This window comes from Nicotiana sylvestris, chromosome 6 (assembly GCF_000393655.2).
Source record: "Nicotiana sylvestris chromosome 6, ASM39365v2, whole genome shotgun sequence".
Lineage (NCBI taxonomy): Eukaryota > Viridiplantae > Streptophyta > Magnoliopsida > Solanales > Solanaceae > Nicotiana > Nicotiana sylvestris.
The window spans coordinates 189,243,556-189,315,644 of NC_091062.1; the positions used below are offsets into that span (position 1 = coordinate 189,243,556).

The 72,089-nt window shown below is 38.4% G+C and overlaps 3 protein-coding genes across 4 annotated transcripts; 1 reads left to right on the top strand and 2 right to left on the bottom strand.

The window, feature by feature from the left end:
- The first annotated feature begins 11,044 nt into the window (after positions 1–11,044).
- LOC104217282 (RPM1-interacting protein 4-like) lies at positions 11,045–15,935 on the top strand. Of its 2 annotated transcripts, none has more exons than XM_009767489.2 (4): positions 11,045–11,163; positions 13,404–13,862; positions 14,830–15,018; positions 15,635–15,935. In XM_009767489.2, exons 1-4 carry the CDS (start codon positions 11,158–11,160, stop codon positions 15,656–15,658), a joined length of 678 nt encoding a protein of 225 aa, XP_009765791.1. In that variant the 5' UTR covers positions 11,045–11,157; the 3' UTR covers positions 15,659–15,935. The 2 variants fall into 2 exon arrangements, with proteins under 2 accessions (XP_009765791.1, XP_009765787.1); XM_009767485.2 differs by having other exon boundaries at positions 11,052–11,163; positions 14,827–15,018.
- Positions 15,936–17,302: 1,367 nt separating this feature from the next.
- LOC104217277 (oleoyl-acyl carrier protein thioesterase 1, chloroplastic-like) lies at positions 17,303–22,516 on the bottom strand. Its single transcript, XM_009767472.2, has 7 exons — positions 21,983–22,516; positions 20,354–20,487; positions 20,144–20,257; positions 19,486–19,581; positions 18,306–18,393; positions 18,160–18,228; positions 17,303–17,873 (listed from the first exon to the last, which is right to left on the bottom strand). The coding sequence occupies exons 1-7, from the start codon at positions 22,313–22,315 to the stop codon at positions 17,598–17,600; spliced, it is 1,110 nt and encodes a 369-aa protein (XP_009765774.1). The 5' UTR covers positions 22,316–22,516; the 3' UTR covers positions 17,303–17,597.
- A 10,172-nt stretch (positions 22,517–32,688) lies between these two features.
- On the bottom strand, positions 32,689–33,465 carry LOC138871840 (uncharacterized). The gene has a single exon (XM_070149747.1). It carries the CDS (start codon positions 33,463–33,465, stop codon positions 32,689–32,691), a length of 777 nt encoding a protein of 258 aa, XP_070005848.1.
- Positions 33,466–72,089: the final 38,624 nt, after the last annotated feature.

The window sequence follows — 72,089 nt, forward strand, 5'->3', positions numbered from 1 at the left end:
CAAACTCGCAGATCCAAAGTGACTTCATTCGAACTCACACAATGAGATTCGATCTCGCTCGGATCAAGCGTGCTAGATCCACCATCATTCGAGTTCCCGATTAAAAGATCAGGAACTCATCATGGATAAATCCGAAGATCTTCTTCCCAAGAAAGAAAAAACAAAAAAAATGGGAGAGAATGAGAAAGAAAGTCATAAGATACACAAATAAAGGCGAAGCAACTATTTTATTTAAATGTACATGCGCAACAGTCACGCCTTACAAAGGGCCGAAAACGGGCCCTAAAAAAAAGATGAAAATAAACAACAAAAGGACGAAGTAAAAAATTAAGTACAAAAGTTGCAACAAAGTTTCACTTGGCGTCATCTCCACCGCCATTCTCCCCAACATCATCATCATCAGAAGGAAGTCCATCCTCAATCTCAACGCCCCCACCGGTCTCCGGTGTCGCAGGGTCATAACTGCAGGCAATATGAACCTCATGTGCCTTCGCCTGAGCATCTCCTAAGGTGGTCTCAGGAACACTCCCCGCCTCCCACAAACCCCTGTATATATCACGTTGGGCCTCAGCGTGGACCCATAGCTCATACAGATGGCAGGGAACAATAGCCAAGGCAGACTCTTAAGGGGGAGCTTGAGCCAATAACTGCACCTTCTCAGCCTCAAGAGTCGCAACTCAGTCTCCCAAGCTCAAAGCATCCCGATCAAGTTCACTAATCCGCTCCTCGAGTTGGGCCTCCCTCAACATGGCCGTCGCCCCTTCAGATTCTTGCTCAGACCTGAGAACACGAATAGTGTCTTTTAGCGCCGCCATCCTTGCCAAAGTCGACACTCGAGCATCATCAGCTCTCTCTAACTCGTCCACTTTCTTTCCAGCTCGGACACCTTCTCCGCCTATTCTGCACTAAGAGCATCAACTCTAGCAGCATTTTTCCCAAGTTCAGCTCGTAGAGACAACACCTTCGCCTGAAGGTCTCGCACCCGTGGCAACCCCTTTTCTCACTTCGAGCTCCTCGTCTTTGGAGTAAAGTAGCTCTTCAAGCTCACTGCACCAGCGGATAGACCACATCAATTCCTCATCTCTTTTCTCCAACTCCTCATTGGCGTACGGGGTACCAGTGCCCGCTCTAAGCTGCTCGCGCATCTCACGGCACTTGTTGCGATACTGCCGATACTTCTCGGCCATTTTCAGAAAAATCTCGGCCCACATCTTAACCCTACGAGCGCTCTCGATCTCCAATATGTAAGTCTTAAAAAAAAAGATGAGAGAAAGAGTCAGTAAAGACAAAGGTCACAAAACAAAGAAAATAAAAAGGGAACTCACCCTTAGGCCCATCGCGGCCACACCGCGTGACAACACGAAATTGTTGACCTCCTGAAGAGATCCGCTTTCAGTGGCGGAGCATAGTAGATCGAACTACGGTACCAAATCCACCGTGTCCTGCAATAGGTTGAAATCTAATGGAATTTCGAGTATGCATGAGGGACCTTCTGCTCTTACCTCAGTCCTGGTAAATCCCTCCTCGAATATCCTCATGTCCTTAGGGTCGATGTCGGAGTCGGATTCACAATCATCAACCATGATGCCCTTCCCACTCTTATTGGCCGAATAAGGGTCATGGTTCTGCTGAGAAGTCGATGGTCTGCCCGAAACAGTAATGGCAGCCTCAGAACTCCATCCCTCCGCCACAATAACCTCTTGAACACTCACAATGGATGCCGCCTCCATGTTCAGGCTGTCACCACCGCCGGTTTCCGATACCATCAAAGCAAGGTCGCCCTTCGAAGGCGTTTCGGCTAGGGAAGCCCCTTCCGATACTACCCTTCGTCTCTTCGACGGGGCCTCTACACTACCGACGCGTAAAAAGTCGCCCGTTGAACGGACTGCAGAGACCAAAGTCTCTGGTTGAGGAGTAACCTCCAAGCGTACGGCTTCAGCCATGGGCACGGTCCGACGAGCGGCTAGACTCTCTACGCCTTCGCCTGTAGTAGCTCTTGGCACAGGCCAGACAAAAGGCATCGGTTGACGAAATGTGAGCGGAGGATCCCTCGTCCTTCTCACTCCTCTCCGACCTGTTAATAAGGAGGTATTCAATCATATAACGACAAGGTAAAAAAACTGTGAAGCGGAGAACAAAGCAAAAGCACAACGAACCAACTCACTAGTAAGAGACTTGCACCCAAACTTATCGTAGAAAGGCGCCTACTCACGAATCCACATCGTATGGGAAGAATTGCGCTCATCTACTCGCGGATATCAGCCACTAGCGGGGGAGGTAGTTTCTCGGCTACAAAAACAAAAGCAAATCCTCAATAAAGTCGTTAAAGGGAGACGACTGACGACCGTTTTAAGAAAAAATGCACAAAATAAACGGAAAGGAAAACTTACAAGCGAAGTTCCACGTCTCAAGAAACCCTGCTGGGTTCAACACGACGTGCTCAGTCCGGACGTAGAATAAGCTCTCCCAAAAACGGCGATTGGCCTTATTGTCAATCTTTACCACCAAACTCTTGGTACCTCGATGACGCATATGAATCATTGTACCCCGAAGGAAATGGGGGGCGAAAAGTTGGAGCATGTTCCTTAGAGAGATTCCTCGGCCGGCTAGCTTCGCGTACTTGATGAGCATGAGGAAGAGCTTGTACGCATACGGAGAGAGTTGAGTCGGGCATACCTTATTGAAACGGCAGAAATCCACCACCAAGGAAGGAAGGGGAAGCGTGTACCCAATGACAAAAGGATACACGTAAAACACGCAGTAGCCTGGGCGGTGTAAATGCATTATATCCTTATCCACCGACACCATTTCAATATAATCAGGGATCCCCCATTTGGCTTTGAACACCGTGATTGCCACAACATCCATCGTGGAAGGAACGAGCTTCGGTTCATCTCCGGCAGGGATGTTGAAATCGGTCCTCACCTTTCCTGGGCGGGGAACCACCTCATCCACCGTTGTAAACCCCTCGTCTTTCACCACTTCCGCTCCCTCTTTGAGTAGGAATTCGTCATTCTTCAACACTGGAACACCTACAGCTTTATCAGAGCGGGAAGAAGTACTAGCCATTTGTTTTCTTTTATCGAAAGAAATGAAGATGATGAAGGAAGAAGACAATGGTCACATCGAATCCTAGCAAAAGCAGAAAAATGAGAAATTAAGGAAAGAGGAGAAGATTTGTGAAGTTCTCTCTTAAGCAATTGAAAAATGTAACATTCAAATGAGAGGCTTCCCCCTATTTACAGGGATACAGATGCCATGAGCGGGAAAATCAAGAGCCGCCAGTTAGAAAATGGAAAGGGCATGGGAAATGACACTACCTAGAAAACGTGTGCCATAATGACACATGGGGAATATTGATGACATCCTGAACTGATGTGACGGTCCAGTTTTGAACTGACATGACAGACCGACGCAATTCTCAAAGCTTCACATCGCTACCTCGCCATGAGGTTCTCGCCCCTCGCATAAAGCACTCAAATTTCTCCTAATTTTCGAATCAACAGAGGCCGCCCATCGAGCTCGCCAAGAGGCGACCCCAATGGGTGGAGGGACTAACTGTATGGGTCAAAATCTTACCACACGTGGATTAGCGTGAAAAGGAATGGTAAGGGGTCGACTAAGCCGTGATCGTACCCACAAGGTGCAATAATAACGAGTACCTCGGCTACTGCCGAGATGGAGCCATCAAAAAACTCGTATGGCAAAGTAAATGTCGTGATACTTGAGGGAGGCGACATGCAATATGATCAAGGGATAAAGGCATTCTGGCTAAGGACTGTTAGACAAAAGAGAATACTGATAATATATATAGGAGGTAAGAAGACAAGAGAGAGGGGGGCTTTTTCCTCTCCTAGAGAGAGAAGAGGAAAAGAAAATCAGGAAAAGGCTCAGATAGCAAATACAAATCTCTGTAATCGTGTTTATTAAATCAACGAAGATAGATCTCGTTACTGTCGACGACATTACATCTTTTCCATCTTTATCACCATATTACGGGATAATATGTCAAGAATGTAAGCCTATCATCTATGTTTGATATCATATATGATCCTAGAAAGTTTATGAGCTTGATTATATCTTATTTTCTTATTTAATGTGTTTAGATTTAGAGTTAATTATCCTTAGCTAAAATTCATTCTCTATTTTCTTTATTAATTAATTTAGCAAAAAGCTTAATATTTTTTGGTCAAACAGACACCGTAAACGGTCTCCCCCAAAAGGTTCTGCATCTGGTTAATAGTAAAGGAACCTTAAATATTTAGCCACGCTAATTTGATTATATCTCATTCATCTTCTATTCTTATATTATATTCAGCTGTTACTAATTTATTAGGAAGATTATTAGACTAATCAGCTGGCTGACCTACCACCCTCACGGTAAACGACATTAATTTATTCTAAAACGAGTGAAATTATAACCTTTAAACAAACCAAGTCAAACATAAGATAATAACCTTGATTTTTATCTGGTAATAAACTAATAATACTAGTATATGTACTATACATGATTTCTTTTATTCTGAAGCGCCATTTTTAGAACATTTTAAAGAACAAAGAACTACATTAATTATGAGTGATGCTAACGTTGCTAAGAACTTGGAAATTGGAATATAGTTTTGGTCAAATATTATGAGCTGTGCTTGCTTTAACTTTCAATAATTTTATTTTTTTATTTAAAAGGAGGAATCCTAGAAACGAGCAACTTTTTTATTTTATTTTATTTTGAATTCAATAAAACTCATCTAAAGGGGAGGCTCATGATATGGTGTACATCTCATTCAAATGAGTTGGTAGCCAATTTTGTTGACTTGGTTTGGTTTGATAGCCAACCTTGTTGAATTTGTATAATTTGGTAGCCAATTTTATTGACTTGGTTTGGTTTGGTAGCCAACCTTGTTGAAATTGTGAAAAGGGTGTGTAAATTGTCAAATATTGTAGGCTTTAGAGAGTGAGGTTTTGGCTATAAAAGGAGAGCTTTAACTCTCATTTCTACACACCAACAAAGAGAGAAAAGAGAGAGCAAGGTATTCCATAAACTATAAGAAAATAGTTTGTGAAGAAAAATAGAGTGTGAGAGATATTGTAGTGAGGTGGAAAAAGCAAAAGAGTGTTTATTTCTTTTGAGGGTGTAGTGGTCTTAGGAGTATTTTTTACTCGTTACTACACAATGTAAAATTCCTCGCTATAGTGATATCAGTTGCTCTTCTTGTCCGTGGTTTTTTCCCTTATTCAGAAGGGTTTCCACGTAAAATCTTGGTGTCATTATTGTTGCATTTCTATTCTTGCTGATTTAACCATAACTTAGTGTTCTGCGTTTATCACTAATACCGTGAATACTATTTTTATGGGGTTTATTCCCAACAAGTGGTATCAGAGCCAAGGTTCTATCTGAGTATGCTCTGTTGTTGCAGCACAGTCTGAACTTCCACATCAGAAAAGAATTACTTTGGTCTCCTAATAAATAGTATTTGTATTTGTGATAAACGATGGAAGCCAACACTATTAGAATGGTTACCTTGAATGACACAAATTATGTCATTTGGAAGGGCAAAATGGAAGATTTGCTCTATGTCAAGAATTTTCATCAACCTGTCTTCGCCACTGTAAAGCCTGATAATAAATCAGATGAAGAGTGGAATCTGTTACACAGGCAGGTTTGCGGCTTTATTAGACAGTGGGTTGACGATAATGTTTTGAACCATATTTCTGGGGAGACACATGCTCGGACCCTATGGGAGCACCTTGAATGTTTGTATGCTCGGAAAACTGGAAACAACAAGATATTTTTGATAAAGCAGATGTTGGGTTTAAAATACCACGATGGTTCCGCGATGACAGATCATCTGAATAATTTTCAGGGGATCATGAACCAGTTATCTGCTATGGGCATTAAATTTGATGAAGAAATTCAAGGCTTGTTTCTACTTGGTTCCCTACCAGATTCTTGGGAAATTCTTAGAACTTCATTATCAAATTCTGCTCCGGATGGTGTGATCTCTATGGATCTTGCCAAGAGCAGCCTTCTAAATGAAGAGATGAGAAGAAAATCTCAGGGTTCCTCCTCATCAGATGTCTTGGTGACTGACTCTAGGGGGAGAAGCAAGAATCGGGGTTCTCAAAATAGAGAACATAATAGAAGCAAATCCAGAAGCAGACTTAAAGATATTGAGTGCTATCATTGCGGGAAGAAAGGGCACATAAAGAAGTTCTGCCGGATTTTGAAAAAGGAGAATAGAGACAAGGAAGAACAGAAAGAAGATGGCAATCGTGTGGCCACCGTCACTACAGAAGATCTTGTTACAGTCCTTGATGCAGATCTGATAAATATTGCTTGTGATGAGTCAAGCTGGGTTGTGGACAGTGGTGCCGCATCTCATGTGACATCAAGGAAGGAATTTTTCTCATCATATACTCAGAGTGACTTTGGAACTCTGAGTATGGGTAATGAGACTATATCTAGGGTGGCTGGTGTTGGAACGATTTGTTTGGAAACTAGTATTGGAACTAAACTAGTTTTAAACAATGTAAAGCATGCACCTGATATTCGTTTGCACTTGATCTCTGTTGGTGTTTTGGATGATGAGGGATATGTCAATACCAATGGTGCTGGAAAGTTGAAGCTCACTAAGGGCTCCATGATTGTGGCTCGTGGGGAAAAGCGTCGTGGTCTATACTGGACTACAGCCTCTACCTGTGTTGATATGGTGAATGCCGTTGAGAGCCATAACTCTTCAACGTTATGGCATAAGAGGCTTAGCCACATTAGCGAGAAAGGACTAAATGTTCTGGCCAAGAAGAAATTGTTGTCAAATTTTGAAAGTGCAAAATTAGAAAAATGTGAGCACTGCTTGGCTGGAAAACAAAAAAGAGTTTCTTTCCAGTCTCATCCTCCTTCAAGAAAGACAGAGTTGCTTGAGTTGGTGCATTCAGATTTATGTGGTCCAATGAAGACAAGAACTTTGGATGGTGCACTTTATTTTGCTACCTTTATTGATGATTGTTCCAGGAAACTTTGGGTCTACATCTTGAAGACTAAAGACCAAGTGTTGGGTGTCTTTAAGCAGTTTCAGGCTTCAGTTGAAAGAGAAACTGGAAAGAAGCTGAAGTGTATTCGTACTGATAACAGTGGTGAATATTGTGGACCGTTTGACGAATACTACAAACAACAGGGTATCAGACACCAGAAGACTCCTCCTAAGACGCCTCAGCTTAATGGTTTAGCAGAAAGGATGAACAGGACATTGATGGAAAGAGTCAGATGTTTGCTTTCTGAAGTAAAGTTGTCGAATTCCTTTTGGGGTAAGGCTTTGTTGACCGCCGCACATGTTATTAATCTATCCCCTGCGGTTGCTTTGCAAAGTGATGTTCCAAACAAAGTTTGGTATGGCAAGGATGTCTCCTATGACCACTTGAAAGTGTTTGGTTGCAAAGCTTTTGTACATGTGCCTAAAGATGAGAGGTCAAAATTAACTGCCAAGACAAGGCAGTGCATCTTCATTGGTTATGGCCTTGATGAGTTTGGTTACAGGCTATATGATCCAATTGAGAAGAAGGTTGTGAGAAGCCGTGATGTTATCTTCGTGGAGGATCAAACCATTGAAGATATTAACAAAGCGGAGAAGTTAAAATCTTCAAGTTCTGAAGGTTTAGTTAATCTTGATCAAGTTCCTCATACAAATGGGGATGACACTGGTGGGATCAATGATGATGGTGATTCCCAGAACCATATTCCAGATCAACATATTGATGGTGATGAGGATAACAACGCTAATGTTGATGAGGTAGATGCTCCTACTTACGAAGCTGTGGACGAGTTAGATATTCCACTCAGGAGGTCTTCTAGACCTCGTACTCCTTCCTCCCGTTATTCACCCAATGAATATGTATTACTCATTGATGGGGGAGAACCTGAATGTTATGCGGAGGCCATAGAAGATGAGCACAAGGATCAATGGATTGAAGCCATGCAAGATGAAATGAAATCTCTGCATGAGAACCATACTTATGAGTTGGTGAAATTGCCTAAGGGCATGAGAGCTTTGAAGAACAAGTAGGTGTTCAAAGTTAAAGCTGAAGAACATAGTTTGAAGCCCAGATACAAAGCTAGATTGGTTGTCAAGGGATTTGGTCAAAGGAAAGGTATTGACTTTGACGAAATATTTTCTCCTGTCGTAAAAATGTCCTCCATTCGGACAGTTCTTGGTTTGACTGCTAGTCTTGATTTGGAGATTGAGCAGATGGATGTGAAGACTGCTTTTCTTCACGGTGACTTAGAAGAGGAGATTTATATGGAACAACTTGAAGGCTTCAAGGCAAAAGGTAAAGAAAATCTTGTATGCAAACTTAAGAAGAGTCTATATGGATTGAAGCAAGCTCCCGGACAGTGGTACAAAAAGTTTGAGTCTGTTATGGGGAAGCAAGGCTACAAGAAGTCTTCTTCAGATCACTGTGTGTTTGTGCAAAGATTTTCTGATGACGATTTTATCATCCTCTTGCTATATGTGGATGATATGTTGATTGTGGGCAGGAATTCTTCTAAGATTGACGAGTTGAAGAAACAGTTGAATAAGTCTTTTGCAATGAAAGACTTGGGTCATGCTAAGCAGATTTTGGGCATGAGAATTACTCGTTCGAGAAACGAAAGGAAGCTTTACTTGTCACAGGAGAAGTACATAGAACGTGTACTGGAGCGCTTCAATATGAAAAGTGCTAAGTTGGTTCGCACACCTCTTCCTGGTCATCTGAAGTTGAGCAAGAAGATGTGTCCAACAACAACGGAGGAAAAAGAGAGAATGACCAAGATTCCTTATTCCTCTGCCGTTGGAAGTTTGATGTATGCAATGGTATGCACTCGACCAGATATTGCTCATGCAGTCGGTGTTGTTAGAAGATTTCTCGAAAATCTAGGAAAAGAGCATTGGGAAGCTGTAAAGTGGATACTCAGGTATCTAAGAGGAAGCTCACGTGAATGCTTATGTTTTGGAGGATCAAATCCAATTTTGAAGGGCTATACAGATTCTGATATGGCAGGTGACCTTGATAACAGAAAATCCACTACTGGATATTTGTTTACTTTTTCAGGGGGAGCTATATCATGGCAGTCGAAGTTGCAGAAGTGTGTCGCACTATCTACAACTGAAGCGGAGTATATTGCGGTTACTGAAGTTGGCAAAGAGATGATATAGCTCAAGAGATTTCTTCAAGAACTTGGATTGCGACAGATGGAGTATGTTGTCTATTGCGACAGTCAGAGTGCAATAGACCTGAGCAAAAACTCCATGTACCATGCGAGAACAAAACACATTGACGTCAGATATCATTGGATTCGTGAGCAAGTGGAGAACGAATCACTTCAAGTCAAAAAGATTCACACGAGTGAAAATCCTGCAGATATGTTGACCAAGGTGGTACCAAGAGACAAGTTCGAGCTATGCAAAGAACTTGTCGGCATGCACTCAAACTAGAAGACAGTGCTACCTCCTCTAGATGAATGAGGCTGGAGGGGGAGATTTATATGGTGTCCATCTCATTCAAATGAGTTGGTAGCCAATTTTGTTGACTTGGTTTGGTTTGGTAGCCAACCTTGTTGAATTTGTATAATTTGGTAGCCAATTTTATTGACTTGGTTTGGTTTGGTAGCCAACCTTGTTGAAATTGTGAAAAAGGTGTGTAAATTGTCAAATATTGTAGGCTTTAGAGAGTGAGGTTTTGGCTATAAAAGGAGAGCTTTAACTCTCATTTCTATACACCAACAAAGAGAGAAAAGAGAGAGCAAGGTATTCCATAAACTATAAGAAAATAGTTTGTGAAGAAAAATAGAGTGTGAGAGATATTGTAGTGAGGTGAAAAAAGCAAAAGAGTGTTTATTTCTTTTGAGGGTGTAGTGGTCTTAGGAGTATTTTTTACTCGTTACTACACAGTGTAAAATTCCTCGCTATAGTGATATCAGTTGCTCTTCTTGGCCGTGGTTTTTTCCCTTATTCAGAAGGGTTTCCACGTAAATTCTTGGTGTCATTATTGTTGCATTTCTATTCTTGCTGATTTAACCATAACTTAGTGTTCTGCGTTTATCACTAATACCGTGAATACTATTTTTACGGAGTTTATTCCCAACAGCTCATCGTACCAAAAATTTATCAATTTTCAAGTGTTGAACCCGACCTCGATATAAATCCCTCCACATTCCTTCCTTCAGGTCAATTTTGCGCTTGAATTATTCGAAATGAGACAAATTCGCCCTTCATTTCGTTTTGGAAAATTGATATTATATAGCCGCTCTCAAAATAATAGCCAAAAAATATATTTTTTGTATATGTTTTGTATATATACACATTCTGTATGTTATATAAAAAAGTTATACAAATTTTATATATTTTTTCAGCTACTAAATATAAATAATTTCTTGTGCCAGATAAAAATAATAATTCCCCTTTCGTTTTTGACACCTAACCGAAATTGACCCTTTTCTACCCAGGCTGGAGAAACCGTTAGCGCAGAGAACAATTTTGAACTACTTTGACTAACGGCAAGAGTATTTTTGAACTACTTGGCTAACATTGAGGTACTTTTGTGCCAAAAATATAACTGGAGGGCAAAGTTCTCTCATTTCAAGTAGTTTAGGGGCAGTGGCGAAGGTATAATTTTCGAAAATAAAAAAAAATATGTCAAGTGGAAATTGAACAAAGGACCTCACAAAAGTTTGAACTATACGTTTGGGCGGTGTATAGAGGCGCAAACCGAATTTTGCTATTATGTATAGTGTAATTTTTTGGCGAAGGGATCCGCCTCGACTCTGTTTAGGGACAAATATACAAGGAGGATAAAATACTCGTCAAAAATATAGTTCACGGTGCTGTCAGTGTGCAAGTGCATGGGGTAAAATTTGAGGAAAACTTTGAGAAAGACGACGTGCGAAGACTTAAACCAAAGAATAAAAGGAGAGGCGAATAGTCAACTATTACCAGCTATGGCAGCAGAGTCAAAGGTTACTAAAATAAATGTCACATTTATATATATTTCTCTCTTAAATTCTTCTACCTCTGCACCTTCTTTTCTCCTTCATTTCTCTCTCTCTCTCTCTCTGGAGTATTTCGTAGTTTCTGTTTTCTCGGGAAATTATCTGAAAGTTTGTCCCAAAAAGCTTGGTGAAGAGCAATGGCAGTAAGTTTCTCCCTTGGCTTTCGATGTGATTGTGTTCATCTGCTTCGTTTCTGCAGATTTTTTGGTCCATGATTTAACTTGTGGGGATCTTTTCGTTTTACATTCTTTTTAGCATTATGTCTGTGGAATACAATATGTTATGTCATGTAAATATGTTTACTTTAGTCTCGTTATAGATTTATATACGGGAAAAAGATTTAAAATGCCCCTAAACTATTGAAAAAAGTTAAAAATATCATTCATCCACCGATTGGGCTAAAAATACCCTTCCATCCATTTTTTGGTTCATTTATGCTCTTTGATCGTTAGGTCAATGCTAAATTAAAAATAATTATTATTCTTTTTGTAAAACTAAAACAAAAATATTTTGCAAAATACTTTCGTTTTTTTAAACTAATGCAACCAATAGTCCACTAATTTACTAAAGTTTTGTTATTTTTTTCCAGTTTTTACAAAAAAAATGTTTTTAATAAAATATTTTTGCTTTTTAAAAATATTTTTTTTTCATTTTTCAGTTTTTTAAAGCATTTCGTTTTATTTTCGTTTTAAGTTTTTTTAAAGAAAAAATATTTTGCTTTTTAAAAAAAAATATTTTTCAAAAACGAAAATATTTTGTTGAAAATATTTTTTCAGTTTTTTAAAGAAGAAAATATTTTATTAAAAACATATTTTTTCAGCTTTTACAAAAAAATGCTCTAAAAAACTAAAAAAAAATAATATTTTTTGGGTAAAAACTGAATTGTTTTTTGTAAAACTGAAAAAAGAAAAAGAAGAAGACTTTACTAAATTTGTGGACTATTGGTGCATTAGTTTTAATAACGAAAATATTTTGTAAAATATTTTTTAAATTTTTTTACAAAAAGAATAATAATTATTTTTAATTCAGAATTGACCTAACGGTCAAAGGGTATAAGTGAACCAAAAAGGTGGATGGAGAGGTATTTTTAGCCCAATAGGTAGATGAATGGTATTTTTAAACTTTTTCTTATAGTTTAGGGGCATTTTGAATCATTTTCTGTAGATAATACAAAGAACCTAGGGGTCGTTTTGTATGATGGATAAAAATCCTGGGATAAGAATTTAGTACCCGCCTTATCCCTTTTGGTTTTTAATCCTCGATAAGTTATTCTAGTATTAAAATTAGTACCAAGATAATTTATACACATGCCAGGATAAGTTATCCCATGATAAAACAATAAAATTGACAATCTCAAAATTAATACAACATACCAAATAATCAATAAGAAATAATACAAGGATAACTGATGTAACATAACTTATCTTCAAACCAAATGAATCCTTAGTCTAGAGATTTTGTTATATTTTTTTATTTACTATTGGACTGAGATTTAAATGGGTTACACAGACAAATGATGATTTATATAGGCCACCTTTACAAGCTTTGAGACAAAAGTTCTGTTATTCTTATATATATGTGAATCTCTTTCCAGTGTGTAAATGTTTTTGGAGGACTGAGGAATATTTGCAGATATAAGAATTTTGGCTTCTCATCTATGAAATATAGATGTTACTTACCAACTATGCATTATATATGATCATTTAAGCATTTAACGTAGATTCAATAAATTCCTGAATAGATATTAAGCCTAAATATTCAACACAACGAGGTTATTGAAATCAATTTCTTTTTTTGTCATTTATGATTTGGGGTGGAATAATGACTTCCGTCGTACCAAACATCCCTGATCATAATTAACAGCGACTATGTTTCCTTGAACATGACTTTGATCGTACCAAACATCCCTGATCATAAACAGCCCCATATTTGATTCGTCCCTTTTCTTGGAGGAAAAGATTTTAGACTTCTATAAATTAAGGATCCTCCATTCTCATTTACCAGCATCCATAATGTAGTCATATGAGGTTTGGGAGTCTTCTTTAGGAAGAGAACTTTTCGGGACAAGTGTTAGTGTGCCACTTGTGTTTGCCTCTTCGTGAGGTTGTTCTCTCGATATTTTTTACTCTCTTTATATATAATAGATTGCTCATCTCCGGCCGGGAATGTAGGTTAATTGACCGAACCACGTTAAATATCTCTTTTGGTATATTTCTCTTATGTTGTTTGATTTATCGTTGTTCAAGTATTGTTTTAATAGTTTCCGCATGACTCCTGATTTTTTCGGTCCTAACAACAACAATATCTTTCTTGGAAAATGACTTCAATCATACCTGCAACCACACTCACAATCTGTCGAATTTCGTTTTACCTGTCACTGCAGCGTCCAAATGTGCCAAAGTTTGGCAATTGGGAAAGTGAAGACAACACTCCCTATACTGTCTTTTTTGACAATGCAAGGAAAACTCGTGGTGGAAAGATGATAAATCCAAATGACCCTCAAGAAAATCCAGACATGTTTCCCTACTCTGCTCCTAAAACTCAAAGGGATGAACAAAAACGTCGAGTGAGTAAAGAACATGGTGATATTCAACAACGTAATGGAGCTGGTCGTGGATCAAACTCAGGGCGACCTGCTAGACAAACTGCAGGATCTGATCACAACATTGCTAAATCACCCATTCATCCAAATTCTCAGCAGGCGAAGATATCAGGACGAGTAGCTGCTTCGCCTGTTTGGGAAGGGAAGAATTCATATGATAGTAGCCATGGTACTACTCCTGGAAGATCATTTGAAAGTGCTCGTGCTACTCCGGGGAGGCATCAAATGAAGAAAGAAAGTGTATGTTTCTTCCTATTCTATTTCATCTTTCATAATATCAGAGAAGGGGAGCCTTGGCGTAATTGGTAAAGTTGCTGCCATGTGACAAAGGTAACTGGTTCGAGCCGTGTAAACAGCCTCTTGCAGAAATGCAGGATAAAACTGCGTACAATAGAACCTTGTGGTCCGGCCTTTCCCTAGACCTCGTGCATAACGGGAGTTTAGTGCACCGAACTGCCCTTTCATAATATCGAAGATTAGACACTTACAACTTGTGATTGCATGCCTTACTTATCCTATTTGACAGATAATAAGCTAATTAGTAAGATATGTTAGCCATTTCTGGACATGATAGGAAATGCATTTGATACTTTGAGTTTAATTACCTTGTATATACTGATTATATGCTGACGAGTCTCTGAAAGATAACTACTATAACAAGTTAGGATATATTTCTTGACTCTATCAATGTATATAAGTTATATTCTTGATACTTTTGGTTTAATAGAAGCTACATGGCTCCTAGATCACATACTACCAATTAGTTTAAACAATACTGCAATCACATGTGGTGCTTATACTTTCCTGAGCCGAGGGTCTATTGGAAGCAACCTCTCTATCTTCTCAAGGTAGGGGTAAGGTCTGCGTACACACTACCCTTTCCAGGCCCTACAGTGTGGGATAATACTAGTTATGTTGTTGTTATTGTTGTAATACTGCAAACATTTTTGAGGTCTAGCTGATTTTTGCTGCATCTAAATCTGCATGAAAATATTATAGCAATCATGTATTTTGAAACTTCCCAGATCCTGCATGAACGCGAGATGCTTTGTGCACTGGACTGACCATGCATTTTGAAACTTTTGCGCTTTTAAGTAGATTAAACCGTTGAGTTTGACCTTAAAAAGTCTAGTGTGACATTGAAATTGAACTAATAGGGTATTCATTTATTCATCTCATTAGCTGTGATTTCTCCTTCATCTAGCAGCCTGATAGAGGAGCTGTAGTTCCGAAATTTGGCGAATGGGATGAGAACGATCCTCAATCTGCAGAAAACTACTCTGAGGTTTTTAACAAAGTGCGAAATGAAAGGAACAGAGGCCCTGGAAATGTGCTAGGCACACCTGGTAGAACATCTTACAGTATCGAAAGGCATCAACGAAACGAAAAGCAAAAGGTACTGCTATCACTTCTGCTCTTTTCTATTTTCAGAGGCTGATGCCTATGTTCAACTGGTTCAATGGAATCCATTATTTTCAATATGGAACATGAATAGTTCATATGTATGTGAAAAACCATTAGTATCTTGTCGTTGTTCCTAGATTGCTAGTATTACGGCTATTTCCTATTATCTTCCGCTTCGGTTTTCTTGTATCTTACTGTGGTTACTGCTTGTTGCTATTGCTTTCCTCCATCTATTTTTTTGTTTTGTTTCTAGTTCTTACATTGTTATCATTCTTCTCGCTATTGTTTGAGATTTGATTGTTTCTATTCATCCTCTCGAGCCGAGGGTCTTTGAGAAACAACCTCTCTACTCCTCCGGGATAGAGATAAGATCTGCGTGCACACTACCCTTCCCAGACCCCGCTTGTAGGAGTTCACTGGGTTGTTGTTGTTGTATGTGAAAAACCACTAGTATTCAATAAATATTAAATTTGGACAGATAATTTCAGAACTACAATGAATTCAGCGCTAAGAACCTTAAAGGTTAAACACGTCAAGTTTAAATTCTGCATTTGTCTTTGGCTACAATGTTTCAGTCTTGTTCTCATCCTCTCTTCTGTATTCTGCAGAGCTGCTGCTTTCCTTTGTGGTGAAAAAGAGGGTCCAATTTTTCTGGTGATATGAAGCAATAGTTGATCTGTAAATAAATCAACAAACTCCTCTGCAATGTTAATTTTTTTTGTGTTAAGAGGCTTCTTATATTTGGGCTAGTGGTTTGTTGTCTTTGTTATGCTTTCAGCTGATTTTTGCAATTTTATTGTGTACTTGTCGTTTTAATTTACTTCTCTTTGTCTCAGTCCTGCAAAGGTACTGTAATACTTTCGAGGCTATGAATATTTATCTGATTTTTATAATTATGTTTTTTTTTAATTATTGTGCTTAATCAATCTATCTGCAGAAAAAGAATAAAAAAAAAAGAATTTTAGAAGTTAAAAAAAATAGTTATGATTATACTATCTTTTTAACATGTGCCATCCCTTTCTTTTAAGGGCTTTTTTTCACTATCAGCCCGCGCCAGAAACTATTTACGTTCGGTAGCCGAAAAGTGTATAGAATTTGTATAATTTCTATATATATATATTAGACAAGAGGGGTTGCTCTGATGGTAAGCAACTTCCACTTCCAACCAAGAGGTTGTGAGTTCGAGTCTCCCCAAGCAAGGTGAGAAGTTCTTGGAGGGAAGGATGTCGGGGGTCTATTTGGAAACAGCCTCTCTACCCCAGAGTAGGGGTAAGGTCTGTGTACACATTATCCTCCCAGACCCCACCAAGTGGGATTATACTGGGTTGTTGTTGTTGTTGTATACTGGGATTATAGTGGTCTCTATGTTCATCTTGTGTCAGACAATAAAAAATGTGTATCAAAAGTAATGAATTTTCACTTGCATATATATTCTAAAATTATTTGTTACTAAATATGTGTGAATTTCATAATCGATTAAATATATATATATATATTTGAATTAAAAGGATACGTCTTTGGGAGGAAAGGAACTAATGGCCTAATCATAATAATTTACTCATATTTTTGTTTAATCCTACATAAATTTATAAACTATTTGTCATAAAAAATAGGAAATAAAATTATAATTTAAGACTACCTCTTGATTTTGAAGCCATACGTCTGGGGAAAAAGATGGCAAAACATAATAATTTACTCATATTCTTGTTTAATCCTACATAAATTAATAGATTGTTTTGGTATTAAACAATAGAAAATAGAATTATAATTAAAGATTACCTCTTGATTTTGAAGCCGAACAAAATAGGCTGCTAATTATGTATTCTCCGCTTTTAAACTTAATCTAACTTTTTGTTTCTTTTTGATATTGTTAGGATGGCATAGGAATATTATGTTATATTATGGCTTAAGAAATTCTTTTTTTTTTTCCAATGACATTTAAGAAGTTCTATTATTAGTTGGTAACAAACTCTTATATTTTAGGCACTTGATATTACTATTTTATCCCATATTCTAATTTTTTTAAAGAAATAATTCAATTGTGAAGGGTATAAAAGTCAGTCAATATTTTGAGGTTATTTTTATCATTCAACATTTACCGTGCTTTTATAATAATATAGATATACACGGCTATTATTTTGGGAGTAGTTATACAACGTAATTTTCCCTTCCTTCTTTTTTCTTTTTTAATCCCTATCTTCCAAGGAAAAGCAATATTTTCTGTGCAAATATGATGGTGAAATCAGACTACTCAAAATGATAAGAACAAATGAAGCTACCAGCAGGAGATACATGCCATACATTACATGATAAGAACTATGATAGTTCCCATATTACAGTACACTTTTTTCCTCATCCTGTCTATTTGCATAACTAAAACATCAGTACAAATCAATGTGGCCTCATCTCAACCAAAGTCTATGGAAAGCTCCAAGAAAAAGAAAAGGAGGGAAACAATCAAAAACTGCAGAAAGACAAGAAAAAAGATAGAAACACTGAAAAAAAGAAGAGCTCCTCCACTGAAATCACTTGCCTACTTGGGCTATAATGGATAATAGAACACTTTGAAACTTATATCCTTGAAGGCTTCTTTCTCCATTCAGTTCGACACCTATTTATTTCAAGTCCATCGCTTGATAATCTCAATAAATGCAAGAAGCTCTTGTTTAAATCCTTTGGAGCGGTAGCAGATCCATTAGCAGCCCCCCCAATCTCTAAAGAAGCAGCATCTTCAATGGGTTCATAGCTCGTAAGAGAATCGACCACATCATCGTGCTGGCATTCGCGCCTATAATCTATTGTGATTGTTTCTAGTTCATGTGTATCAATAATTTCTTGAGGCATACTCTGCCATATATACAAGTAATTTGTCAGCAAAATCAAGTAGGTAGTAATCCATAGATGTAAAATATAATTGCAACATACTTCTAATAACTTCCTATAACAACACAAATGATAAATGGGCTTTAAGATCCCCACCGATTAAGTCTCCTAACTCGTCTAACTATTTATCACAATGAAGAGCAACAGAAGTTTCAGTGTTAAAGAAGTTTCCAAGAAGAAAAGAAATTATTGTGTCGTATATATGGTTGGCCACATCCATGAAGTTAAGAGATAGGAACCAGCTACATACCTCAAGAACCCATCCAATGTAAGTGACATTGTTTACATGTTGATTCATGTCCAGATCAGCTCTGCGTGGCTGCCAAAACACACTGAATATCCTGAGTGTTTCGGAATAGAATATCACTAAACACGGGATTTTAAACCGATACCTACCACCAGCCCTAGCTTGGAATACTCAGCAGGATCTTCAAGTTTTGCTATTTTCTTTAGGCTGCCATTGTTCTCCTCCGGAAAAGCTAACCTGGAATTAGGGTGCCAGTTATCAATAACATTGCTCCCAATAAAATACAAAACTCAAAACTTGCATGTGACAAAGTCAAGGTCAGTGACATCAGAGCATATGCAACGGAGTAGACAAGGAAATAAGTTACACATAACACAATTATGAAGTATCTACAATTTAAAATATGTTAGGTTAAATAGGGAAGGGACACATATTTTTGCTTCCCCAGAGTGAAGTACTCTTCGGACCATCATTTCATTCATTTGTTCAATTCCTTTCTCGCTACCGGTCCTCAGTCTAGCCGATTTAAACATAGTGAGCAAATAGAAAAAGTAAGTTAGGTTGACTCAAGTGTAATACTTAACTAAGATATAGAAAAGGTAAAATTGATGATTGGAGTTGTCTTGATAGAGAAGACACCCATATGATTGTCTGACTGTCTAAACTACACTGAATATGAGTTTGGCAAACAAACAAGCAACGGAGTTGGAAGAAACTGGAGATCTTAAGGCGGTATTTGGATTGGGAAACAGATTGATTTTAGTTTGGTTTTGCTTTTCGCAAAAATTTATGTGTGTGTGTTTGGATTTGGTTTTGAAGAATTGGTTTTGCATATGCTGGAAATTTTGTTTTTGAGAAACAACCTTTTTTTTCGTTTTCATAAAGCAAGACAACTGTTTTTTGGAACAAATGGTTTTTAGGCCCTAGTGTAAATTATGGTAGTTAGAAGGATAAGTTTTTATTTATGTGTTATAATCTTCTTTTTCCATTGATCAATCTAAGATACAAAAATATTCATCAAGTACCAAGAAATAGATGAAATAATTACAAGTCTGTAATGAAAATCCAAGAATTACGAATCTGTAATGTCTCCAAACCATTTGATTGTTAGATATAACGATAAGTTATGATAGTATTTAACAGCTACATTTTCATCTACCAGTAGCAAGTACACCATTCCAACCGTTATATAGTAATTTCAAGAAGTTCAATAAGCAGCTTCTCATTAGAGTTAGATTTAACAAAAGTAATTTACTCACTAAGGAAATTACAAGTTCCAGGAAAGGAAAGGGAAAGAAGAAAAAATGAAAAAGAGGAGAATAAGTTTACCTCAATTCTTTTGGAAAATAGGTTGATAACTCATCACGAACTTCATCAGCTACTTTTTGAAGCCGTCTTGTGTCCTGGTTCATCATGATCCACTTGCTGCAATCAGACATCATAACATCCTAAATTAAGTTTGTAGAATAACATGACAAGCAGTATAGGAAAAGAAAGGATTTATAAATTGTCAAAATGTGGGATCTGTGACTTTGATGCTAGAGAGAAATCATATTAGGAATGACAAATTAGAGACTTCATAAAGTAAACATATTGACTCGCGTTGATTTAGAAGCACACCACTCCCTGGAGGTCCTTTCAGTTTTTATGCAGTAACTTACAAAAAGAAATCATTCGTTCCGATAGCCGCCTTTGTGGGAAATGTATTTTAAGGCAGGACATGTATTTAATAACCATGTGGCATGGAAAATACTAGACTTTACTTGTGAGGGAGAAGATACTTAAAAGATAAGTAATTCATAGGAAAACAATATGAATCAACTAGGTTAAGTATTTGCCACATACAAACTCAAGTTCAGAATAGATACTGCATGCTCGGAAGCATACATGTCCAATTGGAGATGTGCATTAAACAATAAAATTACTCTTTAGTGAGATCTACATTCTTTCTGTTAGGTATATATGGAGTTTATACTAAATTCTGCACCTGGTTGCTCTTCCAATGACATCACCAGTAGCGCAGTCTCTGAGAATCCAATCACGTCTAGTCCCAATTCTGCCTTCACTTTGGCACCAAGTCTCTATTTCAATGACATCACTCCTGTCCCATATCACAGGCAACGTTAGCCATGGCTGCAATAGTCTTGTCAAATAAACCAGTATAGTGAACACAATCGCAGAGGTAGAAAAGGATTACCAAGCAGGGTACTTGTAGATCTCAATGTACAGGCGAGCAGTAACCCATATGAGATGCAATTTTCTCATGGTATGGGTAGTTGCAAATCCATCAGTTGAAAATCCGACCATTTGAGCATGATTGCATCCAACCTCCTGTATAAAAGAGTTTTAAGTATATTTAAACCCAAATAAGCATTGCATGTTCAAAAGAAAGGACAGTCAAAAGACAATTATAGGACCAGTGATAGAGGAAGGCAAGAAAAATATCCCCCAAAATTTTATACTCCCACCTTTAGTATTCAGGAGTCGAGCAATCTTTTCTTTGATTACAATTATTCCTACATTGAATATTTTCAATCACAATTTTTTTTGCCTAAATAGTACTTTTTATGTAGTTCTTAAATAAGTAAATTCTATTTTAAAAGGTGAGGTATCATATTCGAATTGAGATTTAAAATTAGATGGTTTAATCCTACTACTCGGAACCCATCATTCTGTTTGAAAAGGAGGGAGTAGAATTCACTAAGTGCGCTACATTCTATGCTAAGTGCACTAAGATACTAAAACGACCGATCTATGAAGAACGCAACAAAACCAAAATGAAAATGAATTAGAGCTATAATGATTGATAAGGGGGTAGAGAACTTGTAATGATTTAAGACAATGTAGAGCTTGAGGAAACAAATGATAAAGAAAAGCTAAAAGTTTAACTCAGTAAAGTGGAGAAAGCAAAATTCCCAACAGACAATCAGGACAAAGTCCTCTTGAGATATAAGAAAAAACTTGTGAAGACATCGTCTTTATCCTACTTTATTGTTCTAACCTAGGAGTGTTAATTTTGTTCTTCTTCTTTGTAGAGCAAGAACAAATAACCATAACCAAACATAGATGGAAACAACTTATATAATGGAAGAACACGGGTCAACCAAATTTGCTTTAAAAGACAGGTACTAAGTATTAAAAAAAATGAGGCTGAATGGAGGGAAATGTATATAAAGGATTTATACAGCCAAACCCTTTGATTAGCTCATAAAAGTAAACCAAACTACTCAAATATATCAAGAACAAAGACATGTTGATAAAATGATTTTGATTAATTCATTCTGCAACCTCAAACGCACAAAATAAAGTAAAAAATAGCTCTGGTTTTCTTGATCGTGAATACATATTATGGTCTAGATGTGGTAGAGAATTTAGCATTCGAATTTCTTTTAATCCTTTGAATTGCTTTGAGACTTAGTTTACTGATTGGTTAACTAACAAGAGGGTCTAGCAATTGGTCTTTCAATTAGACATATAGACCGCAAAATTAGCCTGTTTAAGCAACAAATAAAGTTAAGCAGTATCCTAATCCAAAGAAAAAAAATTCTAACAAAACCAATTGCATGTCAAAACAAAAACAAAAAGGGAGAAAAATAGACATGCATTGTTAAATTAAGAGCTCATATTCAGTGAAAGAGCTGATTAACACAAAAATCCAACAAAAAAATAAATATCAATCAATCTTTGGCAATTGCACGTCAAAGAAAAATAATAAAAAATGAGAAAAAAGACATGCATTGACAAATCAAGAGCTCATAGTCAGCAAAAGAGTAAAATAAGAATACAAAAAAAAAAAAAAATCAATATTTGGAAAGAAAAAAAAAACCTGCAAAAGATTGGCGATGGTTTCAACAGTGGCAGTTTTGTTAATTCCAACCTCATAACATCTAACAATAAACTTCTCCTTATACGACATTCCATCATCCGTCATACTCCCCAGCCTTAACCGATCCGCAAGGCTGGGCTCATATGTAAACCGCTTGCTCTTCGTCTCGTTTGTAGCTACAGCCAAAACCGGACCGGTTCGAGCTACCGAAGTAGAAACAAAAGATTTTCTGTGGGGAATTGAAATTGAATTCGACTTGAAGAATCGATTTGAACAGTGATGAGTATGATCTGTAATAGCCGCATTAGCCTGATATGCCGCTCGTGACAACATTGTAAAAGATTTGCAGACACAGAAAAGAGTGTGTGTGTGTGTGTGTGGTTTACGTTATCAGTGATTTGTTGTGTCGGAGTTGGGCTGTGTTTTTGCGTGTTTTGTCTTGTGTCGATGAGATCGAAGTTAGAGGTTGAGGCCCTGAGGAAGTTAGACCGAGAGGGAGGGAGCTGCCATCTGGGCATTTAATACTGATAAATTAGTAGTAATAAATTATGCCACTTGTTTTCATTTTCCTACCCAGCTTTCACCTACCCAGCCCAAACAATAAATTTTGACACAATGAGTGGCCGGGCCCGGGTTACTGGAACCGATCCGGATACAATCATGGCAAGATACAAAGTTAACGAATCCGCAATCCAATTATGGTCTTTTTGGATTCAAACTATCGAAATAAGTGGGAAAAAAACTTGAACACCAAACTATATAAAACGCGTTTTTAAATCGCATTTTACTTTAATGTCTGTTTGGGACGTTAAGGTAAAGCGCGTTTCACATAAAACGCCTTTTCAAACCACGTTTTACCTGAAGCTGATAAGACGTTTAGGTAAAACGTGGTTTGATAAAGCGCTTTATATAAAACGCTTTACTAAACCACGTTTTACCTATTCAAATACTCGTCCCCTTCTCTCCCGCCACGCTGAACCAGAAAGCAACCCCCCTCTCCATTTTTAAAATAGTTCCAGCGGTCCCCCCTTCCCCCCAATTAACGACGCAAAAAGCTCGAGTGGACCCCACCCGTCCCACAAAAAGTAAAGAGTGTTGGTCCCACATCCTAGCTAAGGCCTTCTCTCATTGTGGGTTGTTCGGTTCGGACACAAATCTTCAATTTTTCAACTTTTCAAAAAACATAAATCGAGGTATTCCGATTTAATTTTTGTCGAAACTTGTATAAAAATTGCATATTAGTTGTTTTACATGTGTTTTATGTTATTTTGTGTGTTTTTTGCAATTAAACTAGTATGGTATTTTTATCCAAACTTAGATATTAGTGTGCTAAAAAATGTAAAAATAGAGAAATCATTATTATTTGTTAAAAAAATGTAAATAAGTTTTTTTTTACTGTTGTATATGTATTTTCGTGAATGTTTTTGATTAAATGTATTTGTTATTTTTATCTGGTTTATATTATTTATTTGCTTAAAGACTATTAATATAGTGCCCTTTTAGGGTAGTAAAATGTATTGCCTTTTAGCGTAATAAAATATAGTGTCTTTTAGCGTAGTATCCCTGTAGTTTAAGTATCTCTTATACTCAAAAATACGTCAAAATAATTGATAGATCAAACACAAACTCTGTCAGATTATAGTCAATGATCGTAAGAAAATAACATGAGAAAATAATAATATTTTCCGGATATCTTGGTGCTACTGAGCTGCAAATATCGAGCCCGGAACCCATATATGAATATTTAAAAATTAAAAATTATATAATTATAAAAATTAATTATTTAATTTAAAACAAACATATAAAATAATAAAACTAACACATACAGGAATTCAGGATATCTTGGTGCTACTGGGCCGCAAATATCGAGCCTGGAACCCATATGTGAATATTTAATAATTAAATATTGTATAATTATAAAAATTAATTATTTAATTTACAAACAAACATATAAAATAATAAAACTAACACATACAAGAATTCAGGATATCTTGGTGCTACTGGGCCTCAAATATCGAGTCTGGAACCCATATGTGAATATTTAATAATTAAATATTGTATAAATATAAAAATTAATTATTTACTTTACAAACAAACATATAAAATTATAAAACTAACATGTAACTAATGTTGTTTAATTTACAATAGACAATATGGAGGTGCCGCCTATTCATCCCAGACCTTCCAGTGATGAGCTACTGCCATTACAGGGAGATCATAGGTCCGCCCACATATAGGAGGGAGAGTTGCTGGCCCAGACTCTCCGCGTCAGGAGAGTGGACGACACGTGGGACTTTCTGAAGGGCAAAGTTCTTTATCCCTGTGTAGTCAAACGCCTACGGGATACGGGTTTCTATAGGATTTTGGAGATCGGGCGACTGCAACTCGATTGGTCTTTGGTCACGGCCCTGATAGATTGGTGGCGACCAGAGACACACATATTTCACTTGCCCATTAGCGAGGCCACCATCACACTGCAGGATGTGGAGGTTATATATGGGTTGCCCGTTAATGTACACCTCGTTGCTCTGTCGCATGGCATGAGAGAGATGACAGGTGTGCAGTTGCTGGACATGTTGCAGCGGCTCACTGATTTTTCAGCCACAGGATGAGAATGTATTGGTTAGGACCAGTCGTTTTCCGTTGACGACTATTCGAGAGCATTTGGAGGCATTGCATCCTGACATCGATGGCGATACATTGGATTATCATGTTCATCGGTATTCGAGGTTGAACTGTCCACACTAGCTGAGGGTCTATCGGAAGCAGTTTCTTTACTTTTCCAGGATAGGGGTAACCCTGCGTATATCCTCCTTCTCAGATCCCACTTGTAAGATTACACTGAGTTGTTGTTGAACTGCTCATGCTACAAACTTGCTTATAGCTTTCAATCCAAATAGACAATATCAACTAGTTGAGATTAAAGTATATTTCTTGGAAACACTGAGGTGAAATATTGAGCGAAAAACACCAAAAATGTTATCATAATGGATGGAAATTAATGTGAAAAAAGTTCGTAGTGTAAGTTAATACTTAATACTCATAGACCAGTTTATTGTCCTTCTGCCAAAAGAGAGGAAGAGAGTAATCGTCCAGTATTAGGATGGATGGGATAGAGATAAAAAATAATTAATTTAAATAGTCGTCAATTCAATTGTTTAAAGTAAAATAGTCGGAAAATGTATTTTATATTTAGTATGTGTATAAGCATATATAATTAGTGTATAATTTATAAATTTGACTAAAAAAGTTAACCCGAATAGCTATCCACCTAATTTCTTAAACTAAAAATAGCCGGCGGATGTATAATGTATGTAAAATTCATGTATAATATGTATATAAATGTGTATAATAATCTATATAATCTATGTATATTGACTAGAAAAGTAAACCGTGAATCTGACCGATTATTTGTGTAACAATCACTTCCAATCGACTATATGTATATAATATCTCCAAACTTGTTACTATGTGACTTGGACTTTGGATATAGAAATGACCAAAACACCCCTACATAAGCACAATGAATGCCTCAATGGGTTGGGCTACGAAGATATTGGACCTTATATTTTTGTCATCGACCTTGAGAACCACTTTGAAATGTTTACACAAATAGCCGCCCTTTTCCTACTGTTATACATTGATATACACTCATCATATCTATTTAGCAAAATATTATACGTCCTCGTTCAAATAAAACTTACGGGTTACCTTATTTCGAATCCGAGCAAGCACTCGCTCGATAAAAAATGTGCTAGTTCGATTTCAGTCGAATTGCCTAAACCTCGAACCTATAATAATTTCATAAGGCATAAATAAAGCATAAGGCAGAAGTGAAATGAAATTTTACAAGGCAGAAAGAAAGATCTTCATATATGTCAAAAGTTATTTACAAGGGCAACATGGCCCGATCAGAATTCCATACAAGAAATTCAAAAAAGATCCTAAGTACTTAATCTCCTCTAGGAGAAATATCTTCACCCTCAGGGTCTTCTACGTTCTCTGACCCGCTCATACTCCCGGAATTATCGTTATCGGAAGAGACCAACGCTTTGGCTTCGGCTTCAAGCTCTTTTGCATTTTTTATCTCGACAGTAAGGTCAAAGACACGAGCGTGGAGCTCCTCGAGAGTCTCCCTTCGAGACTGATACTTGGCATGCTCAGAAACCCATTATGCTCGAGTCTGAGCAGTATTGGCAACTTCTTATGATTGAGCTTGAGCGGCTTCGGCATCGGACCAGCAGACGGCCATGATTGTCTCAGCATCGGCCTTAGCCATCTCAGCCATAGATTTGGCCGCTGCAAGTTCCGTGACCAACCAATCGTGGAGCTCCTCAATTTTCTTGGCTTGTACCAAGTTCTTCTCTTTCATACCCTGGAGTTGGATTTCTGCCGAGGCCAACTGAGCTCGAGCGGCCTCCTTCTCTGAGTCAAGGCGGTCCATGTTTTGCTTCCATGATATGGTCTTCGCCTTCACCGTATCCACTTCTTCACGAAGTTGCCCGATTATTTCGAGTTTTTGCTGGACCTGTGGGATCGAACTGTTAGTTGTCACCCCAAACCCGATGTCATTAACTTCTAAGATTCCCATTACCTGCTCGACCAGGTCACTGTGTTCTTTTTGAGCTGCAGCAAGTTCAGCTTGAAGGCTCTTTGCTTCCTCTTCTTTTTGCTCACCGAGAAGCTTGATGGCATTTCTCTCCAAGCCCTTGAATTTCAGCCTCACATCGGCTCAGTTCTCCTTGAAACCTAAAGAAAGCCTCATGATGAAGCATCGAGGCCTACAAAAATAGAGGAAAGGATTAGGTAAGAAGAGAAAAAACACAAGTATGGAAATTGGTATTGACAAAGAAATTTAGAGCTTGTCCGATTCAGAGCCTACTGAGCCTCATTGAAGAGACACTGGTGCTCCCACCTCATCCATCAGAGCTTGATCTTCCTCCGTGACCAGACTTTGAAGGTAACTAGCCACCCCTACGGGGACGGAAAAAACTCATGCATCCTCCGGGATCGAGATGATGATTGTTCGTTTGCACTCGGGATTGGCACTAGGGGCTGGGAACTAGCTGGTAAATCTGAAACTCGAGGAAGATTCGACCAAGCTCTTTCTCAGTACCTCCAAGTCACTCAAGCCAGCAGCATTGTCAACCCCAACAAAACAGCCACGGAAAAGGTCCTCCCTTCCGTGGGCGCCTTCTACGTGGGAAGGCTTCATGGTATGAGCCTCCCAAATTTCCTCTTCGTAGAATGAAGGAAGCGAAATAGAGTCTTCGATTTCTATTGCCCCAAGTGGGTCACTTGGGGCGTTCTCCCCATTTCAAAGAGCCTCGGGACCAGCCTCCACAGCTATTTCCGATGCCTTCTCACCCCGAGGTGAGGTACCTTCAGCTCTAGTTAGCTCGGGGACTCCAACTAAACCCCGTCAGAATGAGGCAAAATATTTCCAGTTTCGGCCACTCTGGTGGTCTTTTGACCCTCGGTATTAGCTCGTGTTCGAGCCACCAGACCGGAATCATTCTCCTTTTATTTTTCTTTTTCTTCTTCTTCCTCTCTTAGGAATTGAACTGACTCCTTGGACAGGGAAATCACATTCTTCTTGGGTTTTCAAGCCGCTTTATTCTTAGGCTCTGGCCCCTCGGAAACCGAGACCCTTTTTCTCTTACTCTCATTTGGTGCTACTGGGCCTCAAATATCGAGTCTGGAACCCATATGTGAATATTTAATAATTAAATATTGTATAATTTTAAAAATTAATTATTTAATTTACAAACAAACATATAAAATTATAAAACTAACACATACAAGAATTCAGGATATCTTGGTGCTACTGAGCCTTAAATATCGAGCCTGGAACCCATATGTGAATATTTAATAATTAAATATTGTATAAATATAAAAATTAATTATTTACTCTACAAACAAACATATAAAATTATAAAACTAACATGTAATTAATGTTGTTTAATTTACAGTAGACAACATGGAGATGTCGCCTATTCATCCCGGACCATCCAGCGATGAGCTACTGTCGTTATAAGGTGATCATAGGTCCGCTCACATATAGGAGGGAGAGTTTCTGGCCCAAACTCTCCGCATTAGGAGAGTGGACAACACGTGGGACTTTCTGAAGGGCAAAGTTCTCCATCCCTATGTAGTCAAACGCTTACCGGATATGGGCTTCTACAGGATTTTGGAGATCGGGCGGCTGAAGCTCGATTGGTCTTTGGTCACGACCCTGATAGAGTGGTGGTGATCGGAGACACACATATTTCACTTGCCCATTGGCGAGGCCACCATCACACTGGAGGACGTGAAGATTATATATGGGTTGTCCGTTAATAGACACCTCGTTGCTCTGTCGCATGACATGAGAGATATGACATGTGTGTAGTACCTAGACATGCTGCAGCGACTCACTAGTTTTCGACCACAGGATGAGAATGTACTGGCTGGTACCCGTGGTTTTCAATTGACGACTATTCGAGAGTATTTGGAGGCATTGCATCCTGACATCGATGGCGATACACCGAATTATTATGTTCACAGGTATACGAGGTTGTCGCTACTCCTTATATTTGGACGTGTCTTGTTCCCGAATATTTTGGGGAACCTAGTCAGCTTGAGATTTCTTCATCATCTTGAGTAGCTTGAGATATGTCGGGTGAGCATGGGCGCCCAGTATGACGTTACTGGATTTTTGTCGCCATTGCAGGTGACAACATATTCGAATACTCTATTCATTTTAACATACCTAGTAAAAATTTATCTTAAATTTTACGTCAACTTTTTATGTTAGGTTTGGGCTTGGGAGCGGTTCCTGTAGTTGCAGCCACCTCTACCACCATTAGATCCGGATGTACCACCTATGTTGCTCCCTCTAGCTAGGAGGGTGGGTTCTCCGGCGGGGACATACACGTGAGTCTCGGCATAATCTCTCGTTGTGCAGGGATATCTTGGATTTGCTGGAGGGTGCACAGGTAAATGTATATCTAAATTTACTTGTCATAGCTTTACATGTGTTGCGTATACTCACATTTTCTGTTGTTACTTAATAGTTCATCTGAACGCCATACAGCGACGCGTTGATAGCTGGCTTGCTCGATTATTGCTCGACCGGCCGACTTATGTGGAGCTCTTCTGTGCCGTTGATATGCCTTAATATTGTGGAGCATCATGCTACCCAGCGGGTACTTCGCCAGTTTGGCCATCCGCAGCTCATACCAACACCGCCCACCTGGCAAACCACACATTTCCAGCAGGATGATCGTTCCAGGGTGGACACGCATATTTGACATGGCTAGAGGAGCAGATCGATACTTGGGACCAGTGATTTGACCTGATTCTGCCTCCCCCCAAATCAAGTCTGTCTGATACTGAGCATGATTATATGTGCTGGTACCACGGCATTACTCGACTTTTCATCAGGAATCCCATTCATCGAGCTGACGGTTGGTACGTTCCATACGCCGGGAGAAACGAGGCACTGTATGTTATTTGGTATTCTTACTTATAAATGTGACCTAGCATTCCGTAATTTATATTTTACATGTTGTGCAGGCTATTGGCCTACATTTATTCCACCAGTTAGGACTGCAGATGCAGCAGCATGTTGGCGAGGGAGCGGCTATTTTGCACGAGTATGGCCGACAGGTTATAGAGCTGGCTGCCCGGACACTGCAGTGTGCCTAAAAGGACGAGGGCTTAGTACACGTCCTTGCTTATGTGGCTCTAGAGCACTACCTTTGAGGTAGGGTTGTCCCACGAGGTCGGGGAGCTCGAGGCAGGGCTGTCCCACGAGGCAGGGGTGCCCCACGAGGCAGGGCTATCCTACGGGGTCGTGGGGGCCGGTGCAGAGGTGGTCCCCAGCAAGGGGGCATTGAGGCACTTGTTGAGGATGCTGGAGTTGATCTGCCGAGTGACCTCCATCAGCTAGACAAGCATCACAGCAGCATGCTGTCATTCAGCCTTCAGCTACCGCTCACTCTAGTGACTTCGCAGGTGACCACGTCAGATCCATTGTTGATCACGGTCACGAGCATTACCGGAGAGGATTGGGATCAATACTTTTTAGGCCCATCGACTGTTGCTGAGGATCAGCCGACCCGAGATGTGGATTGTGGGCGCCAACTGAGTTATGGCTCATCATTGACGAGTGCTGGGATCTTTCATAAGCGCAAGTATGTTTGTATTACTATTAAATTTAAATTTATTTTTATCTCATTGATTAGCCATAGATAACTTTATAATTTTCTTATTAAGGCTTCATCCCCGCCCGTCACGGAGTCCACTTTGTGCGACACTGACCAGGATGCGACAAATGCTTATATTCAGGAGCCTGGCGAGACCATGGTAAGACAATTTAATTTTTTTTGACTTAACACGTACATTACTAATATATATTTTCATATACTGAGCTGACTTATTCTTCTGTAGGTTGTTGATGGACCGACAGACCCTTCTGCTAATCCTGCCAGCACTACTGACGAGCATGTTGCAGCGCATCCTGCGATAAAGAGGCGACGTGATGAGGATGATCCTGATAGCGTAGCCAGGTGGGATGGGATGCGCCTCAGGCCAATGGCTGCATTGATGGACACAAGTTGTGGGACATATTGTTTTTTTTATATTTTATGCAACTAATAACAATAATTTTTTATGTTTACAATATATGTGTATTATGTTTTTATTTCCCATTTTTTACTTATTTTAATACTACAACACAAACACAAACATAGCAACTTAACATAATTTAAATTCAGTACAACTAATGAAAATACATGACACGGAAAACATAAAGATAAAGTATTACACTCAACACATACATGTCATTATTTAGTCACGACCGCCTAATATTCTCTACTCCAACCACTTAAATTTCTTTTCCAGCTTATTTTTTTCTTCTTTCGCCTCTTTTATTTTCTCCTTCAACTCCGCAATTTCTCGTTTATACATAATCTCATCATCCTAGTATTTTTTTATCAAATTATGATAATACTGCAAAGACTCTTTGTACCATTCCTGCTTACAGGGTTTATCAAACCATACCTCAAAATTGCAAAAATTTTCGTTGTTGCCTCCAAACCTGTTCACACACATCCAGTATCTGCGCCCAACTTGACCATCATTCCAACAATCCGCCAACATACAACGTTTGTCACATTGGCACATTGGTGTATAAATGTTTCAAACATTTGTTAAAGCGAAAAAAACTGCTTTTATGGAAAGTTTTGCTATTTGTTATGGTTAAGCGCAGAAAATAACTAGAATGCACCTGTTATTTATAGGCAAGGCAATGCACATAACGAAGTATTTAACCGTACTATGCTCACACATAACTTAGTATTTAATCACGCTATGTTTCGCGTGTTAAAGATTCTTTCGAATGCAAAATAGCTTTTTTACAGGCGGGCAGCTTTTCAGATCGACAAGACAACACACATAACGTAGTATTTAACCACGCTATATCTGCTCACACATAACGTTGTATTTAACCACTCTATGCTTCGCATGTTAATGATTTTTTCGGATATAAAATAACTTTTTCGCAGGCGGGCAACTTTTCAGATTGACAAGACAACACATATAACGTAGTATTTAACCGCACTAATTATATACATATATTTATCAAACATCTTCCTCCCCTGACAGTGTAGTTTTTGTAATAATTTTAGAGTGAAATTCGAAAGTCAACGTAAAAACTTTCCGTTTTTTTAATCCAATACTATTTTTGGTTACATGAACAGGAGGGAGAAATTCATTAATTTACTAGACTGAAAAATGTTAAATATCAATATGATTTAACAACAATAGAAACATAATTTTATTTGATACATCTTGCAACATAAACAAGTACATACACTTATTACAACCGCATTACGAAAACAAAACACTATATGTATCCTTGATAGTTGGGCACATTAGATGAACTTCCACCAGGAGATGGATTACCACTGCCACCCAAACCAGCTGAAGGACATTGACGACAGTCTTGTCCTATTTGCGGGCATATGACATATTTACACGCATAAACGGTATCACCAACATCCATTTGGTTTCGTATACGCGTTCTTTTTTGCACTTGTAGCTTACGTAAATAGTCCTTGCTACACACTATTTTAAATGATTCCGGCGACCAGTAATGCTCAGCACCCACTAGCTACAACTGCCCACTATATGTGTTTAAGTATGCAGCAATACTGTATTACTTATCAACATAGTTTGTTGACCCTAAACCTGTATGTTGAAAGCACTTGATGGAATGTGAGTACAACATATAGTAGATGGACCATTTCCCACAAGAACATAACCTACTGGCTTCATTTATGGTGTGTATGTTATTCCCCCGATGTTGATGGATAGCTGTGCGAACTTCAAAAATATTTCGCTCATTGCAATACTATAAAAATGAATGCCAATGTGCTTGCCTCCTGTATTTCTTAAATCTTTTCATTGGTATTGGCATAAATTCAATACCCCTCTCCATCAATTTTGATGCACCTCTATGTCTTTCAACAAACCTCACCCATTTGTTTGAATGACATCCGCACCATGGCAGTGACATAAAATTCACGTGCAGACTTCAATAACCCGTTGAAAGACTCCGACACATTTATAGTCAGGGTTCCCCATCGTCTACCACCATCCACATGTAATGTCCACTTGTGAAGCTCATGTCGCATCAAACAATGATAGGCTCTTTTGTCTTCCTACCGGATTGATTCCACGCGCCTCCTAAATTTGCACTCCTGGTGATCAGTTGCAGCCATCCGCATTAAATCATGCAAGTCCTTGTTGGGATATTTCTTCTGGAAATTGGCCTTCAGGTGCCTCACACAGTAATAGTGGTATGCATAGGGTTCTTGCCATTCAGGTAAATGCTCTATAGAACTTAGTATACCCCCATGTCGATCAGATATTAGACAAATACATGAACGTTGTTTGACAGCGTGCTGCTTCAAGTAGTTCAAAAATAGCGTACCCGTCTCTTGGCATTCATTGGCACAGATGGCAAAAGCTAGGGGAAATATTTGTCCATTGGCATCTACTGCAACGACGATCAACAACTTAATATCATACTGTTCACAGACATGAGTACTGTCTATGGAAATTACCAGATGACAATGCACAAACCCATTAATTGCTGGTTTAAATGCCCAGAACACGTATCTGAATATATTTTTCGGTATTCCTGCACTCCACTCAAGCTTCCATTCAACAACAGTCCCGGGGTTAAAGTGTTGTAATGCAGCCATGTACACGGGTAGAGATGTAAATGATTTATCCCAGTCACCATAAACTATTTCAAATGCACGTTTGCACCCGATATATGCCTTACTTTTTGTAATAGTACATCCATATTGCTGGTGGATGGATGTAATATACTCTTTGATCTTGTACCTTATGGACGCTTCAATGTGTGGAATCAGGACAAGAGAAAACAAGTCAACATCCAAGTTGAAGTTATTCCCATTGAATGTGTCCATTTCACAAATGTGGGTGCTAATATATTTACCAATTTCCATAACCCTGTTTTCTTCTTGCTCGTACACAACATCCAATGACTGTGAGCACGTGATTTTTGCCTCACACGAACCACTCCTAAAAATTCAAAATCAAATAAATCTTTCTTTTTGTGTGCAATTTTGTGAATTTTCGTGATATTTTCTGTAATTGTTTGCATTTGTGTGTGCATGTTCATTGGTTAAATTAATGAAAAATACAAAAAATATGTTGCATGTGCATTTAGGATTTAATTTGACATTATTTTTAATTATTCAATAATTAGGTGTTTTTGTAAAAGTAAAAAAATTCAAAAAAATAATAATATATATTCTTTGCATTTTAGTAATTAATGTCGAATTTTATGTTTTCTTTTAATTTGGGGTTTAGTTATTTTGTGATAATTACTACTTAGAGTTAATTAATATTTTTAAGATAAGTTGATCAAAATTAAATTTGGGTTTGTATTTTATTAGGAAGAAAATTGAAAAGAAAATAAAAGAGAATGAAATAGGAGTTGGACCAGTTTTAATTAAATTCCCAGGACCAAAACCAGTCCAAACCCGGTCCACCACCAGCTTAGCCAACGACATCGTTTCAGAGCTGATAAGTCTCAACCGTCGATCTCATTAGATCGAACGGTTCAGTCCATCTCCAGCATCGACTAAACGACGTTGTTTCATGTTTGTTGATCTGCATCGTTCGTTTCATTCGATTGAACGGTCCAGTATTTTCCTCGGGACCCGACATGTCCACCCCACTAACCGATCCAATCCCCCAACCGGCCAAAACGACCCCGTTTTACATAAGTGAACTGATCCACGTCGTTGATCTCAATTGATCTAACGGTTTGGATTCAATTCCACAACCTGTATATATATGTGTAACACACCCCGCCCCCTAAAGCCCCTACCCAGTCTCCTTTGTCTCTTCAGAGACGACCTAAATCCAAACCCTAGCAGCAGCTGCCCCTCTCCACCGCCCTAAACCCGGCGACGCTAGTTCCAATGACCTCCTTCTTCACACCACAGAGCCCCCTCAACCTCCCCATTCCAAATATCCAAACACCTCTCTTCGAATAATAGCCAAGCGCCTCGAATCTTCAATCGAAATTCAGTCAAAAAAATCCTAGCTTACCCAATCAACCCCAAAAAATCACACCCCTGAACCACCAGGCTTCCCTCGTCCCAAATCCCATGATAGTTTTCCTCGAATCACCACAGAGGCTTTTCGAATTTCAGATCGAAAAGTTGAACCTTGAGTCCCCAAAAACACTGCTTAGTAAAGATTTCAAGATTTTTAGGTTGAAATAGGCTGTAATCGTGTGTTTTCAATCGAACAAAAACATACGATTAGAGCCCGTCTCAAGCAAAAGAGTAGGAAGATCTTTTGAGCGGAATAAAGGGTTCGATTCTGGTAAGTGTTTCGGTGTTTTTCAATGTTTTCTTTTATGTATCTTCCTCCTCATCCCTTTCCCACGGGCTGAAATTCACGGTCTTATCATTTTTTTGTCCTTTTATTATATGAAGTTTCAGTCTGTTTGTGTCTTAATTTGCTGAGAACAACAAATGTGAACATTGCATGTCAAATTACTGCTTAGTTACACGATAATTTGTTTGCAGTTTCTGTTTGAATTTTGGTTTACATGATTCTATAAATGTGTGTATGTTTGACTCAGGTTCAGTTTATTTTCAAAATCTCTACATCTCTTTTGGATCTATTTTGAAACCTTAACATGTAAATAGTCCTCATAAGGGTAATGTGGTTAGTTGGAGTTAATTAAGAAACAAAGGGATTGGTAGTGGACATGACAGTTTGTCAACACCTTTAGAGGATTAATTAAAAATTGAAAAGAAGGATCAGTAGTGGAAAGTAACAGCCTTTAAGTACCTTTAGAGGTGGGAATTCAGAGAAGAACATAGGGTAGGTTTAAAAAATTGAAGATGGTAGTAAGGCTGACACCTTTTTAAAAAAAACCTTTAGAGGTGGGGAAATCAGAAACAACATGGGCTAATAATAAAATTTTAAAGGGGCGCACATGGGAGGGAATAAACAGGCTGAAAAGTGAAAAAATTTTTTGAATAAAAAGGGTTTAACATTGGTCTTTAAAGGGAACAGACCTAAGAGAAGAGTGGGGAGGAGCTGAGGAGATTCTGAGAAAGAGATATAGAGTTTAAGATACAGAAGAGAGAGGCTGGTACTTAGAAATACAAAGAAAAATAACTCCGAAAATATTGGGGAAAAAAATTGAAAATTTCTGTTTCATTGATTTCCATTTTTCTGGTTTTCAATCTCGAATTGGCTGAAACCATCTTCCATATACTGTTTCATTGAATTATCTGGGGTTAATAGTTGCTTCCTTGGGTTAAAACCGGGACAGTTTTGTTGTCGTTGTCGATTTCTGATGTTTATGTTCTGATCTCAACTCAGTTTTTCTCCTTTTGTGTTGCTGTTTGTTACTAGGTACACATCTCTGCACTTTATTCGAATGTAAAGTTTGATGTGGGAAATCAGAAAAATGGAATCTGGAGCTTTGAGTTGTATTCAATTTAAGTTTAAATTAAGAATATAGCATGCTTGTTTACTCTGTTTTGCTGGATATGTCACTTACTGCCTTTCAACTGTGAACAACGGGATCACCCTTTAATTTTTGAATATCATACGACTTGGTAGTTTAGTTTGGATGTCCATCTTAGTCTGATTCTTCAAATGTAGTCATTTGCATTACTTCTTCGTTTTAAGGTCAGGATTTGGACCTGTTTAAGTGCAGTCAATTCGATTTTTGCTAGACTTTAAATGTGTGTTAAATAAGGTTTTTTGGGCTACTGTAGTATGAATTTGAATCTTGTATGCAAGTTGAATTGATGGTTCAATGTCATAGCTTTTGGGTCTGATTTGTGTGATAAGCCTCGATGTTAGGAAATATCTGCTCTCCTATAGCAGGGATCTAAATTTGCTTCATTATTTTTCTTTAGATATAGTTTAAATTGGTTTTATGTTTAGCTTAGTTTTTTTTTCTTCTTTCAGAATCAGAGTTTTGTATTATAATCTTCTATTGTTTTGTCTTTTAATATTCAAGTGAGGCATTTTTGTTTAGTCATACCTTGGTTTATACGCATACCAATTAGTCATGAACGGGCCAGGTCCAGTAGGCCCAGCTGACTTTTGGGCCTGGTCTCGGAGGCCCCTTTGGAAATGAGGAATGGTCTCGCTGTTCTCGTTTGTCCTGGGCCTCCTCGTCTAAAAGTTCTATGTTTGCTGGCGTTAACTAATAAGGATGGTCCAGCTACTGAACATCCAACGCCCCTTTCCCTTTCCCTAATAGTTGCATACCTCGGCCTTAAATCGGGTTAATTCAATTGTTTTGTGGTAATTAATCTGAGGCAAGCTATAATTAGACACTTAGTAACAAATGACTCTTGTGTTAATCTCATAATCCAGGTGTAAATAACAAATATTTGTAGAGGAACCTTTAGGGCCGTTTAAAATACCATCGTGATTGCATACACGTTTTACGATTTTCTTAAAAAATAAAATTGGAGTATGCGTTCGCGCAACTTCGAACAATTTCCTTCAATAATAGAAACAGTTGCTAATAGGCCACTAGTCGATTTTAAGAGTTTCGAAGCATGTCGTCTACAATTTAATTATTCATGGCCATCATGTTAATAGCCTAGATAAAAAATATGACAAAGGTTGGTAGTTTGCATTACGCACATTTAATACACTATCGTTACCACGTATACGTCCGCATACCTTCGGGCAAACTTTTTGGACAATAATAAAGCGTAATTAATTGTGAACATGTTTGCGTGACATGATTTTTGACGCGCCAAACAAATAGGTACACGTACGCGTGACCCGTTTCAAGGTATTTTTAAAATTTAAAAGCGGTTAGGGGTAAATGCACATAGGATCTAAAGTCAGTAATTAAACAATTTTAATAAGCCAAGTATGATCAAAGCGACCGTGCTAGAACCACGGAATTCGGGAATGCCTAACACCTTCTCCCGGGTTAACAGAATTCCTTACTCGGATTTCTGGTTCGCGAACTGTTAAACAAAGTCAATCCTTTCCTCGATTCGGGATTTGAACCTGTGACTTGGGACACCATAAATTATCCCAAGTGGCGACTCTGATTTTTAATAAATAAACGATCCCGTTTCGATTGTCTTTTGATTGGAAAAACTCTCTTATATTTATATGCCTTTTACGGGGTGTAAGAAAAAAGGAGGTGTGACAGCTCTGGCGACTCTGCTAGGGACCGAACCCAGAATCTCTGGTTCAGGGTTCAAGAATTTGAGCTTAGAATAATTGTTATATTTGGCTTTATTTATTATCTTGTTTATTCACATGTTTGGGCTTAATGTGCTAAATGTTGCTTTTTACCGCTTTGATATTATCTGAACTGTATATATAAACTGTTACGAAACCCTTCTTCTTTCTGAGTCTTCTGAATTTATGGTGCACACGTGCGCATGACCCACCTTTCTGTTAGAAGTCATACCAAATAGAACGAAGTTGGGCCAAGTAACTAGGCCGGTTAGACTTTCGTGCTCCCGGTACGTTGCCCCCACTTCGGCTCAAGATGTACGCTTGGGTAAGCCAGGTCTAGAATAGTATACCCCAGGTTTTACACTTAGAATAACTCAGCTTCATGTTAGATCCCTAGTAGGAACGTTTGTTTGCATCATGTGCATTTGACTTCAGAGACTCAACATAGGGGTTGGGTCTGTCTAGGACAGGTAGACCCGAAATGAAAAGACCATCCTGATGCATCTTACTTGCTACTTGTGCATTCATTTGTTTCGGATTTGCATGTTGACCAGAAAAGTTAGAAAAGGAAAATCAATGTGAGAGCCGAGAAAGAAAATTGGCTGTTTTCGAAAAAAACATAATTTCCAAAATAGGTTGAAATTCTGTCGAAATTTTGAAAAGAAAAGGAAATGTTGTGTTTCTTTTAAAAATAGTTTTATTATTACGAACTACGAAAGTTTGATATTCGTCGGATGTGAGATACGTAGGCAACTCACATCGGGCCCAACAATTTAAAAAAATAGATAATAAATAATTAAAAATGTGGGTACATAAATGTCATTGTGTTGTCATAAGTAAGGCGATGACATTCTTGTCCAAAATATGCCGAATGTCCCCAAAAGGGCACCAGAAGGCTGTTTTTGCAAGAACAGTCGCCTTTGGTCGTTTTTTCTTCAAAAAATAAAAAATAAAATAAAATTTTGCCGGTTAGCAAACACAGCCTTTAAATCTTCTTCATCGAAGTGTTTTTTATGAATTGTTTTAGAAATATTAATGAGTTTTTCAAAATGAGTCTTGATTTTATTTTTTCTTTTTAAAATTAAAATCACTCACAGGTACAAAATGAGCACCATCCAAAACCCGCCGTTCACAGATGTAGATGAGTTTCTATTTTGGCTTCAGATGTGGTGGCATGAGTTAGGAGGAGATAGTCAAAAATGGGTCATTAAGTATTTGGGAGCTCTCACAGATATTATGAAAGTTAAACCGCGCAATGATTTGATTACGGCACTAGTGACTTTTTGGGACCCAGTTCACAATGTCTTTCGCTTCTCTGATTTCGAGCTTACTCCCACATTAGAAGAAATAGCTGGATATTGCGGTTTTGACGGAGATTTGAGAAACCAGAATCTTATATTCCCAAAGGCTCCCTCAGTACACCGATTCTTTGATCTTCTGAATATCAGTAATCAAATTAGAAAAAGCAACGTTGTCAAAGGGTGTTGTTATTTCAACTTCATATATTCAAGGTTCGGAAAGCCGGATGGATTTGAAATTCATGAAAAGGGCCTTACTAACAAACAAAACAAGGACACCTGGCAGATTCACCGACGCTTCGCTTTCATGGTAGCTTTTCTAGGAATCATGGTCTTCCCAAACAAAAAACGGACGATTGATATTCGCATAGCCAGAGTCGTACAAGTCCTCACTACCAAAGAACATCACACTCTTACCCCGATCATTCTCTCAGACATTTATCGGGCGTTGACTTTGTGTAAATCTGGGGCAAAATTCTTCGAAGGTTGCAATATTTTATTGCAAATGTGGTTGATTGAACATCTCCGACATCACCCCAAGTTCATGCAGTATGGTCCAAGCAAGGACAATTTCATCGAGAGTTATGAAGAAAGAATAGAAGATTATAAATCTCCAGTAGGGGTGGAAGCCTGGATATCCCATTTAAGATCTTTAATGGCAAGTCAAATTGAGTGGACTTTGGGATGGCTCCCGGTAAGAGAGGTGTTACACATGTCAACCTTGAAGAGTTATTTGTTGTTGTTGGGATTAAGAAGCATCCAGCCGTATGCACCATAGAGAGTTCTAAGACAGCTAGGGAGATACCAAGTGGTGCATGATGATGAAGATTTGAGTGTGCAAGTGATTGAACTACACCCCGAAGCCACTCTCTTTGAGGCTTTAAACCAGCAGATTTGGAATGGTTGTCAATACTTGAAAGATGATACCCAAGTTCCAGATCTTGCGAAAGGCGAGATAAATCCGGGTTATGCTAGGTGGTTTGAGAAAAAATCCCGCGTGGATGATGCACCAGAACCTGATCCTAGAAGGCCCATAAAAAGACCGCATGTTCAAGCCTTTGATGACAAAATCCAAGAACGGTTGGCTTGGGGAGAAAAGGAAAAGGGATACAAAGCAACTATTCATGCCTTAGAAGAAAGCCTGAGGAACCTCAATTTGGAGAAAGACTTACAAGCACAGGAAGTAGAAGATGAAAAGAAGAGTCTGATTAGCGAGAATAAAACTCTCCATGCTCAGTTTCAACTGATGAAGAAAGCCTTTGAAGCGCCAGTGAGAAGTTGGAAAGATCAGAAAATCATTGCCAATCTGATGGAAAAAATGCAAGATTATGACTCCATCTTGACAAAGATTGAAAAAGCCTTAGACAAAGCTAAGAAAAAAATCTTACAGTTAAATGAGGAGGCCAAATCTAGTAAGGAACGCCAAGTAATGAGATTTGAAGAAGAAATAGCTCAATTCGAGAGAGAGAAGGACCATTGGATGCATTCAGAAGCTCAACTCCATGCACAGTTGGAAGAAATGAGAAGGTATAATAGAGAACATCAGCATGCAGATATTGACAAGGAGAGAACACAGGCAAAACTCGATCAGGCGAGACTTCGGGCTCAATTGGAATCGGCTTTAGATTGTGAGGGCCGCATAAGAGACATAGCCACCACTCGTCAACAGCAGTTACAAAACCAAGACCAGAATCTCCAGGACTTCAGAGCACAAATCCATGATTTGGTTGTTTACACCTCTCAAAGTTATGTGAACTGTCAAGGGATGGATTATGAGAGGTTTTTAGAGCATGCGCCTACTTTTGCCCATCATCTTGCAATGGAGTTAGAGAGTATGTACCGTACACTAGGGGGTCAGTCGGGTCAAGCCCCACCGTGAGCAGATGTTCCAGTGATTGAAAGCAAAAGATTGTGGAGTGAAACGTAGTCATAGTTGTTGGAACTTTTCATATAATAGTCATGTTTTAGCTTGAGTCCATGTTGAGTCTTTTAAACCATTTTCTTAAAGTGTTGTCCAAATGTAATGTCATTTCTGTCATTGTACTGTTTTGTTTGTTAAAATAAATAAAATAATAATTATTTCCGCCAGAACTACGCACGGTCTGATTCATGCGGGGACATGATACGTAGGCAATCTCTATAGGATTCGACCACCACTAAAAAGAAAAAGGGAAATAAAGAAGGATAAAATAAAGGAAGCTTAAAATAAGGGGCACAATCAGGAAAAGCTGGGATGACACAAGCATCCGAGCAAATACATGATAGAAAATGGTTAGTTGCCTAGGTGCATTGCATCCCAACGTGTAATTGCATATGTGTTAAACTATAAAAACTAACAAGTTTGTTGTTTTTCAGAGAATTCAAGCAGTTAGTTTATCTAGAGTATACTGTCACATTATCATTACCAAACCAGATCAAAAGGACCAATACCATAAATCTTGTCTATCCCGGATATCGACACAAGTGTTGAGGTAGAGGAGTTGGACATCAGTAAAATGAAAGAGGAGATGCTCAAACTTAAGCAACAGATGGCCGATATGTATCAGGCCTGGTCTAAGGACAATCACCCCCAGGTTACCCTGCTAACCCTGCTTCCACCCCACCACCGACTCAAACTCAGGATCATCCTGCCACCGATCTATCCCCGAGCTTTCCTATTTACCAGCACTACCGGGGCACCATTTCTCATACACCACAATCTCCACCCCCTAAACCAATTCCATACCCTCTTCTACCAGTAACTCCTATCTTCGTAGCACCTCCACCAGCTACACTCCACAAATCTCCTAACGAGCCTATGTTCCAGGCCCAGGACAACCAATACTACCCCTCGGAGCCCACTTTCAAAGCTCCAGAAACCCATTCATATACTCCTCGCTTTGACCTCCCGATAGAAACTGATAAACCAGTCAAAAATACCGAACATGAGGAGATGTTCAGGAAAGTTAAAAGCTTAGAACAATCGTTCAGAGACATGCTGGGGTTAGGAGGGCAAGTCAGTGTGGCCTACAAGGACCTATGTTTGTTCCTGAATGTGCAATTACCGGCATGTTTCAAGATGCCCAAGTTCAATCTATACAATGGGCACGACGATCCAGTAGCCCACTTGAGGGGTTTTTGCAGCAAGTTGAGGGGAGCTGGAGGAAAAGACGAATTGTTAATGGCTTACTTCAGTCAGAGTTTGAGTGGATCAACATTGGAATGGTATACCCGCCAAGACCATGGGAGATGGTACATATGGGATGATCTGGCGCAAGCATTTGCTTGTCACTTCCAATACAATCTTGAGATCATTCCAGATCGACTGTGTGAGCAGGTGATTTTTGCCCTATGTGAGAATTACTCCCAAAAATTCAAAATAAAATAATTTTCCTTTGTGTGCAATTTTGAGAATTTTTGGATAATTATTTGTATTTGTCTGTGCATGTTTATTTGTTAAATTAATAAAAAATACAAAAATATGTTGCATTTGCATTTAGGATTTGATTCTACAATTAGGAGCAATTAAGTTTGTTTTACAAGAACAAAAAAATCATAAAAATAATGTATATTGCATTTTTAGCATTTAATGTCCAAATTGTGTGATTTTATCGTAATTGCTATTTAATTGTGTGTAAATTATTATTAAGAGTTAATTAGCGTTCTTATAAATTAATTTAGTTTTATAGGCTAATTTAGGATTTTTAGAATTTTAGATTTATTTAAAGAAAAATAAAAGAAGAAAAAGAAGCAATAGAAATAAGAAGAAAATCGGACTGGGCCACCTTTTAAATTAAATCAACCAGGGCCAAACCAAATAACCCCTTATCCAACCCAAATAACCCCACCGGGTCGACCCGACCCGGTCCGCCCTATAACCCCAAACAAACACCCCCTTCTTCCATTTTCATTTTTCATTTTTTAAAAAAAACCTAACCTAAAAAAACTAAAACCACCCGCCCCCTTGTCCTCTTCATCTTCCCCAAACCACCCCTTTCCCCCTCACGTCCAACAGCAACCATCGCCATCCATGGCTGCCTTCCCCGTCGTCCCCATCATCGCCATCTATGGCTGCCCTCCCCGTCGTCCCCATCAACCCTCCCATGGCTGCCCTCCCGTCTTCATCGTCCCCAAACGACCCATTCAACACCCAAAACAAACCAAGCGACGAACGCCATGGCCGCTGTTTCTTCTTCTTCAGCAGCTCCATCTCGAAACCACGCCTTCAGTCGAGCAACTGCTCCTTCCTCACTTCGTCGTTTGCCTCCATCTCCAGCTCCCATGTCTTCCCTTCTGCATCTGCTTCACCCCTCCTCCCAAACGACCATGGCTTGCCTTCTCCTTCTTCAAACCCACACGACGCAGCCATACACGAACGACCCAACTCACTGTCGCTGCGTCGTCTTCTTCAACACCCCAGCAGCCTCCACGTCCAACAGCCACCGCCACTGTCACGGCCAGCTCCAAGCTCTCGTCGTTCACCTCCAGCCAAACCCAGCAACGTTGCACACACTCACGTCCAGATTCAGAAGACAGAGGAGGAACGAACTGAGAAAGCAACGAAAATAGCCTTTAAACTAGTAGGTTTCCGTTCTCTTTTCTTTTAGTTTTCGTTCAGCGAATTCATCTTCCACTCCTTTTCTTCTTTCTATGATTGTGTTTGTGTTCCGATGGGTTGGTTTGAATTTGAACCCAGGTCTTTGTTTGTATTAGAGATAATTCGTGTTCATTTTTGTTTGAAGTTCGTTAGTTTTTCATCAAGTGATTTAATGTCGAGTGTTTATGTGTTGGTCCTTAGTTTTTGATTTAGTTTGAATCATTCATTTTTGTTATGACGTTGTTTGATTTAGTTTGAGGTCAACTGATGATTGAGTTTAGTGATTTGAATCTACTTGTTTGCCCTATTAAGTTTGTTGATATGAATCTGACCATGATAAACGGAATTGGGAGTTAGTTTCATGTGTTTAATTTGTCAATTGTCACACTTGATTTGGTTATAGCTGCTGTAGTTTGGTTAATTGATTAGAGGAATTGGTTATAGCTGATATGGTTTTGGTACAGGTTGAAAGGGGATGGGGATATAATGGTAATTTCAGTAGTTTCAGGGGCATTTTTGGGATTTTAAGTTTTAAAAAATGATTAATTTGAGTGCTCTGTCCACTAGGCACTAATAATTTTAAAATAATACGTAGTGGGGGACAAGACATGATGGTGGAAATTAATACATTATTTAGTGCATAATGGGGGACAAGACATATGGTAGTGGGCAATAATGCATTGTTTAATATAGTGGGGGACAAGACATATGGTGGTGAGAATTAATGTATTTGTTTAATATAGTGGGAGACAAAGCATGTATTAGTGGGGAACAAGGCATGCAGGTGTGGGGAGAATATTTAGGATTAGTTTAAGTCTTTCAAGGTAAGAGTTTTGTTATAAATAGAGTCATTAATAAGCAGTAAAGGAGGAGTTTTTGAGAGAGGATAAGAGGATTTTCTGAAAAATTTGGAGAGGATAGGTTTTACACAGTACAGGTTTTACACAGGGGCTGGTTTTTGGAGGAAGAAAATCGTTTCTCTTCCATGTTTTTCTTAGAGTCTAGGCTGGATTTTTAACATTTAAAAGTTCAGTAATTTGAGAGTAAAAAACAGGCTGATTATTTCTAGGTTTTCACTAAGGTTTTAAGAGGTTGTTCAGTTTGTTATTTCTGGTCTGCGTTGGGTGCTGTGGGTGCTGTTTCATTGAGTGTGCTGGAGCCCTGTTTGGTTTTCAAATCTATCACTGGTTGATCTGTCACTGCGTTGCTGTGTTATTACTGTTGCTGACCGCTCCTTCATCTTCTTGTATTTCCGTTATCCAGGTACATGTTCTACAGCTCTCAAATTTAAAGGAGAGGAAGTAAAGAGTTGTTGGAATGGATTCCTGAAAATAACTGTTTCTTTATGTTTAATTTGATATATAAGCAATATTTCATTTGATATTTCCTAGTATGTATTGGAATGATTTTGAAATGCATAAACTGGAATGATCGAATTTATTTCTACGAGCATGGAATATCAATTGTAATTAATCTTAGTTGGTGATTACTAATTATGAAATATACTGTATTTAATTCTTTTGTTCAGTAGTCGTAAAACAGTTTCAAATAGTTTTATGTCACAAAACAGGTTCAAATAGTTTATAGAAATCAGCATGTTAGTTTAATATGTCTAATTCTGAAATCGCGAGTTCACTTGAGTAAATAACATCATTTTGAATAGCAATGTAAATAATGTTATTAACTAATTTAGTTCTCGAATGTTAGTGATTAATGTTAGCTTAATGTCAGTTTTAAGCATTGATGCATTTTTCAACAAATCGCAAAAAGAGCTAAAAATAGCTTTATATTCCACATAGTTAACTCCAATAATCCAATTCATATAATAAAGGTAAAGTTGAACTGGATCGAAATGGTAGCTGGTTTGTTAACATTTACAACGGCAGGCGGCGGATCTTAAGTTAGGTAGTGGGTTCAAACTAGAAGGTGTTTCCTTTTGTTTGGACCCGGACTTGAATTTGAAGCCCGAACTTTTAATGCTAATTGATTAGGATTTTTCTTTATTTTTAGAGACCAATAAATAGAAAATCATAGTCGTTTTAGGATATCCTTGAATAAAAATGAGATGAGCCTCGCCGAATAAAAAAAATACAAAATTGCGGGGCCCTCAATAAATATTTGTTTTAAAATATTTAGACTTAGGGACGGGTCGTTTAGCAAAATTTCACGGCCTTCCCCAAAAGATAACAACGCAAGTCACTTCCGGCGCGCTTTAAATAATTTACCCTCTTAAACTCGGGTGCACATTTATGTGACCCAAATCCAAATCTCAACAAAGTCGAAATGTGTCGTTAATCACGGGTACATTGATTGTGACGTGGTTCGAGATGCATTTCCATGACGTTGCAAATTCCTTTAAAAATAATGACTGAGATGAGCCTCGACAAACAAGAATACACAAACTGCGGGGCCCTCAACGGACAGTTATTTAAAATGTTTAGATTTCGAGACAGGCCGCATAGCATACTTTACGGTTTTTCTCAAAATAACAACGCATTAGTATCTTTAGGCGCGTATTTAATAATGTTATTTTCCTAAACTCGGGTGCACATTTATGTGACCCAAATCCAAATCTCAACGAAGTTGGAACGCATCGAAAATTGCGGGTACATTTATGTGGCGTAATTCGAGATGCATTTTCACGACGTTGCAATTCTTTGAATAAATAGTAACAAAAGCGGTAAACAATCAAAATTTGCACATAGGTTCATAATTGTATAAAATCAGATAATCAAGCCAAATACGACAGTTGAGCAACAGTGCTAGAACCACGGAACTCGGGAATGCCTAACACCTTCTCCCGGGTTAACAGAATTCCTTATCCGGATTTTTGGTGCGCAGACTGTTAAACAGAGTCAATATTTTCCTCGATTCGGGATTCAACCGGTGACTTGGGACACCATAAATCTCCCAAGTGGCGACTCTGAATCTTTAAATAAAATCCCGTTTCGATTGTCCTTTAATTGAAAAAAATCCCTTCTGCGCCCCTTAGCGGGGGCGCGAGTAAAAAGGAGGTATGACAGCTCTGGCGACTCTGCTGGGGACCGAACCCAGAATCTCTGGTTCAGGGTTCAAGAATTCGAGCTTAGATTAATTGTTATTATTTGGCGTTATTTATTATCTGATTTTATTACGTGTTTTAGCCTAAATGTGCAAAATGTTGCTCTTACCGCTTTGATATTATCTGAACTGTATATATAAACTACTACAAAATCCCTCTCTTCTCTCTCTTGAGGAGTGCACGTTGGTCGTGACTTCTTTCTGTTAGTGTTATATCCCAAAATAGAACAAGGATTCGGAGGAGTTGCAAAACCGGATGATCTTTTGGTTACCGGTACGCAGTTCCCATCCTCGGCTCGAGTTGTCCGCTCGGGTAAGCCAGGTCTAGAACAAACACCCAGGATAAACCTAGTATAACAAAACCTCATGCCGGATCCCTAGTAGGAACTCTTATTTGCATCATGTGCACTTGACTTAGGGGACTCAACACAGGGGTTGAGTCTGTCTAGGACAAGCAACCTGAAATGAAAAAACCATCCTGCTGTATCCTGTTTGTTTTGCGCATTTATTTGTCACAGACTTGCATGCCGACTGGCTTCTGACAATATTGAAAAAAAAAGGAAAAGAAAAAAAATAGCAATATAGAAAGATAATTCTGAGTTACCGGCGAGCTTTGCCAAAATTTTGTGAAAAAAAATATTTTTTTAGTGTAATTTATTTAAAAAAGTCTTGTCGTCAGAATTAGTTTATTGTCGTTGCCCGAACTACGCAGGTCTGATTCTCACCGGATGTGAGATACGTAGGCAAACCTCTTCGGTTCCGGCTCACCATATTCAAAAAAATCCAAAAAATATTTTCCATTACTCGCTTCTTTAGAAAGTCTTTCTTTTATACCTCAATTTTTTTAAAAAAAATACAAAAATATTTCCTTTTAATCTCTCTCAAAATCCCAAAATATTTGTTTAAAAATTTAAAAGAAAATTGAAGATTCAAAAATATTTTTTCTTTTCTTTTGTAGTATTTCTTTCATAAATCCAGAGTAATAGTCCAAAAATATTTCCTTTCTTCGTTAGAAGTTTTTTTTTCTTCAAAATTTCCCAAAAAAAAAGGAAAAGAAGTTAAAATTCAAAAAAAAAAAATTCTTTAGACGTCTTTCTTTTCAAAAGTTTTTTTTTAAAAAAAAAACAAACAAACAAATCGAAATCCAAAAATATTTTCTTCTTTGTAAGTATTTTATTCGGAAAATAAAAAGTTAGTTTATTTCCTTTATTCCTGATCGGCCCGAACTACGCCGATTTGATTCTCACCGGATGTGAGATACGTAGGCAACCCTCATCAGGTCCAACCTCCCCTTTTGCAAATAGCCAAAAAATATCAAATTTTAACTGTCAACATAAATAAGTCGGGTGATGCCGTTTTTTTGCAAGAATAGCCGAATGTTCTCGAAAGGGACGCCGGAAGGCTGACTTTGCATAAATGGCCACTTTTGATCATCCTTTAGAGTTTTGGTCGGTTGACCCTCACATCCTTAAAATCTTCATTCCCGAAGTGCTGAAAGGCTGTGTTCGGAACCAGATCTTTCTTTTAATCTGTGAAATTTTTTTTTTAAAAAAAATAGTCAATTGGTTGAGTCAAATAAATTTTATTTTTGCTTAGTCACCTTAATAAATGTGCAGGATGAGCACAATGCAAAAGGAACTTTTTGTTTTCAATAAAGATTTATGTCCACAAGATCATGGAAGATTTAAAAGATCTGCAAAGGGATCTCGCACCTAAGCCCGCAGCAAGGCCGAACGATGCCTCGCGGGCACCAACTTTTGGAGCTTTAATGTATTCATAGTTCGAGTCAGTGTTTTGTTTTTAGAGTCTGTTGTCTGTCTGTATATTCTCTTTTGCATCAAAATGTGTCAGTAGTTTTTTTTTAGTCCATAATTAGTTTTACTTCGGGTTTGTTCTCCTTTCCAAAAAATGTCTAGTTTGTTTTATAATGTTTCAATAAAGAAAATGGAAAATTCCCAAAATTTGCCTTCGCAATTATGTGGCAGAACTACGCCCGGTCTGATTCATGCGGGGACATGATACGTAGGCAATCCACGTAAGATTCGACCACCATTAAAATAAAAATAAAAAAAGAAGAAAAAAAAAGAAAAAAGAAAAAAGGGAGCACAATTACAAGAAGCCGGAATGACGCACATAACTGAAGCAAATGCATGATAGAAAGGGTTAATTGCCTAGTTGCATTGCATCCTTAATGTGTGTTTTCTTATCTGTTGAAAACCCTAACGCTAACAGGTTGCTTCTCATTTTTGTTCCTTTTCAATCTCCAGAAAGGTGGTTAGTTGTGGTCCTGAAAGTAACGCTTCCCTGCAACACAAAGGCAAAAGACAATGGCAGAGAACAACAGAACTGAGTGGGTTGGTACCGATGCCCGAAAGCAGTTGGTTGAACAGGAATACGGGTTGGTAGAAGAGATAAAAATGTTGAGACAACATGTGGTAGATATGTATCAGGCATGGATGACTGGGAAAGCACCACCCCCACCACCGCCTAGCTTCTTGAACTTTGTCCTTACTCAAGCACCTAACACAATAACGGATGATCCCCCATACTCTCCATATCTACCCACTTATAACAGCTTTCCCATCCACCCGAGTAGCTCTAGCACTCGTCGTCCAACTATATCCTCCCAATGCTACTCCCCTCCCCAACGCTACTTCTCTCAACGGGACTCCCAAGAACATGCTTCACTTTCCCAGTACTCAGCTCCACAAAATGCCTATCCACCCTCACAAGCCTACCGAAAGCCCTCTGGATCAGGTTTCCGGCCCAATCAAGCATTTAAGAATGAGAGGTTGCTGAAGAAAGAAAAGGCTTTCACCCCTGTTGGAGGATCATATGTCAGTTTGTTCCAAAAGTTGAAGCAATTGGACATGTTGAAGCCGATTCATATAAAAATGTCAAACCCTCTGTCAAAGAAGTTTGATTTTTCTCGAAGGTGCACATATTGCTCAGATGCCCCGGGGCATGACACAGAGAAGTGTTGGAAGCTGAAGAAAGCAATTCAGAAGCTTATTGATGCAGGTGACATTGTTATGCAAAATCCAGATGCAACGGACAGTAGCCAAAGTCCGTCGCCTATTCGTAATGAGATGCATATGTCGAATATGACTTGTTTTGAAAAGGAATATGAGAAGTCTTCTGAGATCCTCGGAGGTCCGCGCGTTGCAGAGTTTTCAGTGCTATCAGAGGTTGCTCTTAAGAACGAGCCCGCAAAGGGAGCCCAAAAGCAATTTGCTAAGAACAATGAGATGGAAATTGGTGGAGGTCCCAGTAATGTGGATGCCGAATCTAGTGGCTAAGATGCCGAACTTGGCAATTGGAAAGACGCTCCTTTCTTGGTTGGTCAGGGAGGAGTTTCGGTGGTTCATTTTGTTATCATTTCTATTGTCCGGGTTATTTGCAGGGTTGTAATCCGGACATTGTCTTGTGTCAAACCCTCTTATCCTTCCATTTTTTGTCATAGTAGTTTGTTTAGTGTGGTCTAGGTTTGTTTTAGGGTTTGTTCCAAGGTTGTACCCCAGTTGTTTTGCTTGTTTCATTATACGAACCGTTTCACCGCTTATCTAATGCAAATTCCGGTCTTTTGTTACCTCCAGTCATCTTCTTTGTTTAGTTCTTTTTATCCTTTTGTTTTGTCCTTGTTCAAATGTCAATTCTAGTGACATGACATGCACGCACAGTTTGGGCCTAATCTTAAGAGTTAATTATAAAGCCATTGGGGGATGATCGGGACACTTAAGGGAAATAGGAACAGCTTGAGATCCTTTGAAGGCCGAGCCACGTGAAACTAGGGCAAGTAAAACATAAAGAAAAACCATAAAAGAAAGTTAGCCATATTGACAAGGGGGTCGTTCACGGTAACGAAAGTGAGAGTATTGCCCAACGGTGCTTTAAAAATGACAAATGAAAAGGCGAATGTGTGGATATGGTTATCAAGTCCGGCACAATCAGAAGATGTGGCGAATATTTAATTGTGTTGTTTGTGCTTGGCATGTTTTGAATATTGGAATGACGAAGGCATTTTATTCTGCTATCTAAACACTTTATCCTTCGTTAACCCTTTTGAGCCTTATTGGTTTTCTTTCGTACCCCTCATTCGGAATCAGTAGCAAAGATTAGAAAACACAAGCATGAAAGAAAAAGAAAAAAAAAAGAAAAAAGGAAAAGAAAACAACACAAACAACAAAACAACAAAAGAGAAGGGAGAAATGAGAAAAGAAAAAGAAAAATAATAATAAATAAGTGAAAAGGAAAACAAAAAAGGAATTGGGAACTACGTTTGACCTGATTCCTCAAAGAGGATACGTAGGCGCTTCACGGCTCGGTCATAGTGTGCATAGTGTAACATAGTGTAACAAAAATAAAAAATCCCCAAGCAAGAAACTGGGGCGGAAGTTGTGTTGGATGTAGAGAAATCTGGTTTCGAAGGTTGTAAATTTTGAACCCAAATTGATTCGTTTTGAGCTGCTAATACCCTTTCTTTCTAGCCCTATCTAAAACCCCACGTTACGGTCCAAAGAAAGACCTTTTGACCAGTCTTCGAAAGATGCCAAGTCATGCAAATGGAAGTCGAGAATAACATTCTGATCCCCGACAGAAAGTAATAAAATGAGAGAGTCTTATCGGTGAAAACCTTCACGGGCACCTTGAGGCGGCTATAAGTCGAGAGAAAAATCAAAATGAGAGAGGCTTGATAGTTTAAACCCTTCGGGCACTACAAGTCAAATAAAGATTGAGAATCATACAGGAAAGCACCAGACGAAGATTGTGAAAGGCGATTAACGATAGAGGATAGGCCACGTGTGCATGTCATGGCCAATAGAGTTGGTATCCACTTCTGATAGGTTTTACTTTGTAGTTTTCTTGTTAGGAGTCATCTCTTTCTTTTGCCTTTTACTCTGTTCCTTTTTCCTTTGTCATTTCCTCTTCTTGAGTCTCTTTGGTCAGAACAAGTGAGAAATGATCTCAAAATTTGTCATCAGCTTTCCAATTATGCAAGACGATATCTGACTAGTACATCAAAGTGGTATAAGTCAGGAAAGAACAAGCGCAATGAGCTAGTAGTAGTCAACGTGCTTTGAGGTTCGCGAAAAATACCCAAGATTGGTCCATATCAATTCAGGGACAGTACAACAAAAAGAGGGCCAGGGGGATTGAGCCGAGGGTATATTCGATGATGAGATTGACAAAAGGATGGACCAGTGTCAAGAAGGATATCCCCAGCAGAAATCGAGGGTTATAAGGCCAAGGCCAGCGAAAAATCAAGAAAGAACAACGCGGAAAGCAATAGACATAATTGGGAGATTCATAGGAGACTCAAAGGTTGGGGAAATGCCAGTTCACGGACAGTACCGCAAAAGAAGATATTGGGTCTGCACCGGGAAAAGGTATTTCAGTAACAAAGACGATGGAAGGAGTGGTTAATCAATGAACAAACATACAAGATCTTCAAGTGAAATCAGCTGGCATGAAAATACATGAGGTCAGATAAGGAGACTAGGAAAATGGTTAAGAGGTTTGTGAATAAGGAATCGTCAAGAAGGTCGGAAGGTATCAGCCCAGTTCAAGATGGTCTGACAACGCATAGATGGGAAAATGGTTGATAGCATCCCCAGCAGTAGTATCGCAACCAACCACCACGTTTTAAACTCACCAAATTTTCTTTGATTTGAAGCAGGGACAGGGAATGTTACTGACGACGGGAAGACGCGCCACAAGAAAGATTGTCAAACTGGGGCAGAAAATTTTCGTTCATTTCGAAAATTTTCAGGAAGTCTAACACAAGTTTGGTGAAAAGCGGTATCCCCAACAGTTTTTCGGGAGAAGGCAAAATAAGTTTTAAAGAAAGCAATGTCAGGAGGAAGATAACACGAGTTTTAAGGGAGGTAGTCTTCGAAGGAATAAGATAACAAATAATAACAATAATAATAATAATAATAATAATAATAATAATAATAATAATAATAATAATAATAATAATAACAATAATAAATAAAGAAAGAAAATTTTTTAAAAGAAAAGAGAAAAGGGAAAAAGAGGAAGACCAGTTTTGCAAAAGGAAACGGTTTGCGGAGGAATGAAACATCAGTCTTGAGGGAAGTAGTCTTTGAAGGAGTAAGATAACATATTTTTGAAAAAATGTTATCCCCAGCAGTCCGCAGAAAAGACAGTACAAGTTTTGAGGAAAGTAGTTTTGAAGAAAGATAATTCAAGTTAGAAGGAAAATGGTTGTTGAGGTCAGGAGCCCCGCCTGAAGAACGGAATGACGATTTATTTTTCGAAGTTGTTGTTGAGGTCAGGAGCCCCGCCTGAAGAACGGAATGGCGATTTATTTTTCGAAGTTGTTGTTGAGGTCAGGAGCCCCGCCTGAAGAACGGAATGGCGATTTATTTTTCGAAGTTGTTGAGGTCAGGAGCCCCCCCTGAAGAACGAAATGACGATTTATTTTTCGAAGTTGTTGTTGAAGTTAGGAGCCCCGCCTGAAGAACGGAATGGCGATTTATTTTTCAAAGTTGTTGTCGAGGTCAGGAGTCCCGCCTGAATAACGAAATGGCGATTTATTTTTCGAAGTTGTTGAAGTCTCGCCCGCCTGAAGAAAGGAATGGCGATTTATTTTTCGAAGTTGTTGTTGAGGTCAGGAGCCCGCCCTGAAGAACGGAATGGTGATTTACTTTTCGAAGTTGTTGAGGTCAGGAGTCCCCCCTGAAGAACGGAATGACGATTTATTTTCGAAGTTGTTGTTGAGGTCAGGATCCCCCCCTGAAGAACGGAATGGCGATTTATTTTCGAAGTTGTTGTTGAAGTCAGGAGCCCCGCCTGAAGAATGGAATGGCGATTTATTTTTCGAAGTTGTTGTTAAGGTCAGGAGCCCCGCCTGAAGAACGGAATGGCAATTTATTTTTCGAAGTTGTTGGTTGAGGTCAGGAGCCCCGTCTGAAGAATGGAATGGCGATTTATTTTTCGGAGTCGTTGTTGAGGTCAGAAGCCCCGCCTGAAGAACGGAATGGCGCTTTATTTTCGAAGTTGTTGTTGAGGTCAGGAGCCTCGCCTGAAGAACGGAATGGCGATTTATTTTTCAAAGTTGTTGTTGAGGCCAGGAGCCCACCCGAAAAGCGGAATGGTGATTTATTTTTCGAAGTTGTTGTTAAGGTTAGGAGCCCCCCCCCTCCCCGAAGAACGGAATGACGCTTTATTTTCGAAGTTGTTGTTGAGGTTAGGAGCCCCGCCTGAAGAACGGAATGGCGATTTATTTTTCGAAGTTGTTGTTGAGGTTAGGAGCCCCGCCTGAAGAACGGAATGGCGATATATTTTTCGAAGTTGTTGGTTGAGGTTGGGAGCCCATCCATATAAAAAAGGAATACATTTCAGTATTTAAATTTCCAGTCCGGAAGTTGGGAGCCCGCCCATATAACAGAGGAATACATTTCAGTCTTTACATTTTAAGTTGAATAAGTTGGGAGCCCGCCCATATAACAGAGGAATACATTTCAGTCTTTAAATTTCCAGTCCGGAAGTTGGGAGCTCGCCCATATAACAGAGGAATACATTTCAGTCTTTACATTTTAAGTTGAAAAAGTTGGGAGCCCGCCCATATGACAGAGGAATACATTTCAGTCTTTACATTTCAAGTTTTGAAGTTGAGAGTCCGCCCATATAATAGAGGAATACATTTCAGTTGTTAAATTTCAAGTTTTGAAGTTAGGAGCCCGCCCATACAACAGAGGAATACATGGAAATTTGAAGTCAGTAAAGTGGAGGGCTACAAAAAAAAAACTCAGCAGAAATCAGAAGGAAGACCACAAGTCGAGCCAGAAATAAAGAAACGGCAAAGATGTTATATTTTAAGACGTAATGGGTGTTGAAGTCAGTAAAGCAGAGGAATACAACTGAAATCCCCCGCGGGAAACAACAAAAATCCCCAGCAGAGGAAGGAAGTTCAAGATTCGATGGAAAAATAATGTGAAGCTCACGATAAGGAAATAAGCAGTTCGAGATCGGCAGTCAAGGGAGAATACAAGACAAATCAGAAGTAAAGAAATACCAGAGGAGTCACCGAGACATCAAAGCAACAAGAGATATAAGAGAACGACTGAAGAGCTAGATAAGATTTTGTAATTCATAGACTATAGTTTAGTCTAGCTTCTTGTTTTCTTTCAGCATGGTGTAATAAGGAGGTCGGCAAGCAGTAATAACAGCATGCAACAACAGTAACATTGCAGTCCCATGGTAGGCCCAGCTACCAAAACTTCCCGAACTACATTAACCTAATTCCCTTATAGCCAGGGATATGTAGGAAACCTTTGAAGCAAAGGTTCGGTTAAAACTTTCAAAAAATTGCTTCACACGGAGTACTCGGATGGGCAAAATAGCTCGTATCTGCTCACTTTATCTTTGCACGAAAACTCTTTGTATTTTCGGACAAAGAGGGGCAGCTGTGAGCACGTGATTTTTGCCCTATGTGAGAATTACTCCCAAAAATTCAAAATAAAACAATTTTCCTTTGTGTGCAATTTTGAGAATTTTCGTGGCATTTTTGGATAATTATTTGTATTTGTCCGTGCATGTTTATTTGTTAAATTAATAAAAAATACAAAAATATGTCGCATTTGCATTTAGGATTTGATTCTACAATTAGGAGCAAATAAGTTTGTTTTACAAGAACAAAAAAATCATAAAAATAATGTACGTTGCATTTTTAGCATTTAATGTCTAAATTGTGTGATTTTATCGTAATTGCTATTTAATTGTGTGTAAATTATTATTAAGAGTTAATTAGTGTTCTTATAAATTAATTTAGTTTTATAGGCTAATTTAGGATTTTTAGAATTTTAGTTTTATTTAAAGAAAAATAAAAGAAGAAAAAGAAGCAATAGAAATAAGAAGAAAATCGGACTGAGCCAACTTTTAAATTAAATCAACCAGGCCCAAACCAAATAACCCCTTATCCAACCCAAATAACCCCACCGGGTCGACCCGTCCCGATCCGTCCCATAACCCCAAACAAACACCCCCACTTCTTCCATTTTCATTTTTCATTTTTTGAAAAAAACCTAAACTAAAAAACCTAAAACCACCCGCCCCCCTCTCCTCTTCATCTTTCCCAAACCACCCCCCTTCCCCCTCACGTCCAACAGCAACCATCACCATCCATGGCTGCCCTCCCCGTCGTCCCCACCATCGCCATCCATGGCTGCCCTCCCCGTCGTCCCCATCAACCCTCTCATGGCTGCCCTCTCATCTTCATCGTCCCCAAACGACCCCTTCAACACCCAAAACAAACCAAGCGACGAACGACATGGCCGCTGCTTCTTCTTCTTCAGCAGCTCCAGCTCGAAACCACGCCTTGAGTCGAGCAGCTGGTCCTTGCTCACTTCGTCGTTCGCCTCCATCTCCAGCTCTCATGGCTGCCCTTCTGCATTTGCTTCACCCCTCATCCCAAACGACCATGGCTTTCCTTCTCCTTCTTCAAACCCACACGACGCAGCCATACACAAACGACCCAACTCACTGCCGCTGCGTTGTCTTCTTCAACACCCCAGCAGCCTCCATGTCCAGCAGCCACCGCCACTGTCACGGCCAGCTCCAAGCTCTTGTCGTTTACCTCCAGCCAAACCCATCAACGTCACACACACTCACGTCCACATTCAGAAGACAGAGGAGGAACGGACTGAGAAAGCAACGAAAACAGCCTCCAAACTAGTAGGTTTCCGTTCTCTTTTCTTTTAGTTTTCATTCAGCAAATTTATCTTCCGCTCCTTTTCTTCTTTCTATGATTGTGTTTGTGTTCCGATGGGTTGGTTTGAATTCGAACCCAGGTCTTTGTTTGTATTAGAGATAATTCGTGTTCATTTTTGTTTGAAGTTCGTTAGTTTTTCATCAAGTGATTTAATGTCAAGTGTTTATGTGCTGATCCTTAGTTTTTGATTTAGTTTGAATCATTCATATTTGTTATGACGTTGTTTGATTTAGTTTGAGGTCAACTGATGATTGAGTTTAGTGAATTGAATCTACTTGTTTGTCCTATTAAGTTTGTTGATATGAATCTGACCATGATAAACGGAATTGGGAGTTAGTTTCATGTGTTTAATTTGTCAATTGTCAGGCTTGATTTGGTTATAGCTGTTGTAGTTTGGTTAATTGATTAGAGAAATTGGTTATAGCTGATATGGTTTTGGTACAGGTTGAAAGGGGATGAGGATAGAATGGTAATTTCAGTAGTTTCAGGCGCATTTTCGGGATTTTAAGTTTTAAAAAATGATTAATTTGAGTGCTCCGTCCACTAGGCACTAATAATATTAAAATAATATGTAGTGGGGGACAAGACATGATGGTGGGAATTAATACATTATTTAGTGCATAATGGGGGACAAGACATATGGTAGTAGGCAATAATGCATTGTTTAACATAGTGGGGGACAAGACATATGGTGGTGGGAATTAATGTATTTGTTTAATATAGTGGGAGACAAAGCATGCAGTAGTGGGGAACAAGGCATGCAAGTGTGGGGAGAATATTTCGGATTAGTTTAAGTCTTTCAAGACAAGAGTTTTGTTATAAATAGAGTCATTAATAGGCAGTAAAGGAGGAGTTTTTGAGAGAGGATAAGAGGATTTCTGAAAAATTTGGAGAGGATAGGTTTTACACAGTACAGGTTTTACACAGGGGGCTGGTTTTTGGAGGAAGAAAATCATTTCTCTTCCATGTTTTTCTTAGAGTCTAGGCTGGATTTTTAACATTTAAAAGTTCAGTAATTTAAGAGTAAAAAACAGGCTGATTATTTCTAGGTTTTCACTGATGTTGTAAGGGGTTGTTGAGTTTGTTATTTCTGGTCTGCATTGGGTGGTGTGGGTGCTGTTTCATTGAGTGTGTTGGAACCTTGTTTGGTTTTCAAATCTGTCACTGGTCGTTCTGTCACTGCGTTGCTGTGTTATTACTGTTGCTGACCGCTCCTTCATCTTCTTGTATTTCCGTTATCCAGGTACATGTTCTACAGCTCTCAAATTTAAAGGAGAGGAAGTAAAGAGTTGTTGGAATGGATTCCTGAAAATAACTGTTTCTTTATGTTTAATTTGATATATAAGCAATATTTCATTTGATATTTCCTAGTATGTATTGGAATGATTTTGAAATGCATAAACTGGAATGATCGAATCTATTTCTACGAGCATGGAATATCAATTATAATTAATCTTAGTTGGTGATTACTAGTTATGAAATATACTGTATTTAATTCTTTTGTTCAGTAGTCGTGAAACAGTTTCAAATAGTTTTATGTCACAAAACAGGTTCAAATAGTTTATGGAAATCAGCATGTTAGTTTAATAGGTCTAATTCTGAAATCGCGAGTTCACTTGAGTAAATAACATCATTTTAAATAGCAATGTAAATAATGTTATTAATTAATGTTAGTTCTCGAATGTTAGCTTGATGTCAGTTTTAAGCATTGATGCATTTTTCAACAAATCGCAAAAAGAGCTAAAAAATGGCTTTATATTCCACATAGTTAACTCCAATAATCCAATTCATATAATAAAGCTAAAGTTGAACTGGATCGAAATGGTAGTTGGTTTGTTAACATTTACAACGGCAGGCGGTGGATCTTAAGTTAGGTAGCGGGTTCAAACTAGAAGGTGTTTCCTTTTGTTTGGACCCGGACTTGAATTTGAAGCCCGGACTTTTAATGCTAATTGATTAGGATTTTTCTTTATTTTTAGAGACCAATAAATAGAAAATCATAGTCGTTTTAGGATATCCTTGAATAAAATGAGATGAGCCACGCCGAATAAAAAAAATACAAAATTGCGGGGCCCTCAATAAATATTTGTTTTAAAATACTTAGACTTAGGGACGGGCCGTTTAGCAAAATTTCACGGCCTTCCCCAAAAGATAACAACGCGCAAGTCACTTCTGGCGCGCTTTAAATAATTTACCCTCTTAAACTCGGGTGCACATTTATGTGACCCAAATCCAAATCTCAACGAAGTCAAAATGTGTCGTTAATCACGGGTACATTGATTGTGACGTGATTCGAGATGCATTTCCATGACGTTGCAAATTCCTTTAAAAAATAATGAATGAGAAGAGCCTCGACAAACAAGAATACACAAACTGCGGGGCCCTCAACGGACAGTTATTTCAAATGCTTAGATTTCGAGACACGCCGCATAGCGTACTTTACGATTTTTCTCAAAATAACAACGCGTTAGTATCTTTAGGCGCGTATTTAATAATGTTATTTTCCTAAACTCGGGTGCACATTTATGTGACCCAAATCCAAATCTCAACGAAGTTGGAACGCATCGAAAATTGCGGGTACATTTATGTGGCGCAATTCGAGATGCATTCGAACGACGTTGCAATTCTTTGAATAAATAGTAACAAAAGCGGTAAACAGTCAAAATTTGCACATAGGTTCATAATTGTATAAAATCAGATAATCAAGCCGAATACAACAGTTGAGCAACAATGTTAGAACCACGGAACTCAGGAATGTCTAACACCTTCTCCCGGGTTAACAGAATTCCTTATCCAGATTTCTGGTGCGCAGACTGTTAAACAGAGTCAATATTTTCCTCGATTCGGGATTCAACTGGTGATTTGGACACCATAAATCTCCCAAGTGGCGACTCTGAATCTTTAAATAAAATCACGTTTCGATTGTCCTTTAATTGGAAAAACTCCCTTCTGCGCCCCTTAGCGAGGGCGCGGATAAAAAGGAGGTGTGACAGACTGTCCTTGACTAAACTTGAGAAGAAGCACAGTGAAAGCTTCAGAGAATATGGTTTCAGATGGAGGGAGCAAGCAGCAAGAGTAGATCCCCCAATGAAGGAAAGTGAGATGGTTCCTACAGGCTTTGGAACCTACTTACTATGTCCATTTGGTCTCAACTGTGGGAAAGTCATTCAACGAAGTAGTAAAGATGGGGGGCATGGTAGAAGAAGGCCTCAAGTCGAATAAAATCATGAGCTATTCGGCTATCAAAGCAACTACTCAGGCTATTCAGGGCGGCGTAGGAGGGATTGGGAAGAAGTAGAGAGAGGAAGCAGCAATGGTTGATTCAGGAACTTGGTTCGGATCCAGAGGTTCACCTTACCTCTACAATCAACCTCGACCCCACCAACAAACTTATCACCACAATCCACCCCAACACTACTATCCCCCACCAGAACCTCATTTTTCCGTCCACCATGCACAAGCATACAACCAACCTCCTGCCCACACTCAATGGCATGCTCCTGTCCTACCAGATACTTATCCACATCCACGAGCCTACCAAAACACTCCCGGACCAAGTTTCAGGCCGAGTCAAGCACTCAAGGGTGAAAGGTTGCAGAAAAAGAAAACCTTTACTCCATTGGGAGAATCATACACTAGTCTATTCCACAGGCTAAAACAGCTAGATATGCTAAGGCCGATACAATCCAAATTGCCAAATCCTCCTCCAAAGAATCTTGACTGTACTGTCAGATGTGAGTATTGTTCTGGTACTCCGGGTCATGATACAAAAAGGTGCTGGCACTTGAAAAATACGATATAGGAGCTTATTGATACCAATAGAATTGAAGTTCAAGCTCCCGAGGTGCCCAATATTAACAAGAATCCAATGCCAACCCACCAGAAGGAAAATATGATCGAAATAGTGCATGCGGAGGGAGAACCCAAGAAGCCATCACAGACCGTCATGATGATTCGGTCTAGTGGAGTCAAGACAAATGAACCATCAGCAGATGAGAAGTTGGTGCTCAAGCAGAGCAAAAAGAGTGTTGAGCCATCTGTGGTAGTTGAGAAGGGGCCTTTAAGCAAAGTTGCAATGAAACAGGAAGGATGAAGGTGATTGTATCGGGAGCGGCCAGCAAACCCATCATAATCGTGGAAGGAGCCCACGCAGATCGGGTTATTATCAAGCTAGTAACCCAGTTACCAATAATCAACAGCAAGGCTATTCCATGGAATTATGAACGGGTAATGGTGATGTACAAAGGGAAGGAAGTCAAGGAAGAAATCTGTGAAGTACAGGGTTTGACTCGCTCGGGAAGGTGTTTTACTCCCGAGGAGTTAAGAAGAGCTAAAAATAATCCAGCACTAATAAAGAAAGCCGTAACTGAAGAAGAAATAGAAGAATTCTTGAGGAAAATGAAGCTGCATGACTACTCTATCGTGGAACAATTAAGAAAGACGTCCGCTCAAATTTCCCTATTATCATTATTGATCCATTCAGACGAGCACCGTCAAGCTTTAATGAAGATCTTGAATGGGCACACGTTCCCGATAAGATCTCTGTGAATCACTTGGAAAATATAGCCAACAAAATCTTCGAAGCAAACAGAGTCATGTTTTCTGATGATGAATTTCCTATAGAAGGTACTGAGCATAACAGAGCTCTTTACCTCACATTAAAATGCGAAAACTCTGTGGTGACCCGGTTATTGGTTGACAACGGGTCAAGCGCAAACATCTATCCTCTATCCACTCTAAGCAAGGTGAAAATATAAGATGAGAGGATTCATAAGAACAGTATTTGCGTGCGGGGATTTGACGGCGGAGGTAAAGATTCGGTTGGGGACATAGTGCTGGAGCTGACGATAGGGCCAGTCGAGTTCACAATGGAGTTTTAGGTGCTGGATATAGCTGTTTCCTATAACTTACTATTTGGTCGACCATGGATCCACGCCGCTAAAGCAGTCCCATCAACACTACACCAGGTAGTCAAATTTGAATGGGATAGACAAGAAATAGTTGTGCATGGGGAAGACAGTTTATGTGCTCGCAGCAATGCCATTGTACCAGTCATTGAAGTGGAAGATGAACAGGGACCATGGGTCTACCAAGTTTCAGATACGATGTTGGTAAAGAAAGTTCTGGAGGGGAAATAGATTCCAAATCGAAAGATAACTGCCGCATCAGTTATGGTAGCCTATGAGATGTTGAAGAATGGTTTTGTACTAGGTAAAGGTTTGGTCTCATCTTTGCAAGGCATCATACAGCCGGTGTCTCTTCCCGAAAACTTGGGAACATTTGGTTTGGGATTCAAGCCCACTGCAGCAGACATAAGAAAGGCTAGAAAGCAAAAACAGAAGGCATGGGTCCTTCCAAAGCCAGTCCCACGTCTTTCCAAATCATTTGTCAAGTCCAGTACCAGAAGTCGCCCAGTAACAATAATTCCCAGTTCTATGATTAATCCTGACGAGGAGTTAATTAAAAGATTTGAAAAGTTGTTTGATGATGTGAACATGGTGGAAAGTGGTGAAGGTCCTAGCAATGCAGAAATTCAATTCGTTTGGCCAGAAACAAAGTTTAATAATTGGAAAGCCACTCATCTCCCCATTCGAAAGGAGTCTTGGTAGTTTATTGTGATTTTCCTTCAGTTTGTCTGGATCATTCCAAGGTTGTAAGCCAGATTTTTATCTTTCAGTCTGTTTGAAGTGTGCAAACCTTGTTTCATTCAATGAAATGCAGTTTCCCTTTCTTTATCATTCCTGATAGTTTTTCTTTTATTTTTCTTTTCTGTACAGTTATTTTTACGCTGGCTCTAGTGAGATGGCATGCATAAGGAATCCTCAGCCCAGTCTTAAAAATCAATCTGATTCCGAAATAATAGTTCAAGAAGTAGGTTTTGATTACGAATCAGAATACGATGAGGATGAGGCCTTCGAAGAGATTAGTAAGGAGTTAATTCATTTCGAAGAAAAACTCAAACCCAACCTGAATGATACAGAAGCCGTCAATCTTGGAGACACAGATAATATTCGACAGACTAAAATAAGTGTCCACCTCGAGCCAAAGATCCGGGAAGAGTTAATCAAAGCACTCATCGAATTCAAAGATGTTTTTGTATGGTCATATGATGACATGCCGGGCTTGAGCACTAATTTAGTGGTCCACAAATTGCCCACCGATCCAGTGTTTCCTCCCGTCAAGCAAAAGTTGAGGAAATTCAAAACTGATATGAGTGTGAAGATTAAAGAAGAAATCACCAAGCAGTTGGATGCAAAGGTTATTCGGGTCACTCGATATCCTGTTTGGTTGGCTAATGTCGTACCTGTGCCAAAGAAGGACGGCAAGATCAGAGTATGCGTCGATTACCGCAATCTCAACAAAGCAAGTTTAAAGGACAACTTCCCACTACCCAATATCCACATTTTGATCGATAATTGTGCCAAGCATGAGATAGGATCTTTTGTTGATTGCTATGTCAGGTATCATCAGATTCTAATGGATGAAGAAGATGCAGAAAAGACGGCATTCATCACGCCGTGGGGAACTTATTGCTACCGGGTAATGCTAGTTGGTTTGAAGAATGCCGGGGCAACTTACATGAGAGCAATGACTACGGTGTTTCATGACATGATACATAAGGAGATTGAGGTATACGTGGATGATGTAATCATAAAATCAAAGCATCAAGCCAACCACGTTGGGGATTTGAGGAAATTCTTCTTGAGACTTCGCAGGTACAACCTCAAGCTTAACCCTACCAAGTGCGCATTTGGTGTTCCGTACGGAAAGCTGTTAGGATTCATAGTCAGCCGGTGAGGCATCGAGTTGGACCCATCAAAGATCAAAGCCATCCAAGAATTGCCACCTCCGAGGAACAAGACAAGAATGATGAGTCTGTTAGGGAGGTTGAACTACATCAGCAGGTTTATTGCTCAGCTCACGACAACTTGTGAGCCTATTTTCAAATTGCTGAAGAAGGATTATGCGGTCAAGTGGACTGATGAGTGTCAAGAAGCATTTGATAAGATAAAAGGATACTTGTCAAACCCACCCATGTTGGTTCCACCAGAACTAGGAAGACCTTTGATTCTTTACTTGACAGACTTGGAAAATTCATTTGGCTGTGTACTTGGGTAGTATGACATCACCGGCAGAAAGGAATAGGCCATCTATTATCTTAGCAAGAAGTTCATGACTTATGAGGTTAAGTACACTCATCTGGAAAGGACATGTTGTGCCCTGACTTGGGTGGCTCAGAAATTGAAACATTATTTGTAATCCTACACTACTTACCTCATTTCGCGCTTGGATCCGTTGAAGTATATCTTTCAAAAGCCTATGCCGAAAGGAAGACTTGTGAAGTGGCAAATCTTGCTCACAGAGTTTGACATCATCTATGTGACTCGGACTGCAATGAAAGCCCAAGCGTTGGCCGATCATTTGGCCGAAAACCCGGTCGATAAAGATTACGAGCCATTGAGAACTTATTTTCCCGATGAAGAAGTGATGCATATCGATGAACTGGAGCAAATTGAAAAACCAGGTTGGAAACTTTTCTTTGATGGGGCTGCCAACATGAAAGGAGTCGGAATAGGAGTCGTGCTTATTTCTGAAACAGGGCATCACTATCCTATTACGGCTCAGCTTCGGTTTTATTGCACCAACAATATGGCTGAGTATGAAGCCTGTATTTTGGGTCTAAGGCTATCTGCAGACATGGATATCCAGGAAATCTTGGTCTTGGGAGACTCGGATCTTCTGGTACATCAAATTCAAGGAGAATGGGAAACGCAAAACTTGAAGCTCATACCGTACCGACAATGTTTACATGATCTTTGTCAATGGTTTCGATCAGTAGAGTTCAGGCATATTCCTAGGGTCCAAAATGAGGTCGTCGGTGCTTTGGCTACCCTGGCATCAATGTTGCACCATCCGGACAAAGCTTATGTCGATCCTCTGCATATTCAAGTCCGAGAACAACATGCTTATTGTAACATGATTGAAGAAGAACTTGATGGCGAACCATGGTTCTACGATATCAAGGAGTACATCAGAATAGGGATATATCCAGTGCAAGCCACGGGGGATCAAAAGAGAACAATTCGACGGTTGGCAAATGGATTCTTCTTAAGTGGAGGAGTTTTGTATAAGAGAACACCAGACCTTGGATTATTAAGATGCATAGATGCTAGACAAGCTACGGCTGTCATGTCCGAAGTATATTCGGGAGTCTGCGGACCACATATGAGCGGATATGTGTTGGCAAGGAAAATTCTCCGAGCAGGTTATTATTGGCTTACCATGGAATGAGATTGTGTCAATTTTGTGCGCAAATGTCATCAGTTCCAGATACACAGAGATTTGATTCATTCTCCACCATCGGAATTGCACACAATGTCGGCACCATGGCCCTTCGTTGCTTGGGGCATGGATGTCATTGGACCAATTGAGCCAGCAGCATCCAAGGGGCACAGGTTCATTCTGGTAGCCATTGATTATTTCACCAAGTGGATTGAGGCCAAAACTTTCAAATAAGTGACCAAGAAAGCAGTGGTCGATTTTGTTCACTCAAATATCATCTGTCGATTCGGAATCCCAAAGGTGATCATCACGGATTATGGTGCTAATCTTAACATTAATTTGATGGAAGAGGTATGCCAACAGTTTAAGATTACACATCGCAATTCTACCCCATATCGTCCCAAGGCGAATGGAGCAGTCGAGGTAGCCAACAAAAACATAAAGAAGATACTTCGGAAAATGGTAGAAGGTTCGAGGCAATGGCACGAACAATTACCATTTGTGTTGTTGGGATATCGCACTACTGTCCATACTTCGGTAGGTGCAACTCCTTATTTGTTGGTATATGGCACTGAAGCAGTAATACCTGCAGAAGTTGAAATCCCTTCCCACCGGGAAACAGAAGGTTGCAACAAGAGGTCACAGTACAAACTCAAGTACATGTGTCAAAAGAAGTAAAGCACCGAAAGAAATGCAAGCAGACAAGGAAGCAAGGCAACAAAAACAAATTGTACTCTAGCCTAGCTTCTTGTTTTTTTTAAGCACGGTGTAACAAGGAGATCGGTAAGCAGTAGTAATAACATGCAACAACAGTAACATTGCAGTCCAACGGTAGTCCCAGCTACCAAAATTTCTCGAACTACATTGACCTGATTCCTGTTTAGCCCAGGATATGTAGGAAACCTTTGAAGCAAAGGTTCGGTCAAATCTTTTTCAAAAAATGCTTCAACGGAGTACTCGGATGGGCAAAAATCGCTCGCTTTATCTTTGCACGAAAACCCTTCGTGTCTCCGGGCAAAGAGGGGCAGCTGTAAGCACGTGATTTTTGCCCTATATGAGAATTACTCCCAAAAAATTCAAAAATAAAATGATTTTTCTTTGGTGTGCAATTTTGTGATATTTTGTGATATTTTGAATAATTATTTGTATTTGTCTGTGCGTGTTTATTTGCTAAATTAATAAAAAATACAAAAATATGTCGCATTTTGCATGTAGGATTTAATTCTACAATTGTTAGTAATTAAATTTGTTTTACAAAAATTAAAAATTACAAAAATAGGCATCGTTTGCATTTTTAGCATTTAATGTCCAAATATACAATTTTATGCTTAATTATTACTTAATTGTGCGTTAATTATTATTGGGAGTTAATTTGCGCTTTTATAACTTAATTTAATTCTTAATAATAGTTCAAGTATTTTTATAATTTAGTTTTAGAGAAATAAAAGAAGAAAAGAGAGCGAAAATATAAAGAAAGTCGGAATTGGGCCTCTTCTTCGATTTCAAGCCACAGGCCCAAAAAATGGCCCAATCTTCCCTACGACCCAGTCCATTTCGAACTGGGTTGACCCAGTCCATAACCCAAAAGACCCAAACCCCTTTGTCTTACATTTTACAAAACAAAACAAAAATTAAAAGACAAGAAACCCTAAAGCTAAGGAAAACAATCCGCCCCCCTCCCCTTGGCTTCTTCTTCTCCATCTCCAAAATAGTGAGCTGCTATGGCTGCCCAGTAGCCAGCCACCCCCCGACGCCGGAGTCACCACCCAAACCAGTCCGGCAGCAGCCTCACGACCAGCGAAAAAAAAAACCTTCACCAACCCACGTCCAAACGCCATAGCCCCCGGGAAACCACCTGCGTCCACCATCCATCACCTTCCCCATCCATCGCGACTTCATCTTCGTCGTTCGACGTCAAGTTCGAGTTCGAGCTCGACGTCCATGGCTGCCCTCACCCTCGTCGTCAACCACCATCCATGCCATAACAATCAACGACCAGTGATGGCCCAGACAGTCCGCCATGGATGCAGTCATTGCCCCGACGTCGCCACTGCCCAAATGACCTCCGTTATTGTTTCGTCCTCGGCTGCTCGTTTCTGCTTTGGGCTACTAGTGTTGCCTCGTCAACAACCAAGCTCCGAGTTGTTGCTGCCGAGTTGATGCCTCACCTTCATCTTCCTCACGCAAGCACCAAACACACCCCCAGCTGCTACTGTCCCGTCCAGCTTCTTCAGTTACTTCTCAATCGCGTTCGTCATCGTTGGTTCGAGCTTTGGTCGAGGCTCGTCAAGTTCGTTGTTGGTTTAGTCGTTTGTTCATCATTTCGATCCGGTTAGTAGTTTCTGAGTCTTATTTTGTCCGTATTTTGTTTTGATATTTTCGAATCTAAAATCGGCAAATGTTTGTTTTGTTTATCGTTTGAATTAATTTTTAGTTCATGTTCATGTGTTGTTTGTTAAATTAATTTTTCAGATTTCAAATGAAAGATTAATTAGTTATTTTTCATATTCATTTCATGTTTGTATTATTGTTTAAGTAAGAATTTGTTAGTTTGATGTTTGTTAGATTCAAATTGAAATTTAATTAACTATTTCTTCAATTTGTTTCATGTGTTTATGTATTGTTAGAAATTGTTAATATTGTTAAGTTCAAGTTTAAGTTCATAATTGTTTCTTCGTCGATCTTGTTATTTGTCTAAAGAATTTAGTTGTGTTAGAGAAATATGTTGGTTTAATCGTTTAAATCCATCATGTTTGTTGTTCAAAATAGATTTAATTCATGTTCATACTTTGTTTGATTGTTCTTGAATTGTTGGTTGTAATATTGTTAGAATTGATTTTAAGTTCAATATGATTGAAGTTAGAAATCTAAATATACTTGTTTGTTGTTGTTGTTAAATCCGAAAATAGGTTTGTTGTTGCTAAAAATATTGTTCAATCAAATTTTAGTTGTTCTTGGTTGTTCAATTTGTGTTCATATGATTTGTGGTTGAAATCATGTTCATGTGATTTGTTATTGAAATGTTGAAGAAATCATGTTCATGAAATTTGTTGTTTGAACATTGTTAGAAATTAATCATATTGCCTATATTTTGGTTAAGTTTGATTAATTGATGTGTTATAGCTGATGGGTAGTTTGGTAATTTGTAGTACGTTCAGGGGTAGTTTGGTAATTTTCAGTAATGTCGGAGGGGTAGTTTAGGAATTGTACATTTTGTAATTGTTTATTTGAAGCATGGGGGACAAAATAAAATGGGGTGGGTTGTGATATGGTTATTTAATATAAAGGGGGGACAAGACAAAATTTAAAAGGGGAATCTTGCATTATTTTATGTTAGGCATAGGGGACAAAATATAATGGGGTGGTGTGATATGTTTATTTAATGTAATGGGGATGAGTGGGAAGATAATGGGTTGGGTAGAGAAAAAGTATGGATTTTTAATTAATTGAAAGGTTTATGGGATGAGTTATATATATGAAGTCTTGAAATCAGATTTAAGGAGAATAAGAGAGACATACAAGAAAAAATACACACGAATCTGAGAAGAAAAAGAGAGAAGAAAAAAGGGCTGAACATTTAAGAGAAAGAAAAATTCCGAAAAATATTTAAGCTTTCAAAAATAAAAATAAAAACTAAAAATCTTTTGCTTTCTTTCTTTGTTTGAAATTAGTATTAATGGTTGTTGTTTCATTCAAAGCTTAAAACTTTTGTTTTTGGGATTACTACTCCACTGGTCTGTTACTGGGTTGTTACTGTTGCTGGATTGTTGCTGCTGTGTTGTACTGTTATTACTGCTGCTGATTCTCATCTTCATTTTCTTTTGCTTCCAATATCAGGTACATATCTGTAAATTCATGTCACGAAAAGCTTCAACATGACAAATTAATGAAGTTCGGGAATTATAATTCTGTTTTTCATTCGTTCAAGTTCATTAGTTAAAAATTTGGTTTTTGTTTCAGTTGATTAATATAGTAGTACGTTTGGCGTAATGAATATAAGGTAATTGTTACCTCTTAAAGTTCGTTTAAGTGTTGTAATAATATCATCTATTTCGGAATTTTCATTAAGTGAAGTCATGATTGAAATATCAAGGTAGGGAACATGGCATAAAATGGGCCATTAATTACATCCCGTAATATTGTTAGCTAAATGTAAAGTAGAATGGAAGTATCAAGAAATTACATTATTAGTATATCTTGTAAAAATCTGATTTTGGTTTAGATTGATATAAGTTGCATGTTCATATATGGCATGATGATGAGTATATATATAATCATATGTGGAAGGTGAGTTGATACATCTCGTTACGAGTTTAGAATATTAGGAATGGTTCAAACGTACAACTATATTGCATGTGATGTAATTTTATTGAATCAATTTGTATAATAGTTCTCTTTCTTATCAACTTGACTCTTATCTTCCATTGCAAACATTAACCAAACCATTGCAACTTTGGACTAAAACAAATACATGAGAAGGACATGGGATTTATAAACGAATCGTGGCATTTTATGTAAAAGATATATAGAAGAAGAGTTCGCCTTAAATGAAACAATGAAGATTCTGCGGAAACTATTAATTTGTTTATCATTTTAAGTTCTTTCCCAATTTTATACACGATTCGATTTATGGACATCCAAATGTTGTATCCACGAAAAAATGTTAGTTTTAGATACATATTGTCTGTTTTCTTTTTCACGTCATTAATTCTTTAAAATTTGAGGTATATGATTCATATGTGTAAAACAAGGCTCGCGGTCAACACATAATAACAATTTGTAGAGAACCTTATCAAGAATATTTTTGTGATTAGGGATACGTTCGCGTAACCTGATTATATTTCTAAAAGCAATTCGGATTATGCGTTCGCGCAACTTCGATCGAATATTTAATAAAAGGGATTCCTCGGAGAATATCATTATTAATTTCATAAAACCCCGAGATGTGAGGTTCACTACTTAATTATACAAAAAGGGCGAATGTTTTTGATTTTATTTAAGCACAATTTCGAAAATAATTGTTTTAATAAATATATTATCTATATTATCGTGTACACGTGCGCGTGACACAACTCTGCATGTTTTTTTAATATATAATTTATAACACGAATATACGTACGCGTGATTCGATTCAAAGAAGGGTCTTTAAATCTAAATAGAAGCGGTAACAATAAAATCATGCAATAAAAATGTATTTTACAAATCAAAATAATCAAGCCGAATATAACAGTTGAGCGACCGTGCTAGAACCACGGAACTCGGGAATGCCTAACACCTTCTCCCGGGTTAACAGAATTCTTTATCCGAATTTCTGGTGCGCAGACTGTTAAATAGACAGAGTCATATTCTCCTCGATTCAGGGATTAAAACCGGTGACTTGGGACGCCTTAAAATTCCCAGGTGGCGACTCTGAAATAAAGAAATAAATCCCGTTTCGACTGTCCTTTAATTGGAGAAAACTCCCTACGCCCCCCGCGGGGCGGAAAAAGGAGGTGTGACAGCTCTGGCAACTCCGCTGGGGATAACTCTTTTCTGCTGGTTCAGGGTTCAAGAATTCGAGCTTAAAATAACTGTTATAGTTGGCTTTATTTATTATCTGATTTTTACATGATATATGCCTAATGTGCTAAATGATGCTTTTATCGCTTTAATATTATCTGAATTGTGTATATAAAACTGCTACGAAACCCTTCTTATTTCTGAGTCTTCTGAATTTATGGTGTACACGTGCGCGTGGCCCAACTTTCTGTTAGAAGTCATACCAAATAAGACGAAGTTGGGACAAGTAACTAGGTCGGGCAGACTTTCGTACTCCCGGTACGTTGCCCCCATTTCGGCTCAAGCTGTCCACTTGGGTAAGCCAGGTCTAGAACAATATGCCTCAGGTTTTTCACTTAGAATAACTCAGCTACATGCCGGATCCTTAGTAGGAACGTTTGTTTGCATCACGTGCATTTGACTTTGGAGGCTCAACACAAGGGTTGGGTCTGTCTAGGACAGGTGTACCAAAAAATGAAAATAACCATCCTGATGCATCTTACTTGCTACTATTTGCGCATTTATTTGATTCGCACTTGTGTGTTGACTGACTTTTGAATATCAGGAATAAAATTTTGAAATTGAAAAAAAAAAGAAAAAAAAAATAGCGGTTAGGGAATTGATTGTTTATTTTTGAAAAAAAAAACAATGCCTAAATATTGTCAAAACTCTGCCGATATTTCGAAAAAATGAAAAAAAAAAATGTTTATTAGTTTGTTTTAATAAAAGCAAAGAAAAATAGAAAGAAAGAAAAAATCGTTGTTCTGTCTTATTTTTCAAAATAAAAATATATATATATATATAAAAAGAAAAATAGTTTGTCTTCCCCTAAAAATGACAATGAAAAAGAGTCTTACTTTTAAAATAGTTTTTTTTATTCGTTTCTGAAAAATTCAGAATGAAAATGAAAAGAGTCGGGCGTTGAAAGTGGTTTTATTATTTGTTGCAAATATATATATATATATATATAAAAATCCAAAAAGTTTTTCTTTATTTCCAAAAAATATATATATATATCTTTATTTGTTGCAAAAATATTTGTCCTGCCAAAAAGTCTAGAAAAGTTTTTTTTAGACTCCCAATTTTCAAAACAAAAAATCCAAAAATATTTTCCATTATTGACTTCTTTAGAAAGTCTTTTTAATTATTAAAAAATATATATATAATAAAATAAAACAAATCCGAAAATATTTTCCTTCTTCTTTAAAAAATTGAAAAGAAAATTCAAAAAAAAAATTTAGAAAGCATTTCTTTTATTAGAGGTAAATTACAAAAAATATTTTCTTTCTTCTTTAGAATAAGAGAAAACAAATAAAAATTCAAACAAAAAAATATCTTCCTTTTACTTTTGAAATTCTCAAAGTTCAAATCAAAAGAAAAGGAATTCTTAGAAGTCTTTCTTTCAAAAAAAAAAATCAATCAAAAATCCAAAAAAAAAAATACTTCCTTTATTCTTTTAAAGCAGTTCTTTTACAAATTCAAATAATAATAATAATTTAAAATCAGTTTATTTACTTTATTCATGACCTGCCCGAACTACGCGGGTTTGATTCTCACCGGATGTGAGATACGTAGGCAACCCTCATCGGGTCCAACCCCCTTTTTGCTAAAATAGCCAAAAATATAAATAAATAAAAAACGTGTCAAAATTTTAATTTTGTCATAAATAAGTCGAGCAGTGTCCAGCTTCCCCTTTTTTGCTAAAATAGCCAAAAATAATAATAAAAAAACATGTCAAAATTTTAATTTTGTCATAAAATAAACAACGTGTGATTAATATTACCATTTTTCTCATAAATACAATATGTGTATACCCAAAAAAGTGAATGGCGTATAAAACTA

Excerpts from the sequence above, each read along its gene's own strand:
- LOC104217282 (XM_009767485.2), top strand. Across the intron at positions 13,863-14,826 it reads ATCAAATGAAGAAAGAAAGT|CAGCCTGATAGAGGAGCTGT; the intron begins GTATGTTTCTTC and ends TCCTTCATCTAG. Across the intron at positions 15,019-15,634 it reads AACGAAACGAAAAGCAAAAG|AGCTGCTGCTTTCCTTTGTG; the intron begins GTACTGCTATCA and ends TGTATTCTGCAG.
- LOC104217277 (XM_009767472.2), bottom strand. The coding sequence starts at position 22,315 with ATGTTGTCACGAGCGGCATATCAGGCTAATGCGGCTATTACAGATCAT. Across the intron at positions 20,488-21,982 it reads CCATCGCCAATCTTTTGCAG|GAGGTTGGATGCAATCATGC; the intron begins GTTTTTTTTTTC and ends TCTTTTATACAG. Across the intron at positions 18,229-18,305 it reads ATTCCAAGCTAGGGCTGGTG|CCACGCAGAGCTGATCTGGA; the intron begins GTAGGTATCGGT and ends GTGTTTTGGCAG.
- LOC138871840 (XM_070149747.1), bottom strand. The coding sequence starts at position 33,465 with ATGGACACATTCAATGGGAATAACTTCAACTTGGATGTTGACTTGTTT.